General features: G+C 44.7%; 1 protein-coding gene across 1 annotated transcript; it reads left to right on the forward strand.

Annotated features, from left to right (window-relative positions):
• Positions 1-2,049: 2,049 nt before the first annotated feature.
• TMEM45A (transmembrane protein 45A) lies at positions 2,050-33,033 on the forward strand. The gene is made up of 6 exons (XM_084841685.1): positions 2,050-2,334; positions 16,274-16,484; positions 18,617-18,829; positions 20,907-21,091; positions 26,937-27,082; positions 29,638-33,033. Exons 2-6 carry the CDS (start codon positions 16,295-16,297, stop codon positions 29,729-29,731), a joined length of 828 nt encoding a protein of 275 aa, XP_084697811.1. The 5' UTR covers positions 2,050-2,334; positions 16,274-16,294; the 3' UTR covers positions 29,732-33,033.
• The last annotated feature ends 39,056 nt before the right edge of the window (positions 33,034-72,089 follow it).

A 72,089-nucleotide genomic window follows, 5' to 3' on the forward strand; every position in this document is an offset into this window, starting at 1 on the left:
AACAGACCAGACAGCCAACAAAAGGTAGGGTCCATCCCAGGGAAATTTCGCAGGGTGGCGGGGGGGGGGGGATTGCTCCATTCCGCCATGGACTCCAGGGGGCCGGATTCTAAAGAATCCAGCCTCATTGGAGTCCGTGGCGGAATTCTTTAACATCCCTAATTGGTATTCTGTTTCTAAAAGCATAATTTTAATATGGTGTTTTAATCTTTTTATCCTTATACTATTTCACCTTTTATGTTCACCACTCCAAAATCTGTTTTAGTTATGGAGTGGTATACAAATATTGTAAATAAATAAGTAAATAAACATAAAAAAAGAAAAAGTAGAGCGAGCCTTCTCTTTGCTGGATAGGTCATTTTCTGGTTCACACTGAAAAGCTATTTAAAGGTCCCTGTGCACAGGAGTAAGAGCTGCCCATGAAAGTCAGTGGAGAAATCCCAAATACAATGCAACATTTTGTTGCTGGGCCCCACTTTCTCCTACTATTTCGGATGCTTAGGCATAACTGCTGGTGCTTAAGTAGCCAAAATAGTAGCATCCATGCACAAGAGGTTGATATCAGCAGACTTAGGGGAACCCCATATTTTGCAGAAGTAAAACAATTTTTAGGGGAAAAAAACCTAAGAGGAGAAAAAACAACAACCCCCAAACAGCCTAAATGAGGACTGAGAACTACAGACCAGTTAGTCTGACATCAATCCCTGGGAAAATTCTGGAGCAGATGATAAAGCAATCTGACTGACTGTGAGTGGGGAGAATGGAAAACTGTTTGGACTGGAATACGTTGGCTGGAGCATGCTGGGAGTTGTAGTCCAACACATCTGGGGGGCACCAGGTTGGGGAAGGCTTAGGCACACAGAGCTTGTGGATTTTTGTTTTTGCAAGGGGCTGCTAGTTCCTGCTGACTGCAGTATTTGTGTGAAAATTACTCTTCTGTATCCTGACCTGAAATGATGACAGATGCACTGTGCATAAAAGTACATAAAGTATAAAGTGGGGATTTTTAATTTTTGATAGCACCTGATCTAGAACAGAAGACACTTCTTGTGAAGTATCCCTTGTGGTTGTGAAATGGCTTTTTTGTAATGATTGAGGTTTGGGTGTAATTATATAAAAACCAGAAAAAGAAGCGCCAGCATTATGGATCTGAGGAATGGGAAGAGGTTGCTCCTTCTCCTTGCTGGAGAAGTATTGAAGGACTACGATTATTAGCACCATCCTCCTCCTTTATCATTTTATTAAGTTCTTATTAAGTTCAGCTCTGTAACAAAAAAGAAAAAGAAATAAAGCCTTGTAGTAACTAGCACCAAATCAGAGTTGCCTACGGAATTTAATGTACACCAGACCAGGCTATTGGCCAAACGATAACTGTTTTAAGGGTCCCCAGAAATGCAAACAGGAAGGTGTCCTTTCTAAAGGAGGAACGCCGGAAGGGGGTCCCTAATAAAATCTCTTGAAGAAATAGCTGTCCGGCAACTTCCACGAGCACTTACAGTGAGGAAAAACAAACGAAGCAACCCCTCTCTGTTTGAAAAGGGCCGAGCTGTTAGAAGGGCATTAGGCGGGTGGAGGCTGGTGGCTCCAATGTCGGTGGGGCTGTGGACCACTTCTGGGCTTCAGTCAGAACCAGCCAGAACTCTACAGGATCGATCCGAGGTGCTGAACCCTATCCCCCAGATAGGTTCAGCGCCTTGGGCAGCTTCTTTGGCGTTCTGGCTGGTTCTGACTGAAACCCAGGATGGATGCAGAGCCCCTCCGAAATCGGAGCCACCGGCCTCCACTGCATCAGGGCATCCCTCTTTTCCTCCTCAGGAGCGGCGGGGCAGGGATCTCCGCCACTGGAATCCGTGGCGCTCAGGCCGGCCAATGGGCGCCTGTGCGGTCCGCGGAGGAGGCTCCGCGCCCGGCCGCTCCGCCTCCCTCCACCGCGCCCCGCTCCAGCTCGGTGCCACATCACTGCGGCCTCGGCCGCCCTGCTTCCCTCCGCCAACAGAGGGCGAGCGGAGGCCAGAGCCACCAGTGGAAGCGACGGCGGGGAGGGGCGTTGCGGGAGGAGCGGCCGCTGCGATGGCCCCAGCGATGGAGCCGGGAGAGGCACATCTGGGCAGCGGTGGGGGAAGGCGGGGCGGAGGCGGGGCGGAGGAAAGTAGCGGGAGCATCCCTCGCAGACAACAGCTTGAGCCTTTCCTAGGATGGCGATGGGATCAGCGGCACGTCCACATCCTTGAAAATGGGAAGCGGCTGATCGGAGCACCACCGGACTGAGCGTCCTTGGAAGTTCCGAAGGGGAGTCCGAAACCAACGAAGTTGCAAAGAAGCAGCCCGAGTTCGGTAAGCCTTTGCAAATGGTGTGCGCGCGCGCGCGCGTGTGTATAACATTTGGTTTTCTGTTGGTTTTCACCGACTTGTGCTGCAGAAGGGAACCAGAAACGAAGCTTTGGCTGCCGGGGTAGATCTTTCCACAGCACAGAAACTTACAGCCCAAACCTCGCAATATATATGCCCAGACAACAGAAGGCAAACGCTTTTCAGCCGCCGATTCTCAAATGCATTTAAGGCTGCGACCTAAGGTCACTAAGAATAAGCAAGTCCAACTGGACCCAATTAAGGGATACTCAGGTAGGTCTCCCTTGATTGAGTCCAGTGGGACTTACTTCCTCTTAATTAGTGACCTTAGGATCGCAGCCTTAAAAGCATTTGAGAATCGTGTGCTGAAAAGCGTTTGCCTTCTGTTGTCTGGCTCAGCTGGGAAGTTGTCCCATGCCAGTCCCTTTGGAATGAATGGGGGCCTTGTGCAGCTCCCACTAATCTCAGTGGGGACTGCGCAAGATGATTTCCCGGGGGATGATTTTTTATAACCCTCGAAAGTTTCGCTCTTGGCGGGTTGGGGAGTGGGGTAAGAGGAAAGCAAAGAGATGCACTGAGCAACTTCTGATGATGTCGGACTCCTCTCTTTTATTTTGTGTGTCTCCTGTTTTTTGTATATCCGTGGCTAGATGGGGAAAGCACAGAGTGCGAAAATGCCCTTTCTCAACCTGGGAAAGGGCATTTTGGGCATCAACTCCCATAAGCCCCAGCCAGCTTGGGCAATAAGCAGAAATTATGGGAGTTGTAGTGCAAAACATCTGAAAGGCACCAGATTGGAGAAGGCTGTACTAAAATAGCTGTGGAAACTTATTAAATATTATTTAATATGCTTGATCTGCCCATTTGCATAACTACCCAGTATGTTTTAAAAAATGAAATAGGGAAGATCTAACCATTTTTCAGAATTGTTTTATAATTCCACCAGTTGGAATTACTGCAGACATTTTCCGCAGGAGTCACCCAGTACTAACCACCAGTTATTTTATGTCATAAAAGGGTCTTAGATACAGTTCTGCAGTTTGCTTGTTTGTTCCTGCAGGTATGGATTACTATGACAAACAGGGTGGTTGTTGTTGATGTTGTTAAATCTTAACCTATAGAGCATGTCTGGTGTATGCAAGGTGTTTCTACAAACCAAAGTTGCTGCTTATAAATTTCTTAGAAATAAAGTATTGTGGTGAAGCAAAGAGAATATAACAGTCTGCCTTCCTGAAACTGGCACCCTCCAGATGTTTTAGACTACAGTTCCCATAAGCCCCAGGCCAGTGGTCAGGAATGCTAGGAGTTGTAGTCCTATGTAGTCCATCTGGAGGGCATCAGGTTGAGGAACTCTGTGTTACAACAATGTTGCACATTAACTCAAGTCATTCTGGTGGCAGAGGGAGCAACTGTGAGCATGGAAACATTGGAAGCTGCTTCATACTGAGTCAGACCCTTGGTCCATCTAGCCCAGTAATGCTAACACTGGCTGGCAGCAACTCTCCAGTGTTTCAGGCAAGAGTTTTTTCTGCCCTTCCTGGAGATGCTGGGGATCGAACTTGGGACCTTCCGTATGCAAAGCATGTCCTCTACCACTGAACGACGACTACTCCCTAAGGGGAGGACAGTCCTACACCTCGCAGATGTCTGCCTAATTTAAAGGATAGCTTAGTAAGATGCATGCAAGTGCTAATAAATGTAGGTCACCTTGTAGTGGAATATGCCTTATAGCGTCTAGAGTTGATAAGAATTTACTGTATTTTGTAGACGTGACTAGTTCTATGTGCGTGTTGTGAGATAACTGTGAGTAATAGGTTGTATTCTTGGAAAGGCTGCCACGTGTGGGTCTGTCAAATAGAGAAATCAGTAAGCTACTTGGCTTACCAGGAAAGCCCTTATCTAGGTGTTGCTGGTGTCGATGGCAGACCTGGCTGCATTGAGAACAATGGGAATGCTGGTACGACCAGGTCTGAAACTGTGGATGAGGTCATTGTTATCATAGGGGTTATAATAGACAAGGGTTAGATTTGCTTAGCAGAGAGAACCTGGACAAATGAGACACCCGCCATATGTGCTTAGGCTGGCTTCCCCCACCATTCCTTCCATTTAAGCAATTATGAAACTTTGATATTGACTGTTAGATTGAGAGGAACCTAGGTTTACTATGTTAACAAGACGCTGGCTACTATTTTCATTACACTTTTAATGATCGTAACTTGTGTGTATTTAGGGATGTTTGTAATTTGCCTCATTTTAGCTAAAGTTGTTTTTCTGTTAGACTGAGCAATAAATATATATTCTTTAATATCAACTTTGTGTTGTCTGGCCTGAGAGAAGTTTCAGGGACCACTACCTATACTTTAATTCTTGAAGCCCAAAGCACTTGGTAAAGAGTTGTAAATCTATTACTGAGTGGGGTCTGTCATTAAAGCTGTTGTATTCTATCTTGTTGTAGTGAGTCTCATACACACCCGTTCAAGTTTGGGAAACAAGCTAGTCAGATGCAGTGAGAAGAAATTACTAATCTCAACCTGGATCACATGGTTATTACCTACACCAGGTGCTCAGATGGAATCCAGGTGCTCAGATGGGTTTTTTTTTCCCCAAAGGCTACCACATCACCTATATATTGTAAGGGTTGCTGAGGGCCAGTTCATACAACAACCCTGAAAGGTAGACTAGTACTATCCCCATATAATAAATAGGAGATGGGATTATGCTGTGATCTTTAACTTGCTGAAGACCACTTGGTGAGTTCCTGGCTGAGCTGAAATTTTGAACTATGGACTTCCAGCTCATGCTTTTAACTTTTACTCTAGTTCCCCACTTAAATGAATGGAGCTTGATGCGACTGTAAACTCTGTTACCACTGTTTTCACAGGCTCCTAATCACATATTTTACAGTAACCTCTTCTCAATGATGATACAAAAACACCTCCCCCCCCACACACAATTTTTAAGAAAGATATGTTTATTGTCATTGTCAGAAGATTGTGACCAAAATGCTGATAATTTTTCATACAACTTTTGTTCCTTATCTAAGAAGGAAAAATGTTTTATGCAAAACACCATCATTCTTTCTTTTCTGCCATGACTAACACAGCAGATTCTGTTTTTAAGGATGCCTTGTTCTGTGAGGTTCTATCAATATTACAAACCTGCTTGGATGGACAGAAAATGAGAAGGAAAGACTGAGACACTTAACTATAGTCATCGGTTCCTTAAAAAGCCTTTTGGCTGTCTGCCATTTTCAGCCTGTCATCTTCCAAAGTTTACACAGGAAATTGCAAACCATAATATCAGGTGAAACAACCTGACACACACAAAAACATAATGGGTGTATAATACACTCTCTGACTTGCTAGCGGTTGGTATAACAATCAAATACAGGATTTGCTATGTGTCAATTATTCAAACGGGACTGGTGGCCATAACCTTTCCTTCGAATGATTGTGTATCCTTACTTTCCTTCTGGCATGCAAATTTTGGCTGTGTCTGTACCAGCACCCCTTGCAATCTTTAACCCGTTATCATCATCACCATCATTTAACTCCTATAAAGTGCCTAAAACTTTCTAAATCCCATATAGGCCTTTTCTCCCTTCCTGGCCTTATGTATTGCTTTGTACCTGTGCTGATATTTGCTTCTTACCTTCCTGGGGTGCTGTGCAGGTTGAGGCTTTGGGTTATCAGCAGCATGGTGGCTGGCCAGAGGAGACTGTGGGGGTCTTTGAAGCTGTCCAATCTGCTGGATTTTGGGAGCCGAAATTCGTACGCTAGAGTGGGGGTAATGTGGGGGTACCCCTTTAATGATCAGATGTTCAACACAGCATGGATGTGTATTGACCGGCCCTTGTCCAGGTGCCCCTACCATCACCGATTTGGTGGGTGGTAACTGGGAAAAGGCCTTATCCAGTGGGGGCACCCTATTTATGGAATGTTCTCTGCAGGGAGGCTCTCTTGGTGCCAAATTAAGGTTGCAACCCTATACCCACTCACCTGGGAGCAAGCCCTGTTAAGTATAGCAGGGGCCATGATCCTCTTTCCCAAGGGCTGAGTTCCATTTTACATTTTCCATGCTCAGCTGCCCTCCAATTAAGCTCTGGACACGCGGGTAAGATCCAACTCAAGTTTATTCGTGTACAACGAAGGCAGCTCTGTCAACCCAGCGGCAGCGCAGATCAACACTCAACAGTTACATTTATAATCATACTGTGCCTAAATAAGTGACATCGGCCAAGCCTAATGTGCATGTCTGGTCATTATCATCTGAACTTTTACTGAACCACCATCCCCCGGCTTCCTCTCTGAGAATCCTGCAAGTTTCCCAAGATTTATGACCCAATTATTTTGGAAGCACAATGATTCATAGGTGTGGGGTGAGTTGCTGTGCCAACAAGATAACTTATCTCTACTGTCCTAGCAGTTTCTCCTTCAATATGGAAGAAACAGAGACAACAGTTTTAGGTTTTTGAGGAATCTGCCACATAGGCACGAAGAAGCCGAGATGACATGGCTTTGCCTTAGTTATTTTCCACAGGGGCTACATCCTAGTGGTGGGCAGGACCAAAGGCAAAAGCGGTAAGCCAAAAGGACCAACAATAGCAGCATACTTTAGCTTAAAGTTCTTACTGCCAGTAACGAAATCTTAGACATTTTAACCTTTTAGAAAGGAGCGGGGAAAGCTACACAAAAACCAGGAAACCACCAAACAATTGGTGGTTGGGAAAAGAGGGTGAGGCCAGGGAAAGCAGATTTGCCCCCCAACGCTGAGGTTCGGAGGCAACTGCCTATCCAATGTACGGCAGGAGGAGCACGGAGGTGATACTCTCCTCCACATTCCAGCTGCCCTGAATTTGTGGCTTGACAGCCAATTTTGGATGTCTAGCCACGGGACGTCAGAGCACAGGATGGGGAGGCAGAACACTGCACAGGAAGCATTGTACCAGCACTTCCGCCCTCCCAGCCCCCTTTTGCCTTGCTCCATGGTGCTCTTATGAGCCCGGAGCCCGGGGACAATCCACACTGCCTACAAGGTGGCGGGGAGGGGGTTCTCTGGTTCCCAGAAACTGACCAATCCTAAGGCCGTCTAGCCACTGTCTAGTGGCCATAGGATTGCACCCTTAACGATCTTTAGGTGAAGTCTTTTTAGGCTGTATTCCTGTACCCATTTTCCTGGGAATAAACGCCACTCAGTGGGACTTCTCTGTAGACATGTACAAGATTTACAAAGGCCTTTTAAAAAATTAAATGTTGCTGCTACTGCTATCTGCTGGTTTAACTGTTTTTAATCTGCTCTGTTGTTTTAGCCCCTTTTTAAAAAAAAATCAGTGTTTGCTTTCAACTGTAACATGCTTTGGAAATTTTTATAAAACAAATGGACAGGGTAACATTATTTAAAATGAATTTACAATATGTACATGCTTTCTCCTCTTTCATGTACTCTTTTACTGTTAAGTGCGTGCTTAGTTTTTAAATAGTACAAACAAATTTGCACTCAGTCAGATGTCTACCCCTCTTAGATCCTGTAAGTCTTGCTGTAATGTGTGATATTAAAAAACAACAACAACAAAGTGGAGTGAAAACCCTGAGACAGTTCTGTAGGATTTTGAGTCATCGTGTGCAAGTTGGAAGAAAACAACATCCGAAGTTAAAATGTCAGTTTATTGAAGACTAATGACTAGATGGATTTTTGCACAATTAGATGTAAACAATAATTTGTAACATATTATTAAAACCGAGATAAAAGTGGTGGAGGAAAAGACTGGAAATGGCAAAGATAGAAGGGATTGCACAAAATTTGCCCCAATGCCTAACATTGGATTAAGAAATACGACACTAATGATAGTGCTTATTTTATGAAGCATTAGTGTTAGCACTGAAAAACTCAGGAAATGTTAACAGAATTTTGCTACTAAAAATGTTTGGCCCTTAGCCCTGGGAAATCTAGTTATATGAGGGCTTTTTAGGGAACATTGAGTAATAAGGGATACAGGTTGGGTTTCGGAGGGGGAAACCATGGACAGAGAAGTGAGCCCAAATAACTTCAAGGTGGCTGGCAGAACACGGAAGTCCAGATCCAAAAAAGTATTACACATCTAACATAGCCTGCTTCCACACTAGCATTTAGTGCGCAATCACCATGTTTATTTACTCACATTTTATGGGTGTTCACATGTCATCATAATCCATTTGCAACCCTCTTGGGTTTTCCAAGCACTGCTTCTGTCTGTTTTTCCTACTGCAGGAAGTCCAACTTTATTTAGAACAGGAGTGAGCAATGTCTGGGGGCCTGGGGGCCAATTCCTTCCCCCCCAACCCATCAGGGGCCACACCCCTCCCCCCTCCTGCCCTGTCTCTGAAATTTGGAATGCAGCATCAAAAAACCTGTGATTTCATTGTAAAACATGTGTGGGAAGTGCATGAGTGTGAATGACTATGAGTTGTGTGTGCATTTGTGTGTGTATGTGCACGTGCACACATATGCGGCCCCTACTGCCCCAGCATACATCTGATGTGGCACTCAGGGCCAAAAATGTTGGGCACTCCTGATGTATAGAATTGTACGGTAAAGCTACAATGCTATGTGGCCTTACCAGGGAGTGAGCCCCATTGAACACAGTTGTACTTACTTCCAAGTAAACATGGATAGGATTGCAATATTGTTTGGGGGGTGGGATAAGCAAAGCATTTAAATAAGTTTTGATCCCATAATCTCTGTATGTTTGGGGGCGGGGGGGGGGGAACATCCTTCATCTCAACATTTTTACCAGATTCCGATTCCTTCTTGCATTCCATGTTGTTAACATTGCCATAATATGCTGCTGTTTGTTTGATTTCATTTTAACCGTAATCATAACCGCTTCCTGAATGCAAACTGTTCTAAGACTCATTTGCATTAAGTGCCTGGCTTTGATGCGCTGGCACAAGGGAAAGCTTTCCTGTCTTAGTGTGCTGCACCTGCAGTGAGCATTGGGATGAGGAATAAATTTAATGGCACTCAGGGAGATCAAAAAAACAAGGAAAGGAGAGGTCTCTAGCAAAAGGAACATCTTTACAAATAAAGACAGTAATATACCATTCAAACAGGCAGTTTTTGAAGTTTGGTGATTAGAACATTCCAAATATATATGATTTGTTACTCTAAGCAGTTTTGGTCTCAAAGTCACTTTTTGAAAGGTGAGGGAGATGTTGTGGCCAATTCATTTTTATTTGTTTTGGATTCATAGGCTTCTCCATCCCCAAAGGCTCAGGATGGGCAACACAACCACACACCAGCAAAACAGAATATGATTTTTTTCTAACAGAATTAATTTCCCCACCTGTCCCCGAGTAACACCTAGCCCCAAACACCAGCTCAAGAGAGGTCTTTCACCCCTTCCAAAGGAAACTGTGGACTGGAGTTTTACAAATTTGTAGTGGGAGTTCCATAATTGGGCAGGAGGGAGGGTGAGGGCCATAAGTTTGCTGTTGAGTGCATATGGTTGATAAGGTACTTGTTGAAAACAGATTTTCACTCATTCCAAACCAGACTATTTTGACATTCATTTTCATGGTGATTTTAACTAGATGGTGTAAGAAAAGGATCACTTTTTGTAAATGAGGCCAGGTGGAAACTTCAAGCAGAGCTATCTTCAAAACAGTGCTTAGTCTTTTTGAAAATTCAGCTGGTGCTCAAACCTTTCTTATGTTCTTATGTCATGATGGCCACCTCCAGGATCAGAAGCACTGCAACGGAGAGAACAGCTCTGATAGCGCCCAATAATAGTCTTCAGACACATGTAGGAAGAAAGCCAGAGTATGAAGCACATGGTCTTCCATGTCTACATGCTAATGCCCAGAATATGGGAAACAAATGGAACAAACCTTAACTCTTAATACAGGAGGGAAATTATGACTTGATAGGTATAACTGAGACTTGGTGGGATGACTCTCATGACTGGAATACAGCAATTGAAGGATATAACTTGTTCAAAAAGAACAGGAGGAACAGAAAGGGAGGTGGGGTTGCACTGTATGTGAAAAATACATATCTCTGCACAGAAATACAGGAGGAGGAGCTTGGTAGCCCCATCAAGAGCATCTGGATCAAAATAAATGGAGCAAAGAATAAAAGGAACCTGGTGGTCGGAGTCTACTACCGGCCACCCAATCAAGGAGAAGACGAGGATGAAACTTTTGAAAAGCAAATAGCCAATGTTTTAAGGAAGCATGATGGGGGACTTCAATTTCCCCGATATTTGTTGGGAGACAAATTTTACAAAACATGGCCCCTCCAGGAAATTCCTGACTTGTGTGGCAGATAACTTCCTCCTACAGAAAGTAGAGGAAGGAACTAGAGGATCGGCTATCCTTGACTTGATCCTAACCAACAGAGATGACTTAGTGGATCAAGTAGCAGTTACAGGAACTCTGGGGGAAAGCGACCATGTTGTACTTGAGTTCTTGGTTCTAAGGGAAGCAAAAGCCGAGTGTAGTCAAACGCGTACCCTGGATTTTAGGAAAGCTAATTTTCATAAACTCAGAACAATGATCAGTAAGGTCCCATGGCAAGCGACACTAATGAGAAAAGGAGTCCAAGATGGGTGGGAGCTTTTAAAAAAGGAAATTCTCAAGGCACAATCACAAACAATTCCAACAAGAAGAAAAGGTGGAACATATGAGCCTACAATGTGATGTGGCTGCAAAAAAGGCAAATGCTATTTGGGGCTGCATTCATAGAAGCATAGCTTCCAATTCCCGGGAAGTACTAGTTCCCCTCTACTCAGCACTGGTTAGGCCTCATCTGGAGTACTGTGTCCAGTTCTGGGCACCACACTTGAAGAAGGATGCAGACAAACTGGAGAGGGTTCAGAGGAGGGCAACAAAGATGATCAGGGGACTGGAAACAAAGCCCTATGAAGAGAGACTGAAAGAACTGGGCATGTTTAGCCTTGAGAAGAGAAGACTGAGGGGAGATATGATAGCACTCTTCAAGTACTTGAAAGGTTGTCACAGAGAAGAAGGCCAGGATCTCTTCTTGATCATCCCAGGGTGCAGGACACGGAATAATGGGCTCAAGTTGCAGGAAGCCAGATTCCAGCTGAACATCAGGAAAAACTTCCTGACTGTTAGAGCAATACGACAATGGAACCAATTACCTAGGGAGGTGGTGGGCTCTCCCACACTGGAGGCATTCAAGACGAGGCTGGACAGCCATCTGTCAGGGATGCCCTGACTTGGATTCCTGCATTGAGCAGGGGGTTGGACTCGATGGCCTTGTAGGCCCCTTCCAACCCTACTATTCTATGATTCTATGATTCTAAGCCTCTGAATACCATTGGCTTGGACCAACAGCAGGAGAGGGCTATTGCCCTCATGTGTGGACTTCCCAAAGGCATCTGGTTGGTCTCTGTGAGATGCTGGACTAGATAGACCTTTGGTTTGATCCAGCACAGCTCATCTTAAGTCTCTCTAGAAATATTACCTTGTGGAGGACCTTCCCCCTTCCCCCTTATACTCAGTGGTGAGGGACATGCACTCCACAAAGGGGTAGTTTGATCTAATCATACACTTTCTGAGTTGAGCCCTGGCACAAATTAAGATTTGGTTCCAAAACAATCCCACATAAACTACTCTTTATAGATTCTTTACCCAGTGGGGGTGGTGTACAACGTTGGGGGCAGGGCCAGTAGGGGCAGTTCCACTTCCCCCCCTGTGCACTGAGTCTATGTGCAGAGCGGGGGGGGGGGGAGTATACCATCAGGTCTATGTACCCAGTGTGAGTGATGAAGGTGGAAATCCCTTTCCTTAAGAGAAAGGGTGCCTATTTGTTTTATGGTGATGATATTGCTGTGGTTATCACACGGTATTGGAAAGGTTGTCCTATAACCACAGCAAATGCAATTTATAATTGGGGTGCTTCCAGATGAGGCAATTGCCCTGCCTGCCCCTTTTACAGAATTTTACAGGGGGGTCTGTGCAGGTTTGAGGCCCACAGAGGCAAAGGGGGGGGGAGTCAGGCTTAGAGGCCTGGAGTTTTCTGTTGGGAGGGGATAACCCTGAGAGGAGTAGTTTCATTTCTGCAGATTAGTGTCAGTTTCATTTCTCCGCTCAAGTTTCAGTTCTTCAGGTTTGAAGCAGTATTTTCAGTTTTGAGGGAGGAGGGTAGATAAAGAGAGGGAGAGAGCCAGTAAGAGCAGAGACAGCCAGAGCCTGAAGTGAGAGCAGAGTCTGAAGAGTGAGCAGGAAGAAGCAGCCTAGAAAAGTCTAAGGACAGCTGGGATAAAGGAACTTGCATTTTGCAACATTTATTTTCTTTTAATGCCTTTTGTATCACTTAGCTCTACTGTGTAAATACCTTTAGTTGTGATTTGTTAGCTTTAAATTTACCAGTAAATTGTAGTGGTTAAACCCTGTGTCTGGTGTGTCAGTCACCCCACTCCTACAGCTTAACTGCATGTTATTGGAAAAGAAAGGATTAAAAGAAGGAAGGTGGACTCTTAAGAAGACACGAGATCCTCAAAGAGTTGCTCAGGGGGTCCAGGTCATAGGTGGAACCTTGACAGTGTCCTAATGACATCTTCCATTTGTAACCCTCCCATGTTTTCCCACCACTTCTTCCATCTTTTTTTCTTACCGCAAAACAATCTGTTAAAGAAGAAAAGATGGAATAGCTGCATGATGCCTCTGGATTGGAGCTATCCATCTGGAAACACCTTTGATTTTAGCTAAGAGAGGGAGAGCCTTTCCACCTTGCTATTAATCCCACCCACCCCGGAAAAATCTGAAATTGTGCTCATGGCTAAAATGGAAAGGTTTACTAACTAGAAAGAGTTAGTAAATATCTTGAATAGCTAAACATATAGCTATTTGAGCCATGACTATCATAGGTTCAGTACTGCTATTCAAGGCTGACCAAAGAAAATATTTATGAAGGAGGTGGGAAACATGCCCTATGCTCATATTCTATTTCTAAAAAGCTTGACTTCAAAATGTCCCCATATAGTATTCATAGAATTGCCACAGTATACTGAAGTGTGACTGGTAACATTTATGGGATCGTTGTTCTCTGGCTGGGTTGTGTCCAGTGGAGGCTGGTGGCTCTGATTTTGGTGGGGCTATAAATCCATCCTGGGATTCAGTCAGAACCAGCCAGAACTCTAAAGGAGCTATCCAAGGCACTGAAACGTAACCCCCCAAAATAGGTTCAGCACCTTGGATAGCTCCTTTGGAGTTCCGGCTGGTTCTGACTGAAACTCAGCATGGATTCACAGCCCCACCAAAATCAGAGCTACTTCTTCTTCTTCTTCTAATTCTAATTCTAATTATAATTATAATTGCATTTATATGCCGCCTTTATTCCTCTTGGAAGGAACCCAAGGCGGCTTACATTATCCTCCTCCTCTCCATTTTATCCTCACAACAACAACCCTGTGAGGTAGGTTGGGCTGAGAGTGTGTGACTGGCCCAAAGTCACCCAGTGAGCTTCCATGGCCGAGTGGGGACTAGAACCCGGATCTCCCAGCTCCCAGTCCAACGCTCTTGCCACTACACCACACTGGCTACCAACTTCAGCTGGTCGTGTCTTCAGTTTCCACTCAAGTCAAACATTTTCTGGTTCCATTACCACTTCCACAGGCCAGTTAGGCTGCATTCCTGATAACACTTATTAGGGAGTAAGCCTCATTGAACAGAGTGCTATTTACTTCTGAAAACACACACATAGGATTTCAGTTTTAAGTATGTGCATAAATCTCTCATGGAGATCACTGAGACTTAAGCACTTTTAAATAAACAAATGAACAAATATATAAACCTTTAGCTGTATTGCGCTTTACATGGTGGTATCTTATATCAGTTAGGACTGATAACCCCAGTAGTTAGGACTGGGGAAGGCAATGGCAAACCACCCCACTATACAGTCTGCCAGGAAAACGCTGAGGAAAAATGGCGTCCCTCTAGGGGTCAGTAATGACTCTGTGCTTGCACAATGAGGAACCTTTCTTCTTTCATCTTATATCAGAGCTATTCCTTGCTCAAATAACCTTTATTGGCAGAATAAAGAATAATATGTTAGTCTTCTGAGATTTTTTCTTTCTTTCTGGGACCAATACAACTACACCTGTTGATCTTTCTATAGCGTGATTTGAATGGGGATAGAGCTACTGTTGTGTGTAACAGAGTCATATGCAGACATTGGCTTAGCCTTTTATTGCTCCACCTTGCCAAAGATAAAACCATAACAGTAAAACAGAGCGGAGATATTCTGATTTTCTTATCTCACATAATACCATTGACTTTGTTACACTGAGAAAACATCCAGTGTGAGAGAGGATCATCATTTTTGTCCTTTTCTTACAAACACATATCACAGGATTTGACATGGAAACACATAGGGAGTCAGAAATCCTTCAGCCCCTATAACAATGTATTTTTCTTTCTTTGGTCAAGCAGCAACTGCCATTTTGCTGGGACCGTATATCCAGCTGTCACGGATAAGAGTAGCTTATCTATTGGTCATAAACTAATATAAATACAAAGTGCTGATGACTTGAGCCTGACACTTATATTTTCAATGGGTTAATACTTTAATCTGCAACCTAACAGACCTGTGAAGTTACTAGAATCATTCAGCTTAATTATATACCAAAAATCAACAAATAGTTTTGCAGCACCTTGAAGCTGAATATATTTATAATGGAATAAACTTTCAAACAAAAGGTTGTTTTCCATTTTCTTACGATAATTTAACAACTTCCAAGGACTTGTTCACCTCATTAGGAGTTAAAAGGCATAACAAGGGTGCTTCCAGATGAGGCTTTTGTTGTGCAATCACACTGCCTTATTTACAGAATTTTACAGGGGGGAGGGGATCCAGATGACATCACATCATTTGCCATTTGTAGCCCTCCTGTGTTTTCCTGCTGTTTCTTTCATCTTTCTTCATACCAGAAAAAAATCTGTTACGGAAGAAAAAAATGGAGCAGCTCAGTGGAGGCTGGTGTCTCTGATTTTGGTGGGGCAGTAATCCATTATGGGTTTTAGTCAGAACCAACCAGAACTTTAAAGGAGCTCTCCAAGGTACTGAACCTATTTGGGGGATAGTGTTCGGCACCTTGGATAGATTCTTTAGAGTTCTGGCTGATTCTGACTAAAACCCATAATGGATTTAGTGCTCCACTGAAATCTGGGCCACCAGCCTCCACTGGAATAGCTGCACAGTACTTATTGATTGTTAATGCTAGGAACCCACTGTCTGTAAGGACCCCAAGAATACAGAGGTGGACTACTTAACTGAGAATTACACTTCCCCATATCCTTTAATGGGAAGTTGATATACTTAGAACATTAAAACACTAGGCTCTTTTCCACCACTTCCAAGGGTGCATCTCTCCAACACAGAAAGGATCTACATGACAAGCAAATCTTCCTGCTGCAGGGTGAGGTAATGGCTGCATTTGGATGTCACAATAAACGACGGTGTATCATTATGAGAACAAGCAGCCGCAAGCTTTGAGCTTGTGCGCCTCCCCTCTCCCGCAGCATGGCCACATAAATCTGAAGCTTGTGCTTCGGGTTTTTTAATTAACCGCAGCTTGTCGTTTTGTCTGAACTCAGACAAATAATGGTTAATCTTAACTATGGTTTACCAAAACAAGCCAACTTCAAACACTGCGTTATGAAGCTGGCTTGTTTCAACAAACCAGAATTAAGATTTGGCACAGTTTAGGGTTTAAAAGTATCCTAAACAGTGTTAAATCAAAATGGAAGAGGGGAGTGCATGTGTCCGAACTCCACTGTGGCTCATTTCTGTAATGTAAACCATAATTTATTGTTACGTCCAAATGCAGCCACTGTGTAGACTGGGCCTTAGATTAGAGCTGCAAGAAATATATTCTTTCTAGACATAGTTTAATAACAAACAAACATTCTTTTGTCTGTAGGTTTTTGCACAATAGAGAAAGATGGGAAATTTTAAAGGTCATGCACTTCCTGGGAGTTTTTTCCTTCTCTTTGGCTTGTGGTGGACTGTGAAATATCCATTAAAGTACCTCTGTCGAAGGAAAAAGAACACATCTTCCCTGGGTTCCAAGACAGGATTTCAGCGCTTAGAATTTATTGAGGGCATCATCAAAACGGCCTTTGCTCTCATTGGTAAGTTGTTTTCCTTTAGCTGTATGTCTAGATAATTCTGTTTAGGATTGGGGGTGTCTGTTATAGGGGGCATCAACTATGATGATTTTTGAAATAGTGTGTATTAATGAGAAAGCAAATCATAGCGACATGCAGAAGTTGCTTCAAATTGTAGCATGGATTCTGCCTGCCACTGACCTTCACGTCCATTTGTGTATCAAGTCAGCTTGAAACTTTGCTGTTCAAGAAGTTAGGATTCAGTGGCAAAGAATAATGGCAAACATGATACATGTTATTGCAACCTTGATGAAAGAAAACCCATAATTTCAAAATTTCTATACACTTACTAACAGAAGGTAGAAAAGTTTGAAGGAAATATCCATATTTTGCTAGAGTTTCAGAGTCAGGTAGGGTGACACCCCCCCCCCATGTCAACAGTGCTGTCACCTGCACATATAAAGGCAAACACTTAGGAACACAGGAAGCTGCCTTATACTGAGATCAGACCGTTGGTCCATCTAGTCCAGTACTGTCGACACTGATTGGCAGCAGCTCTCCAAGGTTTTAGGCAGGAGTTTTTCCAGCCCTACCTGGCGATGCCAAGGATTGAACCTGGGACCTTCTACATGTGCTCTACGACTAAGCTATGGCCCCTCTTTTGGGTGTACATCAAGACGAGGGAGACACTGCTTTGGTTGTGGGCCCACTCTTAGGTCCTGAGTAGCTACACATGGGCAATGAATATGGACTTGAGCACGCTCCGGGAGACAGCGCAGGACAGGAAGGCCTGGCGTGCTATGGTCCATGGGGTCACGAAGAGTCGGACACGACTGAACGACTGAACAACAACAGCTAAACATGGAGAACGTGGGGCTTAGAAAACTCATATATGGGTCACACTACATGTTGCATTCATTATGTAACATGTAGCTGGCCCTTCTCTGGCCCCTGTGCGTGAGGCCTCCACTGGCAACAATGAAGGCTTTTCTTTTCTTTTCTTAACCCCTGCACATGGGGAAGGGGGAATTTGGGAAACAAATAGTGGAAGGAGGAGATTTAATCCCCTGCCAGTGCACTGTGGTCCTGGTCTGAATCAGGGCCATGTGCACTTACACCAGAGTAAAAAACAGAGAGAGAGGTCAGCCATATGCTGTGCAATTAACCTAATGTGTAGTTTGACCTTAAGCTTCAGTTTCTGGCAGTTTGAGAGATATGCCTAGCTGAGAAGGTAACAACTACCTGATGGGTTGTTGTTGTTTTTTGATATTTGTCCATAGATGAACCACCATTGAAGGACAATTCATTCTCTCATCCACCCCAATCAGTCCTTAGTGTTAGCCTAGGCCAACCTTTAGCATCTGGTCTGAAAGAAATATATTAAATACACACACTCATTTCAAAATGGTCTTAACAGAATCTGGCTCACCTTTTTAATAGCCAGTATACTGAAGGCATTTGAAGAATGTAAATATGAGATGTGACCTAATATTGTGGTTCAGCCAACCGTGTAAGCCACAGGTCCCCAATGTGGTGCCCATGGGCGCCATGGTGCCCATAGGAACCTCCAATGGCGCACACAAACCTCTCCACTCCCTTCCCTCCCTCCCAGCAGCCAGTATGTACTAGCCACATCCTCCATGGGAGCCATTTTGTGGTGGTGCCCACAGCAGTTTCTCAAATTCCCAAATGTGCCCATGGGTCCAAAGAGTCTGGGGACCCCTGCTATAGGCATTGTACTGAATTTGAGAAGTCGCAGAATCTCCTTCTTGGATTCGAGACTGCGGTTCTATTTTGTTTAACAATGCTAAAGAAAAAACGTATGAGGTGGAGTTTGATACACATGGATAGTATCACTAATTGGATTAATAGGGCACGCTCATAAGTACTGATTTGGATTTTACTGGTAGAGTAATGGCAAGAAAAACGCATCATTACCACAGTGATGCCAAAGTCTTGGGATGCAATCCTATGCAAGTTTAGACAGAAAAAAAGTCCTACAACTTCCAGTGCTGGCTGGGGAATGCTGGGAGTTGTAAGATTTTTTTTTCTGTCTAAACATGCATAGGATTACACCCTTTATTGATTTTTATGCAAGGGACGGACTAAGAAGGTCACTGACACATTTCCCCTCCCCTCATTATTTCACCTCACAGGAATGATAGCTGAGCAGTTTGTTCCCGACGGACCTCATCTGAAGTTGTACAATTATGAAAAGAAACAATGGGATCACCTCATGAACTGGCAGCATGCGACCATGTATCTCTTCTATGGTATCTCAGGGCTGGTAGACATTGTGGCGCATAGCACTAATGTATTACCAGTAGCTTTGGACAGAATGATGCTTTCTCTTGCAGTTTCTGTGGAAGGTGAGCACACTCCACTGCACTATTTATGCAGAAAATCTTTTCCTGGATCAAACCAAAAATGAGTAGATAAAGATCCATTAGCATAACTGTGTTATATAAACACATGAGAAAAGTCATAACAAAGGGGGGGAATGGATTATATATCAAGGCTGATTATTAATGCAGTTAAATAATATACACTGCGTCCTTATTAGGGAGGAAGGCAAAATAGAGGAGTTAAAGATTTGGAGAAAGAAATAGGTTTGATAACTTTTTATGTTTGAATAGCATAAGCAAAAATCAGAGAATCATATAGTCTGAAGGGTCCTCAAAGGTCATCCAGCCTGACCCCCTGCCGATGCAGACAGTCCACTGCTAAAGCATCTCTGATATGTGGCCAGCCAGACTCTGTCTGATCCACATGTCACATGTGTATATATTGTGGCCCCAAATCTGAACTCAGTTATTCATAAGTATGCCTTTTTGGCTGGATTGCAACTTAGAGTCAGACTACACGTTATGTTCTGCTGAGTGTATAGTTGAGGATAATTTTACTCTAAATGCACGTAGCCCTGATTTGGATTGGTACCGCTGTGCACGGGGAGGGGAGGATCAAAACTTCCCCCAACCATTTCTTCCAGAAATCCCCCCCTGGGGGGGGGTAGGTTTAAAAAAAGAAAAGAAGAAAAGCCTCCACTGAGACCAATGGAGACTTCTTTTTTTAAGCCTCACATCAGGGATGGGGGTGGGGGGGTTTCAGGAAAAAGTGGTGGTGGGGGGGAGAAAGTATTAATCCTCCCCTCCCAGTGCACAGTGGTCCCAATCAAAATTGTGGCCATGTGCAGTTAGTCTAGAGTAAAAAGAAAGAAAAAAGATTATCCTCAAGTAACATAAAATTTAACCTATCGGGTGCTTGACCCTGCCTCATTTACAGAATTGGAGGGGTGCAGGTTCCAGATGACATTGTCTTCCACTTGCAACCGTCCTGTGTTTTCCCATCATGTCTTTCCATTTTTTCTTTCTTTCCACAAAAAGTCCATTAAGGGAGAAAAGGCAGAATAGCTGCACAATGTCTTTTGATTGACAGTACTAGGAGCTGTCTGTGTGGCAGCACCCTTAGTTAGGGATACGTTAGGGTTGCAGTTGATACTGTGAAGAGGTACTCATGGCCCCAACTGTCATAACAAACAGGCCTTTGTAACAGGCCTTTATGTAGACCTTGAAAGCTGTTTTGTTCTAGTCTGTATGTTATGGAGGGGCTTGTGTGCTGTTGTTTTAAGTGCTGCTCTTTTTATCTGAGTTGTGGTGGGAGTTTTATTTATATTATTGTGGTTGTTGTTGTTGTTAGTACTGGTATTATTACATTTATACCCTACCTTTTTTCTTCTCGCAATGAACCCAAGGTGGCTTACATGGTTCTCTTCCTCCTCAGTTTTGTCCTTACAACAACCCTGTGAGGTAGGTTAGGCTGAGAATCACCTAGCGAGCTTCATAGCCAAGTGGGGATGAGAACCCAGATCTCCCAAGTCCCAGTCCAACACTCTAACCACTATACCACCTGGCTCTTTTATGTTTCTTTTGTGATTCTGTTTTTAAAGCTTTTTGTAAGCTGCCTTGGGAAGGTTCTTGCCCAGAAAATACTAAATACATAAAACAAATAAGTAGAGGGAAACTTGCCTCCCTCCCCCCACAACACCCCTGAAACAGCCCAGATTGCTGCTTTACGGCCACGAATGGTGGCAGCAAAGCAGCAATCGGGTCAGGGTGGCTGTGTGGGAAGGAGGCTGCGACCTTTTCCCTCCACAAAGCAGCGACTCCTGAATGTGTGTGTGAATATGGAAGTGCATGTTTGTGTATGTGCACCCCAACAGAAACCCGATGCAGCCCTAAGGCTGAAGAGGTTGTGCACCCTTGACATAGAGGTAAGTGGGATGATGGATCCCCCTGTATACCTCAATGCTTCTCGGTTTCACTGAAATGATGCAGACACATAGGTCACTTGATATAAACCCCACATGTTATGGTTTGTAATAGGAATTTCGTGCAGTAAATAAATACAGAAGAAGTAGTAGTTGACCCTCTCATTCCCTGTCACCAGGTTTTCTATTTTATTACCATATCCATGGGCGTGCTATGTTAGATCTCCATGTGCATCAGTTACTTTTAGTGGCCATCTTTGGAGCAGCCGTCTGCATATTCTTGGAAGTCTTCTTCCGTGGCATCATTGTCCTTGAGATGTTCCGGACGAGTCTCTGTATACTGCAAGGGAGTTGGTTCTGGCAGGTGAGTGAGGCGCTGTTTCCTGCCTTCATGATCAGTTCTTTCCCAGGAAAAAGTTGAGATCAGGCCCAGCGTCAGCAGGCAGCATCCTTGGACAGCTGTCAAGGGCCCACCGCTGCAGATACACTGCCCTGTGCCCTCTCTCCTGGCACTCCTCTGATTGCTGGACAGCTGCCACTGTAATTACAATGTAATGTAATTGTAACTCCTCCCTCCCCAATTTGGTGCCCGTGGACACTGGCCTCCCTGCCCCTCCTGATTTTTTAAATTATATTAATTTGGGGGGAAGAACTTTTTAAATTATTATTTTTTAACTGAAAGGCTGCCGAGCTGCAAAGGCAAGCACCAACCTCCAGCACCATCTTTATTACCCAGAATGCCTCTGGGCTTCACATGGGCTTCAGAGGCATTCCTAAGAAATAAAAATGGTGGGTGGCTGAAGTCTAGTTCTTTGTTTTGAATTGTGCTCAGCTTCCTAGAAAAAAGTAAGTTGGGGGTGCTAGGGAACATCCCCCCTGGAAGGCTAGAAAGGTTGTCATGGAGCAATGGGGGTGCTTTGCATTTCCTGTGTGTGTGTGTGTGTGTGTGTGTGTGTTAGCTGCATTGTTCGTTTGCTTTGTGGTATGTGTTCTGTTAAGGTGTGTGTGTGTTTTGCTTGGGTGGTGTATGTGTGTTTTGTTTTTGGGTATGTGTGTGTGTTCTGTTCTTTGGATTTCGGCGGGGAGCTGTGTTGTGTGTGTGTGTCTTGCCTGGGAATGTGTTTGTGTTTCTCTGAACACTTTGCCTGCAGTGAAATAGGCATTTTGTTGGGAGAATACGTGGCTTGGCATTTGGGGGTCAGCCCCCACCTCTGCTTCATACTCAGTTTCTTGTCTCTGGGTTTCATCAGTTCGTCTTCTGTGAAATGGGTGCTGGAACACAAACACTGTGGGTTCAAAAGAGTGGTTTTGTATTTTGGACCTCAGAACCCACATCTCCCTTGTATTAAGGTTCTTGTAAATTACTTTTCTTTTGGCCTCACCGATTTGCTTTCTAGAAAATTGATGTATTTTGATGGGCTCTGCACACTATAGCAGTCACTTGTGAATGGGCAACCCCCACCCCGACATGCACCTACAAAACATTCTCCAAAATGTCAAATGTGCCCACTGGCCCAAAAAGGTTGGGGAGCCCTGTTGCAACTGTAGGGTCGCTCTGGGATATTGTGTTCAATTACCATGGTAGCCATCTGGCCACCATCATCTTCTTCCTCTTCCCTCATACTCTGCCAGGAAGCCTGCCTCCCCACTCCTGTGTGCAGCAGAAATAGATGGTGGTGAAGGAGGGGCCAGGCTGATCAAGGCAATGTCAGTCCTACCAGAGCCCCCCTACCCCGCCCCAAGCCTCTCTCAGATAGTTGGAGAGAGCAAACGACAGGATGGAAAATACCACTCTTAGAGCAGCATGGAAGATCAAGTTGAAAAATGATAGGACATTAGATCAGCCCTAAAACTGATAAATTTGAAGGGGCTAGTTCATCAGCCTTTCAAACACTGCACTGCAGAATAAGCAGCTATACTGGCCCTTCCTGAAAATACTATATAAATATGTGTAAGTGGCAAGTGAAGGGAGGATCTACTCTCATTCAGGCCTACATGAGTAGAACCCCCCTTCTCAGCCAGGCAAGGCCAGGGACTGAGGATGCTGGGCAGGCATGTGTACAGATGTTGGGGGAAGGGTCAACATACACAGCCCTGTGTCACTTTCAGGCATTTTTATACTGTTTAGGCATAACGCCTGAACAGGTCTATATAAATGCCTGAACAGGGTTACTATCTACCTGTAATCAACCCACCTACTTCTCTTGTTAAATAAAGGTAGCACAACAATGCACTTGCTGGCAGAATTTTACATTTCTGAGATGAGATATGTCTTGTCCCATTACTGAAGCCCGCGCTGCTTCTAAGCTCAAGGTGGAGAGAGCAGGAGATGCTGGGAAAATGAGAACTCTGCAGGCTGCTGTTTTATAAAGCTTCTGTGCTTAACTGTATGCATGCCATTTTTGCCACTGCCTTCTCTTGCTTTAGGGTCTATAGAGACAAAGCTCTCTCTCTCTCTCTCTCTGTGTGTGTGTGTGTGTGTGTGTGTGCGCGCGTCAGAGAGAGAGAGGGAGAGGGAGAGAGAGAGAATATGAGCTACCCTTTAATAATATTTTAAGGGTTGATTAATCTGTCCTTCTACTCGCTGACTTTTTGGCATTTCGTTGTTTGTAATTTGTGTTTTAGAGCAAATTTCAATTATATGATTTTTTTTAGCTGTTATATGTTTATAAGCCACCTGGAGAGGATATTGCCCTATAAGGTAGCCTAAACATTCTTTAAATGAATAAATAAGTATCATTCTGCCATCCAGTCCTGAACGCTTATACCTCCATATACTGCCCTTGATATTTTCCTGCTGTGTTAATCAGTATTTGCATATACAAGTAGGGTGGCCATGTGTCCTCTTTTACAGAGCACAGCCTTTTCTGTGGTGGCCCCCACTCTGTGGAACTCCCTCCCTAGGGAACTCCGTCATGCCCCCTCTTTAATGAGCTTCCGTCGTGCATTAAAAACGTGGTTGTTCAGGCAGGCATTTGGGGTGGGTTAGGGTATTTTATGAAATGTTTTTATTGTAGAATTTTATTGTTTTAAACTGTTTTATTGTATGTTGTACATCGCCCAGAGTGGCTGGGTGACCAGCCAGATGGGCGATTAATAAATTTAATAAATAAATAAATAAATACAGTCCTCTGTTTGAAGGCAGCCTCTATTTTGCAGGTCTGTCCTGTTCAAGTCCAGTTTAAAGATAAAGAACCATAAGAAGGGGAGAAGCCAACAGGGGCCTTGAAGTTGCCCATCAACAGTCTTTCTCACTATGAAATTGTACTTCTATCTAAAATACAATAATTGTGTCTAAATTTGCATTTATACATGTGTACTAGCACATGCAAATTTTATGCAAATCTGTATCCCCCTTTGTCCTCTATTTTGGGTAATGCATTTCTTCTTTTGGGTGATGCATAAGCAGCCACTCTAAAGTGGAGCCTGAAACAAAATTATCTAGCGTGGTGTGCTCCCTGTTCGAAATCCAGTAGTTCCATTCCATTCCTTCACCACTCCAACAAACTCACAGCATTCTATGCCCACTGAGCATGATCAGTTTCCATTAGGCTGTTTTGGGGAGCTCCCTCCTCTTAAGGATTTTTTTCCTACAGATATTTTGTGCTTCTGCATATCTCCAGGTTTCCCTTAGCCTGCTGATACCTCCTTCTTCTTGTGCACGGAGGGTGCCATTTTAAAGATTGACACTTGGAGAACAGAGGTTGCTCTTAATATATATGATTTATATTTCTTTTAAAGTTTTATTATGGGCCACGTTTGCTTGTGAAAGAGAACCACTGCTGTCATGAAAGGGTTCAGTAGAAACAAACTGGGCTTTTAAATGGGTAGCATGCCTAACAGCGTCTATAACAGTGTGTTTCTTTTCCTACAGGTCTGTCAAATTGGGTGGATCACAGTACATACCTAAACCCCAGACCTAAATACAAATACTAAAACCACAAAGAGCTGAACTCTGCCCACAGTCTTTAAAAGCAGAGCACACAAATAGCAATAAATGCAAACACTGACGGACCACAGCCCTAGCTCAACTGAGGGTAAAACTAGACATTACCCTTAACTAACAACCACATTAGGGGGTTCTTTCTATTTAGTACTAGCCCTCCCACCCCATTTTCATCAAGATTGCCACACGGTTTTACTCTTCACTCGCCAGCTGCAATCCCAATGAAAATATCCTGCCTGCTTCAATTAGTATTGTGTCCGTTGGTGTCAGTTGCTCTGATATGATGAACAAGGCTGTTGAAGTATAACATAAATTTTGAAGTGAAGTATTCGGAATATATTCTGGCAAGGAAAAACATATTAAGTAAAAAGGTGTGGAATTTCTTTGAAAAACTAAATAGTTCACATCTTTTGGAAGAGAAAGCAACTCTCCTGTTTGCAATGCTGTTCAGAAATAAGCTTTTAAAATATGTACAATGTCATGGACAAATCTATTGTTGCATTCCATTGTCCAGAGGTTCCTTTGTAGATTTAAGGTTGAGCCATTTTTCTTCTTTTGCAGCTGGTTGAAAATTCCTAAACAAACTTAAATATGAAATTCCTTTCTTTAGTTCTGTATAATTATTTTAACTTGTTGTTAAATAAAAATATGTGTCTTGCTTATTAAGGATTGTTGTATATCTTTTAATATATAGATCTACCTGGTGCAAGCTCTCCTTGTTTTTCCGCATATCACAGCTTTTGAGGAGGGCTTTTGTGGATACTGTGGAGTTTTGGTTGGCCATGTCCTTGAAGTGCTTTAACCTGATGCATTCTTGGGGGGAAAGCAAGGCCATTTTATTTTTAACTGATTTCCTATTTCCCTTTTATTGTAAGTACTAGCTACCTCAGATATCAAAATAAATAGAAAGGTGCAATGTAAATATTTTAAATAAATGATAACAGCAATCCATCTCTAACTTTCCATGTGGATTTTAAATCTGATCTTAATTTGGTATTTATTTATTACATTTATGCCCCACCTTTTCCCCATCATGGAACTCAAGCTAATGTACATGGGGTTTCCATCCAAGCATTAACCATGCCCAGACTTGCTTAGCTTCAGCAAGGCAGCTGTATCGCATGCCCACAGAACATGTGTTTTTAGTAGAGTATTGTTGTAAAGCAGCCTGCGGTCCAGACCTAAGTTTAGGCATTGGAGCTCCCATGAAGATGGATAATGGCTGGATTGGAGGTGCAGGGGAAATGAATATTCAGCAAACAAGGGGGCAGCTAGACCACAATGACCTGCATTCCCAGTCTGGTGCATATGGCCAGGAACATGGGACACATCTCAGGAAAAGAGAACCATTTGGCATTACATACCACTGGTGTGAACGATGTAGACCAGGGGTAGGCAGCATGGCGCCCATGGGCACCAGTGCGCCCCTGGGCCCCTTTCTTGGTGCCCGCAAAAGTGCCTACCTTTCCCCACTCATTTTTTAGAAGTAACACATTTTTTTACAGCACCTAAGATTCCTGTGAAATAGGTTTGTGTTGGTTCTGAAAGCTATGGGTTCAAAGGAGATGTTTAAGTGTATTGGGGCTCAGACTCCACCTCTGTCTTGTACTCAGACTTTAGGAGAGGTTACTTGTCCTTTACCACTCCTCCTATGGCAGCCATTTTGTGATGGTGCCCAGGACAGTTTCTTAAATTGCCAGATGCGCCCACAGCCTGATGTAGGCTGATGCAGAAAAAGTGTGGTCTGAAGCATGTTACCATAGATACCAGATGCACTGAAACACCTCTTTGGACACATTTAATCATTCTATGTGTTTTCAGTATCCTCATGAAGGATAAGGTTATCAATAGCTATTAGTCATCATTATTGGCATCATATTCTTTCCAGAGGCATCTGGTTGGCCAGTGAGGAGAAACAGGATGCTGAACTAGATAAGCCTTTGGTCTGATCCAGCATGGCTCTTCTTATGGTGATGCATTGTCATTTTTATTTTGTTTACCCTCACTTTAACTCTGAGAGGGAGGGAAGTAGTATGCCCCATCTACAGATTAGGAACTGAGGTGAAATTTTTCTGACCTTTCCAAGGCTACACAGTGGCTGCATCACAGAGCTGATATCTAGATCAACGTTCCAGTACTCTTTCCTCAAGCCCTAATGGCCACCACATGGCATGAGATAAACGCATAAAATACGGCATTGCAAGCTACAAAGACAAAACAAACATTTCTAAATCTAATGCCTTGTGCCTCTTTGATTTCACAGATTGGATTTGTGCTTTATCCTCCAAGTGGGAGTCCAGAATGGAACCAAATGGATCACAATAATATAATGTTCCTCACAATGTGCTATTGCTGGCATTACACATTTGCACTTCTTATAATGGCAGTGAATTATACTATAGTCAGCTGGTAAGTGGATCCTACTTAAGAAGAGAAATTCCGAAGATCTCCATTTAACTTGCTACAAAATGCTAAGGCTTTGAAATGTTATTCAGCACAATAAAACCTTCAGGCCTTCGAAAACAAATCCTTCACTTATGGAGGGATGCAAAATTGCAGTGGCCTGCATATGCAGCTCCGTTCAGCCTGAAGGTTTTGAAGCAACCCAGCAGGAACTGGACTTTTCCTCATAGCCTTGCTAGGAAATAAGCAAAGTACACATAAAATGTATACAAATGTATGTACAGGTGAGCAATGCCCAGCTTCCTTCTGGGACAGGTGGTGACTTCCTGTACTCTCCCTGAGGCCCTTTCTTGTAGCCCACCTGTTCTCAGAGCTTATTATGCAGGAGGATGCACCAGTGTTGAGTTCTGGGACCTTCTTGAATTGTTAGAGCCCAGCCCTAGAAGAATATATAATCAGGGGAGGCTGGTGGCTGAGAATCCACTCTGGGTTTCAGCCAGAACTGTAAAGGAGCTATCGAAGATGCTGAATCTATTTTGGGGATTGGGTTCAGCACTTTGGACAGCTTCTTTAGAGTTTTGACAGAAACCTAGAGCAGATTCACAGCCCTACTGATGTCAGATCCACCAGCCTCCACTGCATATAATCAACTTCTAATAAAGAAGACAGTGCCCCGGCAATGTCAAGCGTGCTTATGTCTCATAACTGAATAATCACAACCAGGCAATATAACTCTGGGAGTAGGGTACAGACATCAAGAGCAAAAAAGCTACTGAATTGTAAAGTAGACAGTACATTAGGCATGCTGGGAGTTGTAATCCAACTCATTTGGAGAGCACCAGGTTGGGGAAAGCTGCTTTAAAGTTTGTCTGTTTTACTCTGGTCTAAATCTGGCTGGCAGGGGGATCTGTACTGGGACCCTAGCATAGGAGGGTAGGAGGGTTTAACCATTTCCTCTCCCCTGTGGTCCTGATCTATATCGGGAGTCCTGTGCCAGCCTTTTTTATTGCCAAATATTTATTCATTGCGTTTATTATTACACTTATATTCCACCTTTCTTCCTCTTGCAAGGGACCCAAGGCGGCTTACATGGTCCTCACAACAACCCTGTGAGGTAGATTAGGCTGAAAGTCAGTGACTGGCCCAAAGTCACGCAGTCAGCTTCATGGTCAAGTGGGGACTAGAACCTGGATCTCCCAAGTCCCAGTCCAACAGTCTAACCACTGCACCACACTGGCTTGTTAAAGCAAATGGGTCACTATGTGGCAATATAAATTGCAGGCATAGGCCCTCTTGTACAATAGGATCATGTGCTTTGTACATTTTCTCAAACAAAGATGACCTTGTTTAACTGTCCTCAGTCCTGGAGTAACAGCAGGGGAAGACATTCAAAGGTGCCTCTCCTTCCATAGCATTCACATGTACTCTAGCAGTCACATAGTGAGCTATTTTTCCTGTTTAGATGTCCCTTATCAGATATAACTAGCAAAATGCCCTTCATTCTGACAGGCAGAGTGTGTCCGGAGAGAGCGCTTGTGTATTGCAATGATCCATAGAGGGGATTAAGTGCACATCCTCCCCCATGCGTTGCACTCATACTGTGGGATTCTTGTCCATACAGGCTGGTCTTCCCAGTGTTGGGGTTAAAGGAAGGTTTTGCCCTCACCTGTGGAGACTGTTGGCTCCAATTTTGGTGGGGCTGTGAATCCATTCCGGGTTTCAGTGAGAACCAGCCAGAACTGTAAAGGAGCTGTCCAAGGTGCTGAAGCTCTTTTGCGGACAGTGCAAAATGTTGCTTTCTGCCACAGGAATGAACAGTAGCTATTCACTTATATAGGAATCACAGAATAGTAGGGTTGGAAGGGGCCTAAAAGGCCATACAGGAGATAGAAAATTGATAATTTTGGGGTGAGGACTAAACTTGCTCTCTGCCCCAGTGACACCAGCCATTGAGAATCAAGGCTAGTCCCTAGCTGTGTAGCCTCAGTGTGAATTCTGTTTTCTTGGTCAGCTAGAGCAGGGGTGCAGAACTTTTCAGCCTGAGGGCCAAATTCCATTTTAGAGAAGCTCTTGGGGGCTGCATTCCAATGGCAGGAAGGGCAAAAGGGATGAGGCCAACCCCCCTCCAAAAGTCCAGACATAACAGGGTATTTCAGCTTAAAGCTCTTCCTGCCACTAACTAAGCCTTAGGAGAGGCATTTCAACCTTTTAGAATGGGACGGGGGACCTGCACAGAAGCTGAGAAACTGCCAAATGATTGCTGGTTGGGAGAAAGGGGGTAGGGACAAGGGAAGGAAAGGGAAGGGAATGTGGCCTTCTGGGTCCCGCCAGAGGGCTAGATTTAGCCCCAGGCAATGGTTGTTCACCCCTGTATGATAGAATGGAGTGTTGAGAGAAGAGGGTAGAATGTTGGGAACTGGACTTAATATATTTATGTTGTTAATGTGACATCCCATATAAGAATACCCCTCCCCCCCCCACACACACAGTTGTTCCCTACTTAGCTTAGAAAATGTGAAGATGTACCATGAATTATTCTACTTCATTTTTCCTCTCTCCAGGGTAGTTCGGTCAAGATTAAAACAAGCCCCAGCAATGGAACTTGGATTACTGAAAACATCCGAGCGAGACCAGGAGTCAGAAGATGAGATCTAGTTTAGCATAACTATTTTCTCATAGTTTACCATCTCTTCCTTCCATTTCTGAGCTGTAATGGTTTGTTTACCGTGTCATTTAGGCTTACACAATCTGTGCATCTAGACATTAATTTATGAAATGTCCATTAGTGCATTGTTTATCCTATGCTTGAAGTAGAAAGAGAACATTTTACTATTGAACAGGCTGGGGGTGACATTCCAAGTGAAAATCAATCTAGGCCATTAATAGATGATGGGTTTGCTCTTTCATTGCTCTTGAGTAAACTGGGAAATTTCCACACATGTTGAAGGACCAAATACAATCCCACTGTTGCAGAAAACTGATTTTCAAACCAAGCAATTTCTACATTGTACATATCTGTTTTAAATATAAAGGATAATTCCTTGTCTAGTTTGTGTGTTGCAAATTTACAAAGTGTGTGTATGCAACTATTTGACTATGTTTCTTATCATTATTATTTATTATCAGTTGTGCTCAAACTGCAAAAAGGATACAAGAAGCCAGTGTAGAATTATTTAGCAACAGGACTCAGCAAATAATGATATTCCTCAGTTGCTGAGTAATTGAAGTTACTACACTGGACTTGTTACGTATCTGCAGCAGAGTTAATTTATTTATATAAAAATTACACAGAAGGCTGCTGTATATTTTAGACACCTTCTGCTCTGAATCCATTCACTGTAGAGTAGACTTGGACCAGGATTCAATTCCCACCCACCCCTCCGCCATGAAACTTACCCAAGCCTTGGGGATATCATTTTGTTTCAGACTAACCTACCTCGCAAGGTTGTTGTCAGAATGAAATGTACAATGCCCTGTGCTCATTGGAGGAAGGGTGAGATACAAATGCATTTAATAAATCTAATCTTGGCAGTGAACAGAATCACCATTAAATGCAGAAACAGAGTATATAGATGTGAGAGTCACGTACCAGAGATCTGGCAACAGAAGTATTTTGCTGAACATATACAGATCATAACTGAGAGTACATTTGAAAGCTCAACATTTTTGAAGGTAGGGTGGCCACATACACATTGCCAAAAAAGAGAAAACGCATCACCCAAAGAGGAAAAACGGTACAGATTTGCATAAAAATACATAGGCTAAGTTCTATGTAGAGATGCAAATTGAGAAATAATTACTATAATTTAAGAAGAAATACAATACATCTCATCATAGTGGGGAAGACAGTGACCAGATTGCGTGTTCCGCCTGCTCAGCCTGTTTTCCAGGTGCTAACTGTGGATGGGAAACTTCAAGGCTGCTGCTGCTCCCTCTTTCTATGGCTCTTTCTCTTTAAACCGGACCTGGGTTGGACAGCCCTTCAAACAGAAGTCGCCTTCAAAGGACTATCCTCTGGCGGCTCCTTAAGCAGAGAACTGACTTTTGTAAAGTACGATATATGTCAACAGTATCCAGTGGACGCTGGTTGCTCTAATTTCAGTGGGGCTGAGAATCCATTCTGGGTTTCAGTCAGAACTCTAATGGAGCTATCCAAGGTGCTGAACCCATTTGGGGGGTAGGGCTCAGCACACGGGATAGCTCCTTTAGAGTTCTGGATGGTTCTGGTTGAAACCAAGAATGGATTCACAGCCCCACTGAAATCAGAGCCCCCAGCCTCCACTGACTATCTGAAGGGCATCTGGAGGGACTATACCTCAGTGGCAGAGCACATTAGGGATGTATGAAAGTCCCTTACCTGATCCCGAAGCTAGATTTGCGGTGGGGGGGAGGCGCCCCGTCCCTCCCCACAAAATTCTAGGCGGGGGGGAGGTGCCCCGTCCCTCCCCGCCGAAATTCTGGCCGGGGGGAGGCACCCCGTCCCTCCCCGCCGAAATTCTGGGCGGGGGGGAGGCGCCCCGTCCCTCCGGCCACGAATCCTCCTGTCCTACTGGGATGCAAATGGCGGCGGCCATAGCCGCTGCCGTTTGCGTCCCTGCAGTCAGCCATGGTAGGCTACGTAAATGTTTACATAGCCTATCAAGGCTGAGTGAAAAAAAACAAAAAACCCGCGCGTATGCAAATGGCAGTGCCCATGGGCGCTGCCATTTGCGTTCCTTATTTTGGCACGTGTAGTCTATGTAAACATTTACGTAGACTACGGCGAAAATAAGGGGAACGCTCTTTGCGTTTGTTTTTCACTCAGCCGTGATAGACACGTGTTTAAACATTTATTTAACATTTAATTTAACATTTAAACACGTGTAAATGTTTACGTAGCCTATCACCGTGTTTTTTAAAAATCTAGCCGTGATAGGCTACGTAAATCTTTACATAGCCTATCGCGTTTTTGTTTTGTTTTTTTTAAACTTGGAAATGGCGGTGGCGGCAGCCGGTCGGAACCGAACCGCCGCTGAACCGCCGCCGGAGCTGCCGCCGCCAGGGACATTTGCACAAGGTAAGTCCCGTCCCGGAGGGGGCGGGGGGACAGACCATTTCTCCACCAATTTCGGGGGGCCGAATGCCAGCCGAGATTCGTGGAGAAATTCTCTGACATCCCTAGGGACATGGCTTGCATATAGAAGGTCCCAAGTTCAATCCCTGGCATCTCCAGGTAGGACAGAAAAAACTGCCTGAAACCCTGGAGTGCTGCTGCCATTCAGTGTTGGCAATACTGGGCTACATGGACCAATGGTACGACCCAAGGCAGTTCCCTATGTTCCTAAGAGCAGAGGCTGTATACACTTGTGCTGATTGTTGCTAGTGTGAACTACTAGAAGCAATCACCATGGGTTAGCAGTGAGTGGTGTTTAACAGGGGCACTGTAGTGCCAAAACCACCCATCCTGCCCCACTCATGCTACTTCCTGGACATACTGCTTCTCCTTTTTCCATTCTGGTGTTGCAATCCACTCTGCTTCCTGGAGAAAGCAACATTCGGAAGCACCCTTATTTGTGTTAAATAACACAGTATGAAACTATACTCAGGAAAGACCATATGGTATTGTGTGCCTTTAGCTTTAACGTCACTTAGTATACTCAGGTTAAAATATCTTGTTTGGGGCAGAAAATGGTAAGGGTGTTTGCAAATGTCTTAGGGTGTATGAGTGTGTTGTCTTTAGGAATTCTATTGCAGAGGAACCCTAGTAATTGCCATTTGATATGCACTTTCTATGCATTCAAAATTCCTGTTATAACAAACTCTTAGTAGAGAAGAAGTATCCTGAAGAATCCTATCAGCTAATCAGTCGAAGATGCTTAGAGGTGGTGCACTGCTTTAAGATTATGAATAGTGATTTGCTTTTAAAGGCACTGCGTTGTTATCATAGTATGTTGAAATAAAGTAGTTCCAGTTCACTTTGAAAGAAGAAAATGTTGTGTGATGGGTTGGTTTTTACTCTTTGGCTGCAGTCCATAGTCCAGTTAAGCTAATCCACTTGCAGTAAAGTCCTTGGCTTATGGCCTGTTCTTAACCACATGATCTTGAAATGGAGGCACATGAGTTCAGTGTGATTTAGTCCCAAGGAAGTGTGCATAAGACGTAGAGTGGTCACAAAAAAAAAGGATATGAATTGCCTGAAAAGAGTGTGAAAGAGGACAGCAATTTGCATGCAATTTGCATATACTAATGTATAAATGCAACTTTGGAAATAATAATTATAATTTACAAAGAAATACAGTACATCTCACCATAGTGTGCAAGACTATGACCAGATGACCTGTGTATTTGCCTGTTCAGTCTGCTGTTCAGGTTCTGGTAATTGTGGATGGGCAACAGTTGCTATGGTTGTTTATTTTAAAACCAGACTTGGACTGGACAGCCCTTCAAATAGAGGACACCTTCGAATAGAGGACTGTCCTCTGTGAGAGAGGTCACATGGCCACCCTAATGGGATTGCAGTATTAGCCGCAGTGTAGTAAAACTGGAATTACATTTTTTAAAGTGCCAGTGTGATGACGAGAGTGATTTGAGGATTGCATGGGTATTGCTAAAAGATTAGCTATGCCATAGTTAAAAGCCTAGTTCTTCAACTGTTATTTACATCATTAACATATTTATCTATGTATTTAAAATTATTTTTAGGCTGCCTTTAAGGGTAAAACCCTCTCACGGCAGCATACAAGATAAAAAACAATACAAAAGTATGTCGGTACAAATATTTACAAATACATGTGCTATAAAATACTATAAAAACAGATAACAGCAATAAAACCTGTTAATGGCATTGGGCAAGTGAGAAGGGCCTGTGCTGATGACCTCAGAATGTGGGCAAGCTGGTAGGGGAGAAGGCGGTCCTTCAAATAACTTGGGCCCAAACCATTTAAGGCTTTAAAGATTAAAGCCAGCACCTTAAATTGGGATTGGCAACCAGGCCTGGCATCAGGAGTTGGCAAGACCAGGCAGCTGCAGGGGGCCCATGGACTCAGAAGGCCCCCTTCCCGCCGACCCCAAGACCCTCCACTCACCACCACTGGCATTTGTCCTCTGGAGAGTCATGTCCGGAGGAGGGAGCGGCTGGTGCAGTTCTTCAGATAGCCAGCCAGACCCAAATGCCTGGCTGGGTGGGATCCTTTCTCAAAGCCAGGAATTGTAAAGACAAGAGACAAGGCCCAGGAGATTTATTTATTTATTTATTTATTTATTATTTATTTATTTCATGTCTATACCGCCCAATAGCCGAAGCTCTCTGGGCGGTTCACAAAAATTAAAACCAAACAACACACAATAAAACAATTTAAAATATATAGAACATTAAAACCACAATATAACAATAGAACCACAATAAAACCTAGCAGCAGTGCAGGAGTTTAAAATACAGATTTAAAACAGCAAAGATAAAAATTTAGAAAGCTAAAATGCTAAAATGCCTGGGAAAATAAAAAGGTCTTCACCTAGCGCCGAAAGGAATACAATGTAGGCGCCAGGTGAACCTCACTAGGGAGCTCATTCCAGAGCCGGGGTGCCACAGCAGAAAAAGCCCTCCTCCTAGTAGCCACCTGCCTCACTTCCTTTGGCAGGGGCTCACGGAGAAGGGCCGCTGAGGATGATCTTAAGGTCCGGGCAGGCACATATGGGAGGAGGCGATCCTTCAGGTAACCTGGCCCCAAGCCGTTAAGGGCTTTGAATGTTAACACCAGCACTTTGAATCGGGCCCGGAAATGGACTGGCAGCCAGTGCAACTGGAAAAGTACTGGCGTAATATGAGCTCTCAGGCCAGTCCCTGTTAACAATCTTGCTTGCCTGTGTCACAGGTGATCTCCCAGGACACGTGTCCTCAGGAGCAGCTGCCCATCCTCTGTGTAGCCAGAGCTAACAGAAGACAGGTGTCCCAGGAGATCTCCCACTGAGTTCAGCTAAGGAGTTCAGCATACAAATGGAGGAACAGAGGATGGATCTTTCACACCCAGATCTGTACTCTCCACTATGAGGAGGGAGATGGAGCTCTGGTCCTTCTATTTATGCTCTTCTTGATATTTTCAACTCCAGTTCATACCTGGGAGTCCATCACCAGTGCACAAGGCTGATGCTAAGTTTATGGTTCAGCTCTAGTCCATGTGGGGGTGGTATTTGAACTGTGGCAGCTATGCAGAGGTATCCATTTCTCCCAATCATGGTAGCTGTGCAAACAAACCCCATGCGGAGCCCCCCCCCCTCAGGATAGCCTCTCAGGGCAGATATGGCTGGCCAGTGAACTTTCAGACCGGTCCACATGCCCTCATGCCACTTTGGTAGGGGCACCATTGTGTAGAAACAGGGGCTTCTTACAGCAAGATAGAGTGCCCTCAAGAAGGTGAAGAGCTGCCCCTGCGCCACCCCTGGCATTCAGTGCTCTGAAATCTCAGGGAGCAGGCTCACAGGCTAAAGAAAGTGGTTTAAATCATGCTCCTTCATTGGAGGCTGGTGGCTCCAATGACAGTGGGGCAGTGCATCTGCCCCGGGGTTCAGTCAGAACCTGTCAGAACTCCAGAGGAGCTATCCAAGGTCCAAGGCACTGGCATCAGAGCCTACACCCTCCACTGCTCTCCTTTGTTCCCAACACAATCTGCTAATGAATGGGACTGCTGAGTGCATTCAGCAGGAGGGCTGCTGTTGCAGAATGAAGAGGTAAATGCTACACCAGGAGGTCTGTTACCTTAGTGCCGCTTCTGCAGCACCAAGTATCCCCCATTTGAAAGCATTTTTCTAGGGTGTCCTGGTTTTCTGTTTCCAAGCTGGCAGTGGTAGTCTATTACCAGCTTTGAAATTATGCTCAATCTTAATACGTGCATTAATACGTGATATGACGAGGAACTTGGAAATCCATGTATTGGCAAAAGGAATGTTGGCATCCCTGTCTTAAACTCATTTACCTGGTTACAAAAGCACAGAGAGTCCCGTGGCAGCTTAAAGTCTAACATGTTTGAAGTGTTATCCTCATTTATGTAGGCAGAGGCCATGGTAGAACACACGCTCTGCATGCAGAGGGCAGTATCCAATAGGGGCAGTGTGCACAGGGCCAGCCCTGCCAGGGTCTGGTCCATGCGCACCCAGCTCCACCAGCCCAGGTTCGTGTATGGCCCGTACCACGCACAGCTGTGATATAATACTTCCAGGGGTAAGCCCTGATGTGCACAAAAATTGTGGTTTCTGAAAGGGGCGTGACCTGGTTCTTCCAGAAACCAGCGTTTTTGCGCATGTAGGGACTTTTCTCTGGAAGTGCTATATTTGCAGCTGCATGAGGAGCGGGGCCTGGCGGGCCTGGCTGCACATGCACTGCCCCTATTGGATACTACCCAGGAGGTCCCAGGTTCAGTCTCTAACATCTCCAGGTAAGCCTAGGAAAGAATCCTGCCTGAAACTCTGGAGAGCCACTGCCAGTCAGTATTGACAATATTGGCCTTGATGGACCAGTGTTTTGACTTTGTATGTGGCAGTTTCCTATGTTCATATATTCTGTGTGTGTGTGTGTGTGTGTGTTGTGACAGATTTGTCTGTGTCTGAGGATTATATGATATGGGATTTCTGTATTTAGCTAGATGTACCCCATCTAATGTACCTCATGCCATATACCAAGGACAAAGTGCCACCAAGGACACTATAAGTTTACAACATTCCTGGTGTTAACACAGAGTTTTTAGACAGAGGACTCCGAGATCATGCATGTCTTTTTATCTTTACTTCAACACCTTAAGCAGCTTCTACGTTTTATGATATACGTAAGAGAATTAAACTTACGAAACAGTTGCAAGCAAAACACAATTCAAAAATATTCAAAGTTTAGGCCTAGGAGCATTGCTTTGTATGGTAAAGTTTAAAGTTTAAAGTAAGAGATTAAAGTTTCTCACCCAGTAACATTTCTGAGCTGAAGCAAAAAGGAGTGGAGAGAAGTCAATGAGAACCTGTGCCATTGTCATCCTGAGGACAAATGCTACATTCTGTGAGAACTGATATTTGGTTCTGGTGAGGACAGATGGAACGTCCTCTAGTTCCTATATTTTGCCTCTTACATTTAAATGATTTTTGATTAATTGCTCACATGTTATGGAACTTAGCTCAGCATTTTAACAATGAATTATTATTTTTTTCAAATTCCCAGCAATATTTCAAATTCCCAGCACCAAATCTATGATTTGGAGCAATATATTTTTATGTTCTAGTTGGCACATTACTGTAAGTTCCCCAAAACAGGAACCATCCTGTTAAACTCAAACAGGAACTATCCCCCAAACAGGAGTGTAAACAGGAACCAAAACAGGAACCATCTCCCAAACAGGAACCATCTGCTTCTTTTTCCAGATCTGTGGCCTTCCCAAAATATTTCATGCCATTTTTACTCCTTCATGTCATAAGCTGAACAATAGTACAGTAAGTACTTATTTTCTCTTCCTTCTTATCTAATGCACATGTTTTCTGATTTTGAGTGGGAAATTTCGCTTTTCCTGAGTTTGGCTGGCAAAATGGTTCTACCTTGATTTTCCCAGAGACCTTGAGAAGCAGGCTTCTAGGTCTGTAAAAAGTCACAGCCTGTTAGCACAAATGCTTCTATTAGAATCAAACTGATTCAAACTTTATACAGGAATATAATTTAATATTCCTAAACTATAATATTCTCTATGAAAATTGTAGCTTAGGAGAGTGTAGCAATTTATGGAAGAGGTAGAAGACCAATAACTCTTTATTTTGGAGAAATATTTGCCAAGTAGTCTTTTATGCAGGTTGGTGCTGGAGTCTTGCCAGATGCCTAAACAAGTGCAAATACTTCTGGGGCAATTTTTTTGTTTCAGTGTATGAATTAAAAAATAGGGTCAAATGGGGGTCATAGATGAATGAAGAAAATGTGGTCAGATGTGAGAAGTATAGCCTGTGACAATTCTTTGTAAAAGATAAGCAAAGTGACCATTTACAACATCAGCAATAATGAGTGACAGGGCCAGCCCTACCATTAGACACAGTGAGGTGACTGCCTCAGGCAACAGATGCCAGGAGGCAGAAGTATGAACTCTCTGGATGTTCCTCCTGAACACCCCAGCCATTCCCCATGGTTGGAAGACAGAGCTGTGTGTGCTTCCTGTTGAGGTTTAGACTCTTGGCAGCCTTTCCTATCTGCAAGGGTGGGGGACCTATTAAAATGGTCTGCCCCTGGAGGCTAATGGATTTTGATGGATTCCAGAGGGCTCTGGGGGCTTTTCCTGCTGGTATGGCTGGTGCTCCTATTGAAGCCCAGGTCACTCTGTGGAATGCAGAGATGACTCGGGCGGTTGACATGATCGTGCCCAAGCGCCCTCTCTCTCTGACCAGAGCCCAGCCAGGTCCTTGGTATACACAGGTGGAGGAAAACGTGTGCTGAGTCTGACCAAACACAGGTTAGAGCTCATTCTCGAGCCTGCTCAGTGGCGGTGAGGGTGGCAAAGAGGGAGTTCTATTCCACCAGCATTGCATCATCTCAGTGTCATACAGCAGAGCTTTTCTGAGTGGTTTGCGGCCTGTTTCATTCTGGGCCAGGGACAGAGACTGTGGAACCCTCGGTTGCATGCTGTGACCAGTTTGCACAGCACTTTGAAGATAAAGTTGCTCAGATTCGTCATGAATTAGACACCACAATTAATGCAGTTCCATTGGTAGAGGCGTTCAGAGCACCGTCTGGTCCAGTTTTATTGGATGAGTTTCAGTTACTGAGGCCTGAGGATGCGGACAAGGTGCTTGGCCAAGTCCAATCGACCACTTGTGTGCTTGACCCTTGCCCTTCATGGCTTATTAAATCAAACAAGGAGGGGTTGTCCAGCTGGGTCTAGGAGGGTGCAAATTCCTCCTTCAGAGAGGGAGTGGTGCCGGCCGCTTTAAAAGAGGTGGTAATCAGACCACTCCTGAAAAAGCCTAACCTGGACTCGGAGGATGTTAATAATTATAGGCCAGTGGCCAACATCCCCTTCCTGGGCAAGGTGCTTGAGCAGGTGGTTGCAGGACAGCTCCAGGCGCTCTTGAATAAAACAGATTACCTAGACCCATTTCAATCAGGTTTCAGGCCTGGTTTTGGAACAGAAACTGCCTTGGTTGCCCTGTGGGATGACCACTGCCAGGAGAGGGACAGGGGAGTGTGATCCTGTTGATTTTCTGGAACTCTCAGCGGCTTTCAATACCATCAGCCATGGTATCCTTCTGGATAGGTTGCCTGGGTTGGGAGTTGCAGGCACTGCACTGCAGTGGTTCTGCTCCTACTTGGATGGCTGATTCCAGAAGGTGGGGGGGGATTATTGCTCTGTGCCTTATGCCACAGGGTTCCACAGGCCTCTATTTTATCCCCCATGCTGTTTAACATCTACATGAAACCACTGGGGGAGGTTATCTGGAGGTGTGGGCTGAGGTGCCATCAATATGCAGATGACACCCAGCTCTACCTCTCTTTCTCATCAAAACCAGGTGAGGCAGTGGCTGTTCTGAATCAGTGTCTGGGCACGGTAATGGACTGGATGAGGGCCAATAAACTGAAACTCAATCCAGACAAGACGGAGGTACTGTTAGTGGGTGGTTCGTCTGCCCGGCTAGGCGACAGTCAACTTGTTCTGGAGGGGGTTGCACTCCCCCTAAAGGATCAGGTTCATAGTTTGGGGGTGCTCTTGGACCCAGAACTGTCACTTGAGGCACAGGTGAACTCAGTAGCACGGAGCACTTTTTATCAGCTTAGGTTGGTATACCAACTACGCCCTTATCTGGACAGAGATAGCCTAGCTACAGTTATCCCATGCTCTGATAACTTCTCATCTGGATTTCTGCAATGCATTATACGTGGGGCTGCCTTTGAAAATGGTCCGGAAACTTCAGCTAGTCCAAAATAGGGCAGCAAGATTGTTAACAGGGACTGGCCAATGAGATCATATGCCAGTACTTTCCAGCTGCACTGGCTGCCAGTAAATTTCCGGGCCTGATTCAAAGTGCTGGTATTAACATTCAAAGCCCTAAACGGCTTGGGGCCAGGTTATCTGAAGGATCGTCTACTCCCATATGTGCCTGCCCGGACCTTAAGGTCATCCTCAGCGGCCCTCCTTCGTGAGCCCCTGCCAAAGGAAGTGAGGCTGGTGGCTACTAGAAGGAGGGCCTTTTCTGCGGTGGCACCCCGGCTGTGGAATGAGCTCCCTAGTGAGGTTCGCCTGGCACCTACATTGTATCCTTCCAGCGCCAGGTGAAGACCTTTTTATTTTCCCAGGCATTTTAGCATTTTTAGCATTTTAGCTTTCTCGACTTTTAGCTTTGCTGTTTTAAATCTGTATTTTAAATCTTTGCATTGCTGCTAGGTTTTACGCTGGTTTTCATCTGGTTGTATTGTTATATTGTGGTTTTAATGTTTTTATATTTTATATTGTTTTGCTGTGTGCTTGTTGGTTTTAATTTTTGTGAACTGCCCAGAGAGCTTTGGCTATTGGGCGGTATAGAAATGAAATGAATGAATAAATATGTAGCCTGTCTTGTGTCCCTATGCTGCCCTACTGCCCTCAGGCATGGTAGAGGACACTGTTCCATCACCTGTACTGAAGTAAGATTCAACTTCCAGTCCAATTGGCTTCTGTACTTGACATAGGAGGGCACTATCTTGTCCTTGGCCTCAGGCAGCATCATGCCTTGGATCAGCACTGATGGGAGATAACAAACATAGCCATCCTAGCTTTGCAGCTGATGAAGTGGACACTAGTCCAGGAGTGGGAAGACTTCAAGCTTGCACGATCATTTTGTACTAGAACCCTGAGCTCCCCCAACTGGGCCTGGTGCAAAAGACAGATACTTAGAATTAAAGAATTTGGAGCCCAGGGATTAGAGTATCAGAGCTGAACGGAGCTCACAATCCTTGTACAAACTCCTGGTTAACCCCAAGTTTTCTTCTTTTCAGCAGTATAATATAGGGTGGGAAGGAGTCATTTGTTGCTGCTGTTATTAAACAACTGGGAGTCAGAAATGCTTGCTGATCTCCTGCAGATCACCCAGAGATCTAGCAGTAGAACCATATCTGTCTTCTGCCCACCCTGCTGTAGTCCATACAATCTTTGTATGATCTTTGTTTTTTTAATGTTGAGTTTCAAACCAGCTTTTGCACTCTCCACTTTCACCCTCAACAAGAGGCTCTTTAGATCCTCTTTGCTTTCTGCCATTAGGGTGGTATCGTCTGCGTATCTGAGGTTGTTGATAATTCTCCCGGCAATCTTAATTCCGACCTGTGATTCATCCAACCTGGCATTTCTCATGATGTACTCTGCATATAAATTAAATAAGCAGGGTGACAATATACAGCCTTGTCGTACTCCTTTCCCAATTTTGAACCAATCGGTTGTTCCATGTCCGGTTCTTACTGTTGCTTCTTGACCCTCATACAGGTTTCTCAGGAGACCGGTAAGGTGGTCTGGTATGCCCATCTCTTTAAGAATTTGCCACAGTTTGTTGTGATCCACACAATCAAAGGCTTTAGCATAGTCAATGAAGAAGACATTTTTCTGGAATTCTCTTGCTTTCTCCATGATCCAGCAAATGTTGGCGATTTGATCTCTAGTACCTCTGCCTCTTCGAAACCCTGCTTGTACTTCCAGTAGTTCTCAGTTCACATGCTGCTGAAGCCTAGCTTGTAGGATTTTGAGCATCACCTTGCTGGCATGTGAAATGAGCGCAATTGTGCAGTAGTTTGAACACTCTTTGGCATTGCCCTTCTTTGGAATTGGAATGTAAACTGACCTTTTCCAGGCTTGTGGCCACTGTTGTGTGTTCCAAATTTGTTGGCATATTGAGTGCAGCACTTCAACAGCATCATCTTTTAGGATTTTAAATAGCTCAGCTGGAATACTGTCATCTCTGCTAGCTTTGTTGTTAGTAACGCTTCCTAAGGCCCACTTGACTTCACTCTCGAGGATGTCCGGCTCAAGTTCAGTGACCACACTATCATGGCTATCAGGGACATGAAGATCTTTCCTGTATAGTTCTTCTGTGTATTCTTTCCACCTCTTCTTAATCTCATTTGCTTCTGTTAGGTCCCTGCCTTCTTTGTCCTTTATCATGCCCATCTTTGCACAAAAGGTTCCCTTGAGATCTCCGATTTTCTTGAAGAGATCTCCAGTCTTTCCCATTCTGTTGTTTTCCTCGATTTCTTTGCATTGTTCATTTAAGAAGGCCTTCTTGTCTTTCCTTGCTATTCTCTGGAACTCTGCAATCAGTTGGATATATCTTCCCCTTTCTCCCTTGCTTTTCGCTTCCCTTCTTTCGTCAGCTACTTGTAAAGCCTCATCAGACAGCCACTTTGCTTTCTTTCGTTTCTTTTTCTTTGGGATGGATTGAGTTGCTGCCTCCTGAACAATGTTACGGACCTCCATCCATAGTTCTTCAGGCACTCTGTCTATCAGGTCTAACTGCCATCAGGTCTAAAAGTTAGACAGGTCTAACTGTCTAACTTTTCTTTCAGGAAAGAAAGAGATCATGCAGCATTTGTAACTATTTATGGGAGAAACAGACAACTCCTTCCACATAACAACAGCTACACTGCTGTGGATCTAGTGCTCAGATCACAACTTCGTGTTGCTGGTTATGTACTCAAGTCTCTTTAGTTTGATAGTGCTGTGTCATTAGTGATTATAAAATCACTGATTACAATTCCGTAGCCACATCCATGCAAAGAAAGTTGTTGTTTTTTCCTTTCCACACCGAATGTGTTTCATGTGGGTGATTATGTAGCAGAGCCTTTCCCAGCCTGGCACCCTCCAGATCAATTGGACTACAACTCCTATCATCCACAATTAGCATGGCAACGGCACCAGGCTGGGGAGGGCTGATACAGCCCTTTAAAAAAAAAAATTGCTGAAAAGGAAAAAAAGTGGTGAAAAGTGGCACAGGCTTGTAGCAATGTTAACAGTATATTACTCTTTGTGTTCTTCTTTTTCCTTTGAAGGATATTTGCAGTGGAGGCTGGCGGCTCTGATGTCAGTGGGCTGTGACTCCATTCTTGGTTTCAGTCAGAACCAGCCAGAACTCTAAAGGAGCTGTCCAAGAGCTGAACGTTAAGGGGTTATGGTTCAGCACCTCGGATAGCTCCTTTAGAGTTGTGACTGGTTCTGCCTGAAACCCAGAGTGGCTCTACTGCCCCATGACATCGGAGCCACCAGCCTCCTCTGGGTATATGTTCCTTTTTCTGTCATTACAATAAGGACACACATTCTCTTTCTGTCATTACAATAAGGGCCAAACGACTTTGCTTCAACAGGAAGGCCACTCCACCCCTCCACCCATTATATTTGAACTGATCTCACAGTACACAGTTGTGTCTACAGCAAGCATAGTGCCACTAGTGAAGTTGCACCTAGACCTAATGCTAAAAAAATATGATTGTCCATCCAAACCTTTTTTGGCGAGCAGTGGCGTGTGTGTTTAAAAACTATACTGCTGTGATCATTATATATCCATGTATAGATATGCCACATGTTTGTTGCATAAAAATACACATGCCAATCCAGCAAAGGAGATCCTTGTGGATAAAGGTAGCCATGCACAGCCCATGTAGATGGAGGTGCATTTTCTGATCCAGACTATTGCATTTTGATTGTGATGCTCCTCTAGATCCTTCTGAACTTGGCAAGGTGCTTTGAGCAGGATGTCAATAACTGAAGAGAACAAAAAAATGCTTGCTCCCCCAAAACTGTTTTATCAATTCCTCTGCCTATAAGCTGGTTCAGATCCCATCCTGCCAAGCCACTCCTACTAGAAATTCCCTCAGCCTCACACACCCAGACCTCCTATATGCTCCACACTAGGTTTGCCCATGGAACCCCCTCCTATGCTGACAGGGAATGGAACCTTCATATTCAGAAGCAGTATCATATATACGAATAGTGATCTCAGTTCTCTGAGTGCTGACCCAAAGTGGCACCATCCATGCACAAGAGGGAGGGATCAGCAAACTTGTGGGAAGCTTTTTGGGTATTTTCAGTAGCCACTCGCAGGCTGTGGTACCCCCTTCCAAGGGAGGCTAGGTTCGCTCCCTTTCTGCTGTCCTTCCACTGGCAGGCAAAGAACGCCTTATTCAAGAACGCCTTTGACCTCTAAGTGGGTTTGTTGGGTCGGGTGCTGTTTTTATTTTTTATTCTGTGATTGTTTTGTTTTATTGTATTTCAATGTATTTTGATGCTTTAATCAATTTTAATTATTCCTGTAAGCCACCTAGTGTGCCATTTTTGTAGAAAGCCAGGGTACAAATCAAATAAATAAATAAACAAACCTCAAGTTTTGTTTTAAAAAAACCTTTAGGCAAAACAAAACCATACAAGGTGAAAACCCCTAAAACAGTCCAATAAGGACTGAGCATACTCAGTGGTCATGAGCTGGGGGTGAGGGGCAGAAGAGGGGAAATCCATAGGGAGGAGGAATGGAATGGAATATCCTGGAAAAGGTTATGGCTGGTTGGCTGGAACCTGAACACTGCAACATTTTGTTGCAGGTTACATTTGTACTTCTGAATTCAATTCTTAAGACTATGTCTATGGGGAAGACAGGAAGCAACCCCTGCAAAACTGTTTTGAGGTTCCAAAAACTAAAATGATAACACTAAAAAACAAAAAACCCTCTGCTGGTCTTTTGCACACACTTTGATCTTCAAGGATTTCCCCCCACCACATTTTTCCAAAATGGGGCATTTTTTGGTTCATTCTGCACACTGAAGAAGAAGCTACCACTGTTCTGTATTCCAAGCTTGCCTCCAGGAACAGAGAAATATAGTCTGCAGCCAAATTTCAGAGTGGATTAAACAGACACATGAAAAATATTCATTGCTGGAATGTAAATATTTTTTCCATTTTAACCCAAGTTGTACTATAACCCGAGTCCAAAGTTCTCATCTTCTGTGCTATAAGAAGTACTAGCTATCAACAAGTTTCAAGTAGTTTGACACTAAATAAAGAACTAGCAAATAAAAGTAAGTCACTTCCTCATTGTATCAATGCACATATGGTGGATACAGCAGATGCTGTTTTTCTTATATATATCTATAAGTTTCTGAGTAGACCTTCTGCTTTTGCATCAGGAAGAACCACGTGCTTTCATGATGAAGGTCATCTTGCGGTTCAGTTCTTGGGGAAGGGCTGTAGCTCATTGGTAGAACACATGTGTTGTGTGCAAAATGTTCCAGGTTCAGTCCCTGGCATCTGCAGGTAGGGCTGGGGAAGAACCCTGTCTGGAACCCTGGAGAACTGCCAGTCAATGTAGGCAATACTGAGTGCAATGAAGCAATGGTCTGACTTGGTATAAGGCAGCTTCCTGTACTCCAATTTATGTTGTTTCTGTTTGTTTAGTGGCTTAGTTTTTGTTTGTTTAGAATGAACTAAAAAATGGAGAATGCTCACCCGACCACCATCTGCTTCAACTTAGAAGTAGATGTACAGTTCATTGGATGGCAACTCCATAGTCTCTGCCTACAACTGACTCTGTCACTTGCAGGGATGAGCTGCCTGAACAAGACTGGCAGGAATTGCTTTCCTTTCTTGCTTCTCAATGAACATCTCCTTGTTAAGGAGGGAGGAGAGAGAAAAGTAACATATAATTATTGAATCCCATTAGGACTTCAGAACAGGACCTGGGCCACCTCAATAACCTTCCCAGACTGCTTACCATAGTGCATTACTGCTATTGCTGCAGATTTGTACTAACTGCATTTGCATTATTTCTTTTGAGGGCTTAGGAATTAATCCTGTTTTGGGGGATTTACCCAAGAAGAAATTAAGTGTGGTTAAGTACCACAGAGCCAGTGTGGTGTAGTGGCTAGAGTGTTGGACAGGGACTTGGGAGATCCGGGTTCTAGTCCCCACTCGGCCATGGAAGCTCACTGGGTGACTTTGGGCCAGTCACACGCTCTCAGCCCAACCCACCTCACAGGGTTGTTGTTGTGAGGATAAAATGGAGAGGAGGAGGATAATGTAAGCCGTCTTGGGTTCCTTGCAAGAGGAAAAAAGGCGGGTTATAAATGCAATAAATAATTAAATAAATAAGTGTTATTCTGCAGCAGTTGCGATGTGCTCAGTTGCATATGCTCTCATTTCATGTACATCTAAGTTAAATGCCCCATTGATTTCATGCATGTCTAAGTTAAATTTTTTAGGAGCAGAAGGTGTGAATTAACTTGAGATACAGTTTAAAGATGATTTTGACTTAGGCCAGATCTACACCTTGTGTCATATCATTATGATCCCATCATGGTAATGCTATATTCTTCTTGCACATTTATACCTCGTAGGACACACAATGACATTTGTTGCAGTATATTGAATAATATGGAATAAAAAGCGGGAAATAACACTGTGATAGCAGTGTATTGAATGTGTGATGTGCCCCAACAGTTATCAGTGCACTTCAATACTGCTATAAAGCAGTAGTGTAGATCTAGCCTTAGGCCCAAACTAAATGTGTTTTTCCTCCCAACACAAATAAGAGCTTCAAAGGAGGTATTCCTCAGGGCCCTAGCAAAGGAAGAAAGGGCTAAATTTCCCCCTCCATATCTGGAGAAACACATATCTTTCACTATCACATCAGGGTAGGACTTTGGGGTTGACATCTAGGGCCCTCCCTGGTAGAATGAGCAAGAAGCGTTCCAAATGTAGCAGACCGGGCTTATCAGATTTTGAAACAAGTGAAATAGTACATATTGCTGTCTAATGAGGAAATACAATAAAGTCCAGAGTGTAAAATTACTTAACTGCACCCTGCTCAGGTCTCTTTTAAAATGGGACAACAAGGGCAAAATTTCCTCCCTTAAAGGTAAGAATGGCAGTTAATAGCTGATTGATCACAAGGAAGTGAGTGGAGAATACTATTTCCCAGCAAAGTAGGAGACGGGAGCTCAGCATGCCTTCATGCTGGCCTCACCTGAAAACACTAACTGCCTTTTTTTTTTTTTGCAAAGCAATAACCATTGTGCTTTGGGCACTATGCTTTTGACAGCTTATTATCAGGTTTGCACCAGGGAAATAAAGTATTTTATATATACTAATTCAATGTCTCAGTATATCCATCCAACTTAAAAAAAGAATTCAGAGGAGGCTGGTGGCTACAATTTCAGTGGGGCTATGAATCCATTTTGGATTTCTGCCAGAACCAGCCAGAACTCTAAAGGAGCTATCCAAGGTTCTGAACCTATTTGGGGGGTAGGGTCTGTATGGTTCTGCAAATAGGTTCAGCACCTTGGATAGCTCCTTTAGAGTTCTGGTTGGTTCTGACTGAAACCCAGAATGGATTCAAAGCCCACCAACTTCAGAGCCACCAGTCTCCACTGAAAGAATTATCGCAGACTGACCTCTTAGCCAGCATTTAAAACAGGTGTGTTGCTTAATTTTTTTATTCTTTTAAAATTGACTGATGCGCATAGTAGAATTGCTCTGCATAGTCCACTAGCTGCTGGCTGCTGAATCATATTTATCTGATTGATAAACTACTCCTAACTATGTTTATTTGGCAGTATGTCATACTGCGTTCAATGAGACTTTATTGTGTCTAAGACTACAGACTAAGCAACTTGCTTATTTGCTTATCGGCCTCCCTGAGATCCGTGGCAGAATTTTCGTACATCCCTAGCTCTAAATTGCCTCAAGATCACACAAGAGTCTGTTAACGAGATGTTGATATTGGTGACTAAAATTGGGCATTCACACAGAGCTCTGAAACTGCTGGATAAAACCCTAAAAAATACCAATCATGTATTTTTAAATCATGTAATGAAAGTGATTAGAAACAGGTCCTATAAATATTTTCTTACATCTGTAAAGCAAAACTCTGAATAAAATGGCTCATGTGAAAACTGTTGCATTTTTTGTTTTGTTTTTTCTTATGGGGGGGGCAGCGCAACTGTCACCTTCGCAAATGGGGCGTGGTGTAGAGTTTGATGCGAGCCTCCTTTACTACTTATCTTTTACTACCACATCTCCAATTACTGTACACTGTGTTTCCCCCTCTATTTTTACCTTATGGCCTGTTTCAAAGATTTGCTTAATTTTACAACTCATTGTCCTATGGCTCAATGAAACCTGGACCTTGAAATGATTCCTGATCTTATTCCACACTCTCTTCTGCACCCAAGGAACTTTGGCTGGAGGTGCCCTTTCGTCTCCTTAATAGCATCAGTCTTCTTACTTTGAAGACAGTACCCATATCGCTGCTGCTTCTTAAGCTCACATTTCAACAGGCTATGCTGTAGGGTATGAACCTGGTGGTTAGTTTGTTCTTATGGAACAAATGATTTGTACGCTGCTCAGTAAATTGCAATATAACTCTTTCTTGATGGCAACGTAACATTCCGTCTTCACAAGTTGCTCCTATACCAACATTGTATAATGCAACACCGTAACAGAGCACTGGTTCAACCAAAAACAATGTGATGCACATGACACATCACTCCAAACCACAATAAATAACCAGCAATCACACATCCAATTTTCAACAAACGTTTAAAAGAAATTATTTGTAAACTTCTTTCCTGTCAAGCCTACGAATAAAGGATATATCGTCATGCAATCCTTCTAATAGTTCTCCCCCCCCCGCCACTCTTTAAACAGATGCAACAGCTACAAACAGTTCTCCATGCTTCTGCCAAAACAGTGGAATCCATCCAGATGGTATTTGCCTTTGTCCGGAGGAGTGGACAGGATCCTACTGTGAGACAGGTCACTGAACTTTGTCCACTGTTTAAATGGTTAACTGTATTTTGGGAATGAAGGTATTTAGTGCATTTTAGCATATGCTCTTTTCTCACTACGATCCCACGCATGTAAAATAAGTTTACACTGGACTATGTCTGACCAGTGTCATGTTTAAATTAGGCTGAGGTTCCTACATATGAAACATTAGCACGTGTCTGGAATCTGTGGCCCGGATGAATGCCACAGTGGTGTGCGCTAAAGTGCACATGTACTTCTGCTCTCTGTGGAATCCCCTGCCTGTTGATGTCAGGCAGGTGCCAATGCTGTTTTGGGTTCAGCGCCTGCCAGTGGAGGCTGATGGCTCCGATTTCGGTGGGGCTGTGAACTTATTCTGGCTTCAGTCAGAACCAGCCAGAACTCTAAAGGAGCTATCCAAGGCACTGAACCCATTGTGGGGATAGGGTTCAGCACTGTGGATAGCTCCTTTAGAGTTCTGGCTGGTTCTGACTGAAACTCAGAATGGAGTCACAGCCCCACTGAAATTGGAGACACCAACCTCCACTGGCGCCTGCTGAAGACTTCTTTTTTTAAAACAATCCTTTTTTAAACAATTTACCACCCATTTTAAATGCAGGATCACAACAACTCCCTTTTTCACATGCCTCCTTTCCCCCCACCCCTTTCCCCTTCCTTCTCCCCATAGTCTTCCATTATCTTTCATCGATCTCGCTCCTCTTCTTGCTGCTTCTGCGCTTTTCACAGAGGAAACTGAAGCAGAACACAACGGGGTAATTTGATAGCTCATTATCTGAGATCTATTTAAAAATGGAACAAAGGGCATTTAGTGCAGGAGAAGCCTTGGATGATCATGGTGTCATCTAAAGAGCCCACAAACGTCCGTGAAGGCACAGTCTCAATCGCAGATGTGAAGAAAGCCCAGGAGAAGTGACAGAGGCAGTGTTTGCCTCTATGTCCTCCTTTTTGTTGCTTTGCTATTAGACACACTTTTGAGTGCATCCAGTGGAGTTGCATGGAGCTGGGAGGCTTTAGGGTCCTCCAGATCCTTGGTGCCTCCCCTCCTTGCCCCTCATTCGCATCCTCACCCAAGGTCAGAGGGTGTGGAAGCAATTGTGGTGCTCAGGAGTGTAGTGGCAAATTCAGAAGTGCAGGGTCCCTTCATGACATTCACAGCCATGCCCCCTTCTAAGATTATACAACCTTGTAAGATATACAGCCTTCAACTGGGATCCAACAGTGCAGCTGAGAGTAAGGCAGTGGTATCTCAATTGAGAAAAGTAAGGCAGTGGTATCTCAATCTGAGAAAAAATGCAAGGGTGTTAATCTTTTTCACTCACTCACTCACTCACAGACAAACATTTTGGGTTTTCAAAATATGATACTCTATGGAAGCTTCACCCTCTCAACTCAGCCCTCCTAGACAGATCCCTTCTCATTTAAACAGCCCCCTTAGCGCCCCAACATTACCCATTAGCCTTCCCTAAGCTCCTTCATTATATCTCCCCCTCCAACAGAAACATCCACACACCCAGCTGGATCGAACTACACACGGAGTGGTGCACTGGTAAATTTGGAAATGTAGGAGCTCATTGTGACAGTCTCCAAGGGCAGTCCAAAAATGTCAGGCAGCTGTGTCAATCCATACCAACAAACCAGTTCTAGGAGTTTTCATCTCCACCAGGAGCATGATAGCCTTCATGACTCAAAACCAGTCCTTTTCTAAATATCCAATAGGGTTTATATTAATCAATTCCACATCTTGTGAAATAAAGTGATGTATAAATCAGGCAAACAATGAGTACTTAAGAGTCAGGGTATGTGCAAAAGTAAGTGAACCCCTGGTTGCATCAGATCAATTAAAGAGAATAATTAAAATGAGGTGTTTAAGTAATTAGGTAGATCTTCACAGGTGAGTTTGGGAGGCTCCACCATATAAAAGGATCAGAAACTTTGTGAGTTTGGTCTTCACCATACGATTGTGTGGAAACGCATCATGCCATGATCAAAAGACATCTCTGAGGACCTTAAAAAGAGCAGTTATTGCTGCTCATCAGTCTAGAATGGGTTACAAAACCATTCCTAAGGATTTGGGGCTCCACCAATTCACTGTCAGACAGATAGTCTACAAATGGAAAAAGTTCAAGACCACAGTCACTCTTCCCAGGAATGGTCGTCCTACCAACATCTCTCCAAGAACAAACCAGCACATCATCCAGGAAGTAAAAACAACAACCCGAGAGTAACATCCTATGATCTGCAGGCCACTCTCGCCTTGGCTAATGTGAGTGTTCATGACTCAACAATCAGAAAAAGACTGAACAAGAATGGTGTTCATGAAAGGATAGCCAGAAGAAAACCACTGCTCTCTAAAAAAAAACATTGCTGCCCATCTGAAGTTCGCTAAAGATCACATTGATGATCCCCAAGACTTCTAGAACAATGTTCTCTGGATAGATGCGTCAAAGGTAGAACTTATTGGCCTTAATGAGAAATGTTATGTTTGGCGAAAAACAAACATTGAGATCGAACAGAAGAACCTCATCCCAACTGTCAAGCATGGTGGTGGAAATGTGATGGCTTGGGCCTGCTTTGCTGCCTCAGGACCTGGATAGCTTGCCATTATTGACACAACCATGAATTCTGCAGTGTATCAGAAGATTCTAGAGGAGAATGTCAGGCCACCCATCCATGAGCTGAAGCTGAACCGAAAGTGGGTCATGCAACAAGATATTGATCTTAAATATACAAGCAGATCTACAAAAGAATGACTGCAGAAGAAGAAAGTCTGTGTTTTAGAATGGCCTAGTCAATGTCTGGATCTAAGCCCCATTGAAATGCCGTGGCAGGACCTGAAGTGAGCTGTTCATACAAGGAAGCCCTCAAACCTTACTGAGTTGAAACAGTTCTGTAAAGAGGAATAGGCCCAAATTCCTCCAAACCAATGTGAGAGGCTGACCAACAGTTTCAGGAAATGCTTACCTGAAGTCATTGCTGCTCAAGGAGGTGCCACCAGGTAATGAATCTAAAGGTTCACATAGTTTTTCACACATGGATATTGAATGCTAAATCAGTTGTGGATAAATACATGTTGAAAAAGCATCACATTTGTGTGTCATTTGTTCAATCAGATTATCTGTTTTTCTTTATCTAGGATTATGGGGTTAGATTAAGATCTAATAACATTTTATGTTTGAAATATGTGACAATCCTAAGTGGCTCACAAACTTTTCCTTGCCACTGTATCTGTCTAGATCACCTCTCTTTCATTCTATAACAGGTATTACAGCAACAAACCAAACCAAACCAAAGGTAGCCATGCAGATCCATGATTTTGAATTAATATTTTTTTTTACAGCAACAGAGTACTCCTTGTTTCTAAATTTAATCTGGCAATTGTACCTTTAGGTTAAGACCCAAGGACTGAAAGAAGGAAATGGAGGGAGCAATCATATGTCCCCTAGACAGCGTCTGACGGGCATAGGATATTTCAGTTTCCTGGAACCGAGCTTGGAGACAGGGCTCCAAGCTCGGAGACAGGAAACCGTACTCCCTGCCTCCTCCCAAACCCCCTTGCAGCCAGCATGGAGAGAATCACACTGGCTGCTGCTATGAGCTCACAAACATGAGCTTGTAGGGGGTGAAAGGGGGCATTCCCAGTGGAGGGGAGGTGGCTGGGGTGACAGCCATATGACAGATCCCATGGCCGCCCCAGCCTCCTTCCCTCCCCGAAGCCTCTGCTACACAGGTGAAATCAGCCATCTACCTAAAATGTAGATCAGGAGGTGCAATGTGTCTCCTGCTCTGCATTGGATACCCATGAACCTCTGAGTCTGGAGGCTTATGAGCACCCGGGGCAGATCCCATAAGATTGCATCCTAAGTTTAGATTTGCTAATCATGTTCTTGAAAATGGCTCTGTTTGAAGAAACAAAATTATCATGAAGGTGTCCTCCTCACTCCTATACAGTTAACTTCTGTGATGCAAGTATAGTCAACTCTTCTGAAGGTAACCTTAGTTTTGAGAGAATTATCGTTGGCAGATATGGATATTCCACACAGAAGGGTAACAACAGCACTGTGAATGGTATGTGTGTTTTCCTTTTCCTTCCCGTTATGTTAAAGTAAGCTTTAGAGCGATGACAAATGTGTTATCAAGCCAACTGATAAAAGTCCATAATTGAGTTTTGTCCACATTTTTCGAACGCGAATTCAAGTTAAGGAGTTTGCGAACATTTTCGGAGAACATGCGCTCCCGTTTGCCTTCAGGGTTGCAAATGGGGCATTTTCAAGTGATTTGCCAACTGAAACAAAATTCCCATACCTCCCTAGTTGTAAATGTCCCACCACCCGCATTCAAAGCATTAAGCTCCAGGGCTGGCATAGCTGAGTGCTCCTTTGGGGGACGTGTTGCTGGAATGCAAAGGCTCAGGATCCTATGGATCTTCTTTCACCTGTGACATGTCTTTGAGATGTTTTCTCCCCCTCCACCAGCAGAATGCCATGAGTGGGGGAGAAAATGTTTCAGAGGTGGGTGAGGTGAAGGAGGGCCTACAGGATCCTGAGTCTCCTTGTTCCCCTGTCATGTCCCCTAAAGGAGCACTCAGCTACACCAGTCCTGGAGCCAGTATATTTCATTCCCTCCCATAGTAATGGGAGAGGGAAAGCAGGGGGTGGGTGGGTGGGATGGCAAAGGATAAAGCTGCCCTCTACCACCCACCCTGGCTGCAGTGTGTTGGCAGGGCTTAGTAAGTGGTGGTAGCTGCACCACGTAATCTCCCTCCAACCTTAGGATTGCTCTGTTAAAGAATTGGTTTGTAAAAAGGGAATAGAAGTTAAAAAAACAAATAAATCCTTTACAAAATGCTTTCGACCCTCTCAGTGTACCCGTTTTTCAGACAGATGGGAAAATTAATCCTTCACTGAATGTTATGACTACCTTAAATTTAAGCCCAACTCTGCATGAAATATACTACTTTTATTTTCTACAATATTTAAAGGTGGTGTTCCCAAAGGAACTCAGATGTGCACTAGAAAAAAATGGAATCCCTACTCTAGAACCTCCAAGCATATTGAATTGCAACATGACCTTACTTGGCCTATCTGAAAAGGTAATGTCATCTTGACATTAGAACTGCCAGTGTATATAATGCTGTAAGATTTGAAGATTGGGCAGCAGAGGATTAATGGGGCTGGTGATGACCTTAATAGTCCTAGCAGTTGCCAAGTGCCTTCCTTCTGTTAGGGAAATTGGATGATTGCTCTCAATAACTGGGAAATCCCTGAAAGAGGGATACCTCTCCTGAGCCCAGTTAAGTATAATGTCATATGTGTGTGTGTGTGTGTGTGTGTGCGTGCGCGCGCGCGCGCACATGTAAAGAGAAATTGCACGTAGAGTCAAGAAGAATTTAGGAAAGACACAGAGGCCAAGGGAGCTGAGTTTGGACTTTGCAAGCAACAACGTTTTGGCTGAGGCAATGGAGGTCAGCCAGTCACCCTGGAGATCTGATGTGGGAGCAGTGGACATTGACTGTCTCTTGGCTGTGGTTACGCTGGGCCACCACCTATGCTCATCCCATACATTTGTAAACACATTCAAATATTTCTAAACTCCAATAAGCCTCCATCAACCTCCTTCCAAAGGGAACCAAACCCAGGAAGGTGCCCCCACTGGACCTTCTCATGGCTTGAAGAAGTGGGTTGAAGATAACTATACAGTGGTTTTATGCTAAGTGATCAATACATGAGAAAAACAAGTAAGCCAAATGAGTTGGCTACAGAATCCACAGTTGGCTACAGAATTGGACTCAAAGCGTCCTTATCAATGGGATCTTCTCAAACTGGGGAGAGGTAACGAGCGGGGTACCGCAGGGCTCAGTCCTGGGCCCAGTGCTCTTCAACATTTTTATTAATGACTTGGAGGAGGAGGTGCAGGGAATGCTGATCAAATCTGCAGATGACACAAAATTGGGCAGGATAGCTAATACTTTGGAAGACAGAAACAAAATTCAAAGTTATCTTGATAGACTGGAGCACTGGGCAGAAAACAACAGAATGACATTTAATAGGAATAAATGCCAAGTTCTGCACCTAGGAAAAAGAAACCAAATGCACAGTTACAAGATGGGGGATACTTGGCTCAACAACATTACAAGTGAGAAGGATCTTGGAATTGTTGTCGATCACAAGCTAAATATGAGCCAACAATGTGATGTGGCTGCAAAAAAGGCAAATGCCATTTTGGGCTGCATTAATAGAAGTATAGCTTAATCGAAGTACTAGTTCTCCTCTACTCAGCACTAGTTAGGCCTCATCTGGAGTACTGTGTCCAGTTCTGGGCACCACACTTTAAGAAGGATGCAGACAAGCTGGAGAGGGTTCAGAGGAGGGCAACAAAGATGATCAGGGGACTAGAAACAAGGCCCTATGAGGAGAGACTGAAATAACTGGGCATGTTTAGCCTTGAGAAGAGAAGACTGAGGGGAGATATGATAGCACTCTTCAAGTACTTGAAAGCTTGTCACAGAGAGGAAGGCCAGGATCTCTTCTCGATCATCCCAGAGTGCAGGATGCGGAATAATGGGCTCAAGGGACAGGAAGCCAGATTCCAGCTGAACATCAGGAAAAACTTCCTGTTAGAGCAATACGACAATGGAACCAATTGCCTAGGGAGGTGGTGGGCTCTCCCACACTGGAGGCATTCAAGATGAGGCTGGACAGCCATCTGTCAGGGATGCTCTGACTTGGATTCCTGCATTGAGCAGGGGGTTGGACTCGATGGCCTTGTAGGCCCCTTCCAACCCTACTATTCTATGATTCTATGAATAGAAACCTTCATTCATTGGGGCTCTTTGTTTATGTTTCCTGTCAGCCATGTGGTTTGGTAAAAAAATATTTTTGGCTGAGCATTGTGTACTTACTAATGAGTGCTAAAGTGATCAGAATATCATAGAATCATAAAGTTGGAGAGGGTTCTGGTAGGCCATCTAGTCCAACCCCATGTGTGATGCAGGAAATCCAGAGCTAGATCATCCCCAGGACATGACTGTCCACAGGGCTGGCGGTAAGGGTGGGAGAGCTGTGTGATAGCCTGGGGCACTGAGCTAAAGGGAGGCACCAAGTTGAGCTCAGTGGCTGTGTTTTTTGAATGTACTGTCTTCAGTGAGCCAGGGCGAAGAAAGCAAGTGTCTGTAACCTTTCTTTCAAGGTTCTACAGGTTGTTTGGGTACTAACTACAAAAGTAATCTTCCTTCAATTAGCTTTAAAGTATGTTTCTTTTTGAATTTCCACTTTGATGTCATTTGTGCTAGGTAAAAATCAGTGGAACACAGCTTTAGTTTGAGGCAATGGTACCGAGGACTCAGCACTTCAAATATAGGCTGTGCAAGCAATAATTCTCACATGTGGTCCCCAGCTTTGTACACATATACATGGGACCTTATAGGGGGCAGCAGCAGGGTCCCCAACATCACACCTGCACCAGGCCCCATAAATTCTCTGGGTGGCCCTGCAAAGCTGAACATGGCGTGGCGGGGAGGGACGACCAAAGGTACCCCTCACCCAGGGCACTATTTATCCTAGGGCCAGTCCTGACTGTCCAGCCCCTGCGTGAAGGCCTCGGGGGGGGGGGGCACCATTCCTTTAAGTCATTGGTCCCATTGCTGAACTGCTCTAAATGTCACAATGTTTCTCCTAGAGTTCAACCAAAATATAGCCTGCAGAAAACAAGAGCTTGCCCTCTCCTGTGTGACAGCCCTTCATGTATTTAAAGAGTGCTATTGTATCTCCCTTCAGTCTTCTCTTCCTCAGGCTAAACACACCCAGTTCCTTAAAACTTTCCTAACAGGACTTGCTTTCTACACCATTGACCGTCTTTGTTGCCCTTCTCTGAACCCATTCCAGTTTGTCTATACCCTGTTTAAAGTGTGGTGCCCTGTGGTACTCCAAATAAAGTCTGACTAATGCAGGATATAGTGGAACTATTACTTCCTGTGTCTTGGAAATGATGGTTTTATTATTGCAGCCTAAAAACACATTCATTTCTTCTGCAGCCTCATCACACTGCTGGCTCGTGTTCAGCTTGAATAGGGTTAGATGAAACAGAGCATCTGATCCCCTACAGTTGGGCTCAGCACAGACAAGCAACAGCTGTGAGGGGGAGAGGCCACGTGAAAAAGAACTTTATGGGTGAAGCACTGTATGGCAAGGTATGTGGAGTAATTTCCCACGTGATGATGTGTGACTTCAACCACATGAATGCAACCAATACCCATAAAGGCAACATAATTCTTGTACAGTTCTGGTCACTGCACCTAAAAAAGGATATTGTAGGGTTTGGAAAAAATGCAGAAAAGGGCAACTAAAATGATCAAGGGGCTGGAGCATCTCCTTATCAGAGGAGGTTACAACAGCTGGGATTGTTTAGCTTTGAAAAAAGGAGGGTAAGGGGAGACATGATAGAGGTCTACAAAATTATGCATGGTGTGGAGAATGTGGACAGGGAGAATCCCTCCCCCCGTCCCATAATACTAGAACCCAAGGTCATCTCATGAAGCTGATTGGTTGGGGATTCAGGACAGATAGGAGATAGTACTTTTTCACAAAAGGCATAAACTATGGAATTCACTTCCACGAGATGTAGTGATGGCCACCAGTGGATGGCTTTAAAAGGGGATTGGACAAATTCCTGGAGGAAAAGGTTATCAATGGCTACTAGTTGTGATGGCCATATGCTACCTCCAGTATCAGAGGCAGTATACCTATGTATTCCAGTTAATAGGGAACATGGGTGGGAGGGTGCTGTTGCACTCCTGTCCTGGTTGTGGGTTTCCTGTGAGCAGCTAGTTGGCTACTGTGAGAACAGAATGCTGGACTAGATGGACCCTTACCCTTGGTCTGATCGAGCATGGCTCTTATGTTCTTAGAATCTACCACATCAAGCTGCACCAGTGTGGCTCCATTTCAAGTGGCCATACACATGAATGGTTGCACATGTGAATCTGTCTCCTTCCTAAAAGGATACATATTTGTTTCAGTCCACCAACAGTTCATCTTGCATTGTCGCCTTCTTTTTTCTTGCTTACTATATGTGCTAGGAATTTAGGGATGGCGGAGAATTTCTCCCCGAAACTTCGGGGGGCCGAGTGCCAACGTGTTCGGCCCCCTGAACAAGTTTCGGGGAGAAATCCTCCGCCCCCCCCGCCCCCCCCCGGGACGGGACTTACCTTCCCTGAATGTCCCTCCCGGCGGCGGGTCCGGCTGGCGGTTCGTCCGGTGTTCGAGCGGGGCGGGAGCGGCAGCCGGTCTTTCGACCGGCTGCCGCCCCCGCCATTGCAATCAAAGGAAAAAAAAAAAAAGTCCCCTGATAGGCTACGTGACGATTAACGTAGCCTATCACGGCTAGATTTGCAAAGTCAGCCGTGATAGGCTACGTGAATCATCACGTAGCCTATCACGGGTGACTTTAAAAAAAAAAAAAAGTGTGTACGGATAATGGTGGCCCCCATAGGGAGCTGCCATTCCCATTCCTTATTTGGTCGCTGTAGTCTACGTAAATCTTTACGTAGACTACGGCGAAAATAAGGGCAACGCTATTTGCGTTGCCCTTATTTTCGCCGTAGTCTACGTAAACATTTACGTAGACTACAGCAACTAAATAAGGAACGCGAATGGCGGCTCCCTATGGGGGCCGCCATTCGCGTACGCGCTTTTTTTTTTTTTTTAAGTCACCCGTGATAGGCTACGTGACGATTCACGTAGCCTATCACGGCTGACTTTGCAAATCTAGCCGTGATAGGCTACGTTAATCGTCACGTAGCCTATCAGGGGACTTTTTTTTTTTTTTTTACTTTCGTGTTCGCGGCCGGGCGAGGCGGGAAGCCTCCTCCCCGGCCTGAATTTCGGCCGGGCGAGGCAGGAAGCCTCCCCCCCCGGCCTGAACTTCGCGGGGGGAGCAGCGAAGCGCTCCCCCCCACCGCGAAGAAGCTGCGAGAAAAGGTAAGTGACTTTCGTCCACCCCTAGCTAGGATGCTGATCATCCAGGATAAATAGCGCCCCCTGTGTGAGAACTGTGTTTGATCCTCCCCCCCCACAGTCAGTTTTGCAGGGCCACCCAGAGGATTTATGGGGCCTGATGCAGGTGTGATGTCCGTTGATACAAAACCTTGCTCAAAACCTTGGTCTCTCAGCCACTGTGCTACAGTATGCACAAGCCAAAGTTCAAAAAGCCACATTCTGAGCCATGGCAGTGCATTAGGCAACAAAGCAGAACTATCACAGGTTTGACTTATAATACTGATTTGTTTTGTAGCAGTTCCTATCTTTTGGTCAGCATTCTTTATTTTAGACTATCCTTTATTTTTATCTTTAAAAATAATAAAGAAAAGTTATAAATAAAAAAGGTATCCAGCTGACCTCTTACAGCTTACGGCCTTATTTTATTATTATTTATATAGTGTTTATAGTGTTTACAGTATTTGACGTGCTAAGTGCTCAGTAACGTTGCCTCAGAGTAAAGCTGTGTTCCTCTGATTTGTACCTAGCGCAAATGACATCAAAGTGGAAATTGAAAAAGACACATACTTTAAAGCTAATTGAAAGATCATTTGTGTAGTTAGAACCCAAACAACCTGTAGCACCTTGAAAGAAAGGTAACAGACACTTGCTTTTTGCCACCCTGGCTCACTGCAGGCAGTACATTAAAACACACACACACAAAAACAGCCACTGAGCTCAGCTTCGTGCCCCCCCCCAGCTCAGCTCCGCATGCCCTCAGCTCAGCAACCCAGGCAACCACCCAGCTCGGCATGCTGGACGGCTGCCCACCTTGCCCATCCCTAAGGCCGGCCCTGAGATTATTATGGCAGATTGAATGCCAGTTCCTACACAAAGGTGCTCTCTGTTGTAGGGATCTTTTGAAAAAGCTGTTAGTATTTATCAACTGGATTATTTTTTTTTTAAATCTGTCATACTTATTAACGATTTAATTTCTGGGGTTGCAGTGCCACCTAGTGAAAAATAAAGCATATTGTTTAAAAGATAAGTCTCTCATATTGCTGCTTGTAGGACATTGTGCTAACCTAGAAGTTCAGGAAAGCAATCCTGGAGGGGAAAAGAGGTGCAAAAGCATACAGGAGTTTGCACAACAACCCTCATTTGGACTGTGCTGCTAATCATATTCAAGCAACATGTCTATCTAAAACAACCTGCATTGGGGAATGCTCTCATATATATGATACCCAGGATGGGGAACTTGGGAAATATTTAGAATGACTGATGATGATCAAGAATTACAATTTTTTAAAGAAGAAGACTCTTATTTTGTGGGGATATCACGCATTTACTTTACATAGCAAGGATTATTACTTCTGAGAAATTAAATGTTCTAATGGTGTCATTCAGTGTAGATTGTAGCTCAGGGATGTTAAACCACAGGCCTGTGGGCTGAATCCAGCCGGCCTGTCAAAAATACCAGCATATCTTAACTTAAAGCTCTTCCTGCCAGTAACAAAGCCGTAGGAGAGTCATTTTGACCTTTTGGAATGCACAACAGAAGTGCACAAAGGCCAGGAAACCACAGAATGATTGGTGATTCGGGGAAAAGGAGTCATGCCAGGGGAAGGGGTTGTGGCTGTCTCAGGAATCCTGAGGAGCTGGATTGCGGTCCAAGGAAGGCCAGGTGTGGCCCACAGGCCTGATGGTTTGTACCCCTGGCTTAAAAAATGCTGTCCCTGGGGAACAAGGGAGAGATGTGTAGTATCTGTCCCCTGCTCCGGGCCTGTCCAGAGCCAAAGGATGGCTGGGGGAGGCGTGACCCCATCTTCTGGCCTTCGTTTGCTGCTCTGCAATGCCAGGTCTGTTACCCAGAAAACCTCCCTCATCCATGACATGATCCTGGATGAGGGTGCAGACCTGGCATGTATTACGGAGACCTGGCTGGCTGAGGCTGCTGCTCCAACCCTTGCAGCCATGTGTCCAGCCAGATTTTCGTATGCACAGCAGCCGAGGGCTGGGGATCAGGGAGGGGGAGTGGCTGTTATCTACCGAGAGTCCTTGGTCTTCACCAGACCCCCTCTCTGGGAGACCAAGGTTGCTGAGTGCATGTACTGGAGGTGGGGCCCGAAGGGCAGTCTGGGGATTCTGCTCGTGTACCGTCCACCCTGCTGTACGACTGACTCCCTGGCCGAGGTGCTTGAGGTGGTCTGTGATGTGCGTGTACAGTCCCCTAACTTACTGGTGTTGGGGGACTTCAACGTACATTCGGAGGCCATCCTCACAGGAGCACCTCGGGACTTCATGGAGACCATGGCCTCCTGGGAGCTGTACCATATTCTAACTGGGCCCACCCATGTAGCCGGTCATGCACTAGACCTTGTGTTTTGTTTCTGGAGAAGCAGGGAGTGATCTGGAAGTCGGGGGTATATCCACCACCCCCTTGTCATGGTCAGATCACTATCTGGTGATGTTGGACTTCTCGGTTCCACAACCCCTCCGCAGGGGTGGAGGACCCATTAAAATGGTCCGCCCCAGGCGTCTTATGGATCCAAATGGATTCCTGAACGCGCTTGGGGATTCTCTGGGGCATGCCAACGGCCACTCGGTCGAGACCCTGGTGGGTGGCTGGAATGCCGCAATCACTGGGGCATTAGATCGGGTGGCTCCGAAACGCCCTCTCCCCCTGAACAAGGCTCGGACTGCACCATGGTTCAATCCGCGGTTACGAGCTCTGAAACAGGAGGTGAGACGGCTAGAGCGCCGGTGGCAGAAGTCTCGCTCCAAAGACGATCAGACATGGGCTAGAGCTGTATCTTCAGCCTATCACGTGGTGGTGAAGGCAGCAAAAAAGGAATATTATGCTGCCTCCATCGCGTCTGCAGAGTGCTGCCCCAGGAGGCTGTTCCAAGTGGTCCGGAGCCTGGTCGGTCCTGTGGCTCTGGAACCACTGGAGCATTCTAAGGTCTCCTGTGAGGCTTTGGCAAGGCACTTTGCAGATAAAATTGATCAGATTAGGTGTGTTACTCTGCACACTGTGGATACAGTTAGTGAGCAAGAGGCGGCCTGTGGCAAACCGGTTTTGTGGGATCGGTTCCAGCTTCTTCCTCCTGATGAAGTGGACAAGGTGCTTTCATCTGTAAGGCCGACCACCTGCTTACTTGATCCTTGCCCATCTTGGCTCATTATGAGCTGCAGAGAGAGACTGGGTGAGGGGATCAAGGCGGTGGTGAACGCCTCCCTTGAGGAGGGAGTGATGCCATCAGCCCTCAAGGAGGCAGTGATAAGACCGCTCTTAAAGAAGCCTTCCTTGGATCCTAAAGTTCTGAACAACTTTCGCCCAGTCTCAAATCTGCCATTTTTGGGCAAGGTGATTGAGCGGGTGGTGGCGGTGCAGTTGGAGGCACACTTGGAAGAAACTGATTATCTAGACCCATTTCAGTCGGGCTTCAGGCCTGGGCATGGGACAGAAACGGCCTTGGTCGCCTTGGTGGATGATATGAGGAGGGCTCTGGATAGGGGTGAATGCGCCTTCCTTGTTCTCCTCGACCTCTCAGCGGCTTTTGATACCGTTGACCACGGTATCCTCCTGGACCGCCTGGAGGGGTTGGGCATTGGAGACACTGTATTGCGGTGGTTCCGGTCCTTCCTCTCCGGCAGGTACCAGAGGGTAGCACTGGGAGAGGAGGTTTCGGACCCGTGGCCACTTACTTGTGGGGTGCCACAGGGTTCCATCCTCTCCCCGATGCTATTTAACATCTATGTGAAGCCACTGGGGGCTATCATCAGGAGGTTTGGGGTGCAGTGTCATCAATATGCGGATGACACGCAGCTCTACCTCTCATTCAAATCTTCACCAAGGTTGGCCATAGAATCCCTGTCCAAATGTCTGGAGACGGTGAGTGGCTGGATGGGGAGGAATAAGCTGAAGCTGAACCCTGACAAGACCGAGGTACTTTTGGTGGGAGACAAGAGGAGGCTGGGGGATGTTGACCTGGTGTTGAATGGGGTACGGCTACCCTTGAAAGACCAGGTCCGCAGCCTGGGGGTCATTTTGGACTCCCAGCTGTCCATGGAGGCTCAGGTGTCAGCTGTGAGCCGGACAGCGCTGTATCAACTCCATCTGATACGGCGGCTGCGCCCCTTCCTTCCTGACCATCTGCTCCCATCGGTAGTACATGCCCTCGTCTCCTCTCGTTTAGACTACTGTAATGCGCTCTACGTGGGGTTACCCTTGAAGACGGTTCGGAAGCTGCAGCTGGTACAGAACGCGGCGGCTCGCCTGATTAAAGGCAGCCGCCGGCGAGATCACATCACTCCAGTGCTGAAGGAGTTGCACTGGTTACCAGTTGTTTTCCGGGCCAAATTCAAGGTGTTGGTTTTGACCTTTAAAACCCTATATGGTTCCGGCCCAGCCTATCTTAAGGAGCGCCTCCAGCAACACCAGACAGGCCGCTTAACAAGATCAGCCTCGGATGGCCTTTTCTCCGTCCCATCAGCCAGGACAGCTAGACTGGTGGGGACGAGGGAGAGGGCCTTTTCTGTGGTGGCCCCCACTCTGTGGAACTCCCTCCCTAGGGAACTCCGTCATGCCCCCTCTTTAAAGAGCTTCCGTCGTGCATTAAAAATGTGGTTGTTCAGGCAGGCATTTGGGGTGGGTTAGGGTATTTTTAAAAAAAATTTATGGTAGAATTTTATTGTTTTAAATTGTTTTATGGTGTGTTGTACATCGCCCAGAGTGGCTGGGTGACCAGCCAGATGGGCGATTAATCAATTTAATAAATAAATAAATAAATAAATAAATAAAAATAACCCTGGAAACTGTCCAGTTTAGGAAAAAGACAGAAAGGAGTTCAGAAAAATCATTATTATTAACAACTATTATTATTATTAATCCATTGTTGTATTGTTAATTCATATAACAATATATTGGATTACTCTAACCCCATTCCCAGTTGTTTTATATTATAGATTGGCCTCCATTGATCCTGTTTGTACATGTGGACTCGGAACAAACGATGTTACCTCCAGAAATTGCAGTTTTATTTACTGTTTTGGGTGTTGCATATAGGACCAATGTTTGTCATCCTGCATACATGCCAAATGTTTCTTGTCTGCTGAGGCTAGCCTGAGCCTCCATTATGTCATATATCTGCTTCTGGGACCATTTATACAATATATTCTTGGTATTTTGATGAACATTTTTTAAAATGTTGTAATACTTCAGTAACAATTAAGGTCAATATCATAATCCATCTTCTTCTTTTAAATGTTCTTGGTAGGTAGCAGCTGCTGCAGTCACAACAGTAAGCCAACTTCTAGATGCCAAGACGACTAAATTTAGTTTGACAAATAATAACCTCACTAGTGCTACAAGAAGGTAATCTCAATGTCTTAGTTTAAAGTTCAAATGCACAGGAAAAAGTCCCTCTCCTTCTTTCTTTACTTCTTTTTTTGGTGTGTGTTCACATTTGAATCATCCTGTTTTCTTAAGTGATCCTTACGCTAAACACGGTTACTCAGACATAAGCCCCATTCAGTTCTGTGGGACTTGCTTCCTAATAAGCATGCCTACGATACAGCCTTAAAAGCAATTTTTGCAGTTTGTTTTAATATGAATGTAAAACCCACATTAAGTAGAAAGTACATTCAATTTTCTCCCTCATGGATCACTGCCTTATTGTGGCGAAGGGGCTTGCGTAACTCAGTGAAGCCATAAGCTATTCTGTGCAGGGCCACCCAAGATGGACAGGTCATGGCGGAGAGTTCTGACAAAATGTGGTCCACTGGAGAAGGAAATGGCAACCCACTCCAGTATTCTCGCCAAGTAACCCCATGGAACATATGGCTAAAAGAGATGACGCCGGAAGATGAGCCGATGCTGTCACTGATGCTGGGAAAGACTGAAGGCAAAAGGAGAAGGGGACGGCAGAGGATGAGATGGCTAGATAGCATCACCGATGCAATGAATATGAACTTGAGCATGCTCCGGGAGAGAGCGAAGGACAGGAAGGCCTGGCGTGCTATGGTCCATGGGGTCATGAAGAGTCGGACACGACTTAATGACTGAACAACATTCAATTTTAGAAGTTCCTTTCCTGCATCTCATGCCATCTCATTCTCTCACGCGCTCACCTGCCCTCTCTCTGGGTGGTGTGGGGACTGTGACGGGGCACAATGAGTCTGTGTAAGGTAAGAAATATAAAGTTCCAGTTTCTGTTGTATTGTCTTATTGGGGGTGTGGGCCATGGGGGCTGTCCTGAAGAGTACCTGTACTTCTAAATTTACCACTAATACCACTGGATATTGGCCTCCAGCCTGAAGACCATGAGCTCATAGGTCTCCCACCAGGGCCAGCCCTACTATTCGGCAGAGTGAGGCAGTTGCCTCAGGTGGCAGATGCTGGGAGATGACAGCATGGTGCTAGAGGAGAGAGCTGTGGGTCATGCGGCCTGGCCTGCCTTCAGGTGCTGTGGAGGGCACTGTCCCAGTGCTGGTGTTGAAGAAAGATTAAACAGCCAGTCCAGTCAGCTTTTGTATGTGGAATGGGAGGGGTCACCATCTTATCTGTCTCAGGCAGCAAAATCCCTTGAGTCAGCCCTGTCTCCCACAACCATATCTCTTTCTCTTAGACTAACATAGTCTAACTTCCTTATTTCTATGCAGGCTCACGATGACAATACAACATTTCTCTGTGAGTAACAGCTCCATTCAAGAGGTGGTGGTTGTTGTTCAGTTGTTAAGTTGTGTCCGACTCTTCATGACTACATGGACCACAGCACGCCAGGTCTTCCTGTCTTCCGCTCTCTCCCATTCAGGCTCAGGTTCATATTCATTGCATTGGTGACACTATCTAGCCATCTCATCCTCTGCCGTCCCCTTCTCCTTTTGCCTTCAATCTTTCCTAGCATCAGGGTCTTTTCCAGTGAGTTTTCTCTTCTCATTAGGTGGCCAAAATATTTGAGCTTCAGCTTCAGGTATCTGTCCTTCCAATGAGCACTCAGGGTTGATTTCCTTTAGGATGGACTGATTTGACCTCCTTGCAGTCCAGGGGACTCATAAGGGTCTTCTCCAGCACCACAGTTCAAAAGCATCAATTCTTCGGCGCTCAGCCTTCCTTATAGTCCAGCTCTCACAGCCATACGTTACTACTGGGAAAACCATAGCTTTGATTATGCGGACCTTTGTCGGCAAGGTGATGTCTCTGCTTCTTACTATGCTGTCTAGGTTTGCCATAGCTTTCCTCCCAAGGAACAAGCGTCTTTGTCAGGGTGGACACTGAGCCCATAGAATCCCAGAGTAGTTCTGATTCGGAGGAAGAGCAGTCGCTCCTGGGAGAGGAGCGCGCCCCTTTTTCCCAGGGCCCGCAGCTGACAGAGATTCCTCCCACCAACATTCCTAGATTAGAAAGCAGTCCAGGGAGTGACCCAGCACAGATAGCAGACTGGGTGGATGTGCGGCGCAGACGCAGAGAGCGGCGCCAAATGGAGGGCGTGGAAAGGAGGCGTAGCACCCGGTTGGCGCTCAAAGAACGGTTGCGCCCAGAGGATCCAAGGGAAAAGGGGAGGGATTCTCCCTAGTCCTTATATTCAGGGGTCTGCCAGTAATTGCCTTTCAAACAGGGACCAACTGTTCTAACTTAGGGCATAGGGATGCTGCCGCTACCTGTAGAGTTGTTAAGTTGTAAAAGAAGAATAAAGCTTTGAAAAGAATCCCTTTTTCTGTGTCTGGACTTGGCTACTGGATTAGACTGAGAGAGCCCTCCAAGGAGCCCTTGACAGCCTTTTAATTTCATGGCTACAGTCACCGTCTGCGGTGATCTTGGAGCCCAAGAAAATAAATTGTCACTTCTTCCATTTCTTCCCCTTCTATATGCCAGGAAGTAATGGGGCCAGATGCCATGATCTTAGCTTTTTTTTAATGTTGAGTCTCTTGAGTTTCAAACCAGCTTTTGCACTCTCCACTTTCACCCTCAACAAGACGCTCTTTAGATCTTCTTCGCTTTCTGCCATTAGGGTGGTATCGTCTGCGTATCTGAGGTTGTTGATAATTCTCCCGGCAATCTTAATTCCAACCTGTGATTCATCCAACCCAGCGTTTCTCATGATGTACTCTGCATATAAGTTAAATAAGCAGGGCGACAATATGCAGCCTTGTCGTACTCCTTCCCCAATTTTGAACCAACCAGTTGTTCCATGTCTGGTTCTTACTGTTGCTTCTTGGCCCTCGTACAGGTTTCTCAGGAGACAGGTAAGGTGGTCTGGTACTCCCATCTCTTTAAGAATTTGCCACAGTTTGTTGTGATCCACACAATCAAATTTATTTTTTATTATTTTATTATTAAATTTATTAATCGCCCATCTGGCTGGTCACCCAGCCACTCTGGGCGATGTACAACACACAATAAAAACAGTTTAAAACAATAAAATTCTACAATAAAAACATTTTCTAAAATACCCTAACCCACCCCAAATGCCTGCCTGAACAACAGCGTTTTTAATGCACGACGGAAGCTCATTAAAGAGGGGGCATGACGGAGTTCCCTAGGGATGGCATCACTCCCTCCTCAAGGGAGGCGTTCACCAAAGGCTTTAGCGTAGTCAAGTAAGCAGAAATAGATGTTTTTCTGGAATTCTCTTGCTTTCTCCATGATCCAGCAAATGTTGGCAATTTGATCTCTAGTTCCTCTGCCTCTTCGAAACCCCGTTTGTACTTCCGGTAGTTCTCGGTTCACATACTGCTGAAGCCTAGCTTGTAGGATTTTGAGCATCACCTTGCTGGCATGTGAAATGAGCGCAACTGTATGGTAGTTTGAACACTCTTTGGCGTTGCCCTTCTTTGGAACTGGAATGTAAACTGACCTTTTCCAGTCTTGTGGCCACTGTTGAGTGTTCCAAATTTGTTGGCATATTGAGTGCAGCACCCTGACAGATGGCTGTCCAGCTTCATCTTGAATGCCTCCAGTGTGGGAGAGCCCACCACCTCCCTAGGTGATTGGTCCCATTGTCATATCGCTCTAGCAGTCAGGAAGTTTTTCCTGATGTTCAGCCGGAAATTGGCTTCCTGTAACTTGAGCCCATTATTCCGTGCCCTGCACTCTGGGATGATTGAGAAGAGATCCTGGCCTTCTCTCTCTTTCAAGTACTTGAAGAGCGCTATCATATCTCCCTTCAGTCTTTTCTTCTCAAGGCTAAATGTGCTCAATTCTTCCAGTCTCTCCTCATAGGGCTTTGTTTCCAGTCCCTGCTCATCTTCGTTGCCCTCCTCTGAACCCTCTCCAGTTTGTCTGCATCCTTCTTAAAGTGTGGTGCCCAGAACTGGACACAGTACTCCAGATGAGGCCTAACCAGTGCTGAGTAGAGGGGAACTAGTACTTCACGTGATTTGGAAGTTATACTTCTATTAATGCAGCCCAAAAGAGCATTTGCGTTTTTGCAGCCACATCACATTGTTGGCTCATATTCAGCTTGGGATCGACAACAATTCCAAGATCCTTCTCACTTGTAGTATTGTTGATCCAAGTATCACCCATCTTGTAACTGTGCATTTGGTTTCTTTTTCCTAGGTGCAGAACTTGGCATTTATCCCTATTAAATGTCATTCTGTTGTTTTCTGCCCAGCGCTCCAGTCTATCAAGATCATTTTGAATTTTGTTTCTGTCTTCCAGGGTATTAGCTATCCCACCCAATTTGGTGTCATCTGCAGATTTGATCAGCATTCCCTGCACCTCCTCCTCCAAGTCATTAATAAAAATGTTGAAGAGCACTGGGCCCAGGACTGAGCCCTGCGGTACCCCGCTCGTTACCTCTCCCCAGTTTGAGAAGATCCCATTGATAAGGACTCTTTGAGTCCAATTCTGTAGCCAACTGTGGATTCATCTGATAGTTGTTTCATCTAACCCACTTTTAGCTGGTTTGCTCATCAGGATATCATGGGGCACTTTGTTGAAAGCTTTGCTGAAGGTGAGGTATATTATGTCCACACCATTCCCACAGTCCACAAGAGAGGTGACCTGATCAAAAAATGAGATCAGATTTGTCTGGCAGGATTTGTTCTTGACAAATCCATGTTGGCTTCAAGTAATCACTGCATTGTTTTCAAAGTGCTTGCAGATGGATGGCTTTATCATCTGCTCCAGAATTTTCCCAGCGATTGATGTCAGACTGACTGGTCTGTAGTTCCCAGGTTGCTCCTTTTGAAGATAGGGAAACATTAGCCCTCCTCCAATCATCTGGCACCTCACCCGTCCTCCATGATTTCTCAAAGAGAATAGACAGTGGGTCTGAGAGTTCTTCTGCCAGTTCCTTTATTACTCTAGGATGCAGTTCATCTGGTCCTGGAGATTTGAACTCATTCAAAGTAATTAGGTGTTCCTTGACCATATGCCTATTGATCTCAAGCTGCAGTCCTGCCCCTTCAGCCTATACTTCGCCTTTGCCAGGGGGGTCATAGACCCTCTTTCGGGGGAAGACTGAACCAAAGTAGGAATTGAGCACCTCTGCCTTTTCTTTGTCATCTGTTATCATTTTGCCATCCTTATTTAATAGCTGAACAACCATTTCTTTCCTCTGTCTTGTACTATGCACATATCTGAAGAAAGCCTTTTTGTCACTTTTAGCATCCCTCGCTAACTTCAGCTCATTCTCAGCTTTAGCCTTCCTGACACCATCCCTGCAATTCTGTGCTATCTGCCTGTACTCTTCCTTTGTAGCTTGGCCTTCCTTCCACTTCCTGTATGTGTCCTTTTTTGTTTTCAGGTCATCTCTAAGCTTTTTGTGAAGCCACATTGGCTTGTTCTGTTGTCTTCCACCTTTTCTTCTTGTTGGAATTGTTTGTAATTACGCCTTGAGAATTTCCTTTTTTAAAAACTCCCACCCATCTTGGACTCCTTTTCTCCTTAGAGTTGCTTGCCATGGGACCTTACTGATCATTGTTCTGAGTTTATTAAAATCAGCTTTCCTAAAATCCAGGGTACGCGTTTGGCTACACTCGGCTTTTGCGTCCTTTAGAACCAAGAACTCAAGTATAACATAGTCGCTTTCCCCCAGAGTTCCTGTAACTGCTACTTTATCCACTAAGTCATCTCTGTCAGTTAGGATCAAGTCAGGGATAGCTGATCCTCCAGTTCCTTCCTCCACTTTCTGTAGAAGGAAGTTACCAGAAACACAAGTCAGGAATTTCCTGGAGGGGCCATGTTTTGCAGAATTTGTCTCCCAACAAATATCGGGGAAATTGAAGTCCCCCACTACTACTACATCATGCTTCCTTGAAATATTGGCTATTTGTTTTTCAAAAGTTTCACCCTTGTCTTCTCCTTGATTGGGTGGCCGGTAGTAGACTCTGACCACCAGGTTCCTTTTATTCTTTTCTCCATTTATTTTAACCCAGATGCTCTCGATGGGGCTACCAGGCTCCTCCTCCAGTATTTCTGTGCAGACCTATGTATTTTTAACATACAGTGCAACCCCACCTCCGTTTCCGTTCCTCCTGTTCTTTTTGAACAAGTTATATCCTTCAATTGCTGTATTCCAGTTATGGGAGTCATCCCACCAAGTTTCAGTTATGCCTATCAAGTCATAATTTCCCTCCTGTATTAAGAGTTCAAGTTCATTCCGTTTGTTTCCCATGCTCTGGGCATTAGTGTATAGACATTGAAGACCATGTGCTTTATAGTCTGGCTTTCTTCCTACATGTTTCTGAAGACTATTTTTGGGTGCTATTAGAGCTGTTCTCTCTGTTGTGATGCATGAGCCTTCGTCCATTGTTACCCCAACCTTTACGTCTCCCACCCCCGTAGGATTCAGTTTAAAGTCCTCCTGATGAAGTTCTTCATGCTGTGGCCAAACATATTCTTCCCAGCCTTTGTGAGGTGCAACCCATCCCTTGCCAACAGCCCAACTTCCAGGAAGTATAGCCCGTGGTCCCAGAATCCAAATCTCTCACGCTGGCACCACCTTCGTAGCCAGTCATTCACCCGGAGTATTTTTCGTTCCCTTTCTATCCCTCTTCTAACTACTGGAAGGATGGATGAGAAAACTATCTGGGCCCCAAAATTCTTGAGTTTCCTTCCCAGAGCTTCAAAGTCTGACATGATTTCTTTGCAGCTCCACTTGGCGGTATCATTTGTTCCCATATGGATGAGAAGAAAGGGACACCTGTCAATGGGCTTTATGAGTGTAGGCAACCCTTCAGTCACGTTTCTAATCCATCCTCCTGGGAGACAGCATACGTGGCGAGTCCATGGGTCTTCACGACATACTTGGGTTTTGATCCCATCCAGCAAGGAGTCTCCCACTACTACTACTCTTCTCTTCTTGTTGTTGTAAGCCTTGGATTCATCGCCTCTGCTTGACTGACCTTCAGCCTCTTGCTCGATCTCATGCAGGTTCCCCTGTAATTCTTCCTCTGCAGGCTGTCCTCCAGTCTCATCCTCAAGTGCCTGGAAATGGTTCCCTAGTTCCACTGCTTCCACTGGTGTAGAGTGGTTTCTAGTTCTTCTGCTCCTAACTGTCACCCTTTTCCAAGGAGTATCCTCTACTTTATTTTGCCTCACCTCAGCATTTTCCTCTCCTGCCTGAGCTTGCTGTCGCTCCTCTAGCTTCTGTTCTTCACTTTGCTGCTGTAGTTCCACCAAGTGTAGAGAATTCTTTGTGTTCTCTTATTCCATGGAGGGTTGACACTCGCTGCTCCAGTCCTCTTACTTTTTCTTCCAACAGCGTGATCAACTTGCGCTTATTGCACATGTAGGCCATGTTGATCTCAGGCAAGAAAACAAACATGGCACAGACGTTGCAGGTCTCCGCCACTGGCTATTTCCATCAAAAGTCTATAAAAATGAATTAGGAGAAAACTACAATAAACAATCTCTGGCAATGTTAATGGAACGGTGGTCAATAATATTAAGATAGCCGTAAGCCCACAGGTGAATTTTGCAGACGTAAAAAAGAAAACTCACACGTCTCATGGTCCAGAGGGATGCCCAGCAGGACCCCACTGTGTGCACCAGAACATCTGAGTTTTTTCCTCCTTGCTCCCCTCCAAACAGCAGAGATCCACATGCAATGTGATGATCCACTTTTAAAACTGGGTTGAGGATTAAATGTGATTTCTGATACAGTAGCTGCTGTTTAAAGGAAAAGTAACATTCCCCAGTGCACATGTCCAAGGCCTTGTATTTGCTTAATTCCAGCCTTCTAATCAAGGGTATGCTGATCAGCAAGTAGATCAGCAAGATTTTCTGACTCCCAATAGTCACTGGTGGGCACTAATTACTTTAAAAGTAGTTCAAAT

Source organism: Heloderma suspectum, chromosome 3 (assembly GCF_057233095.1).
Source record: "Heloderma suspectum isolate Gila_16-S chromosome 3, 16-S_ref, whole genome shotgun sequence".
Taxonomy (NCBI): Eukaryota; Metazoa; Chordata; class Lepidosauria; order Squamata; family Helodermatidae; genus Heloderma; species Heloderma suspectum.

What these genes read in the sequence shown, in the direction of transcription:
- TMEM45A (XM_084841685.1), top strand. Translation starts at nt 16,295, where the DNA reads ATGGGAAATTTTAAAGGTCATGCACTTCCTGGGAGTTTTTTCCTTCTC. An exon ending in AACGGCCTTTGCTCTCATTG is followed by an intron (nt 16,485 to 18,616) that starts GTAAGTTGTTTT and finishes TTCACCTCACAG; the next exon opens with GAATGATAGCTGAGCAGTTT. An exon ending in AAGGGAGTTGGTTCTGGCAG is followed by an intron (nt 21,092 to 26,936) that starts GTGAGTGAGGCG and finishes TTGATTTCACAG; the next exon opens with ATTGGATTTGTGCTTTATCC.